At 46.9% G+C, this 72,089-nt stretch overlaps 1 protein-coding gene across 2 annotated transcripts; it reads right to left on the reverse strand.

Moving 5' to 3' along the window:
- Positions 1–16,497: 16,497 nt before the first annotated feature.
- Positions 16,498–55,469, reverse strand: LOC125994730 (protein crumbs homolog 1). Of its 2 annotated transcripts, XM_049764182.2 has the most exons (14): positions 55,243–55,469; positions 47,149–47,311; positions 40,821–41,516; positions 40,113–40,308; positions 38,433–38,572; positions 37,669–37,854; positions 37,486–37,599; positions 30,442–31,395; positions 29,659–30,200; positions 29,217–29,382; positions 26,150–27,011; positions 25,448–25,564; positions 24,828–24,954; positions 16,498–17,407 (listed from the first exon to the last, which is right to left on the reverse strand). In XM_049764182.2, the coding sequence occupies exons 2-14, from the start codon at positions 47,216–47,218 to the stop codon at positions 17,186–17,188; spliced, it is 4,392 nt and encodes a 1,463-aa protein (XP_049620139.1). In that variant the 5' UTR covers positions 47,219–47,311; positions 55,243–55,469; the 3' UTR covers positions 16,498–17,185. The 2 variants fall into 2 exon arrangements, with proteins under 2 accessions (XP_049620139.1, XP_068506295.1); XM_068650194.1 differs by lacking the exon at positions 55,243–55,469 and having other exon boundaries at positions 47,149–48,550.
- Positions 55,470–72,089: the final 16,620 nt, after the last annotated feature.

Raw genomic sequence — 72,089 nt, forward strand, 5'->3', positions numbered from 1 at the left:
TCGGCGCGGCGGAGTTTGAAAGCCTCTCGGAGCCCTCTTGGCGCGACGCAGCTCCCCCTCGGCGTAACGCAGCTGTTTCTCCGTGTGGTGCACTCTCGCCGCTGTGCCTTATCGGTGCAGCGCACCCTCGGCACCCTTGGCAAGTGCGTTATCTCTTGGCGCGTCGAGAGGGTGCCGCGCCGAGTGAGCGCTGCGCCGATAGGAGGTCTCGCAGAGGACGGGCGGCGCGCCATAGGCCGAGAGGGCACACGCGCTGCGAGCGGTTTGCCTGCTGCACCGACAGGCTGGGCTGAATGTGCGGTGCAACGAGAAAAAACAACTACGAAGTTACCCTACATGTTATAGAGCAATTTTGAAAAAAAAAAAAAAAAAAAAAAAAAACACTGTGGACGTCGGGCCGAGTGATTGCCGCGCTGCCCCGCGCCGTAATGCGCCGCGCCGAGAGGGCACCGCACCGCACCGCGGCAAAAAGCGCCCTAGCGGCAACTTCTTGGCACCCTACGTTCTTTCGTGGCAGCGAATTGTAGGCCTGCCATCGCAGAGCACGCAGTGAGCGCAGCGCGCACGTCTTGCGAGTGCACAACTCGGCGTGGCGCAGCGCGGCGGCCTCTCGGCGCAGCGCGCACGTCTTGCGATCGAAGGTCTCGGCTTGGCGCAGCGCGGCTGCTTCTCGGCGAGGCACGTATCGGTGCGGTGCAGCGTGGCGGTCTCTCGGCACGACACAGCGCACTCTCTGGCGACGCAGCGCTTTTTCGGAACGGAGCCTTCTCTGTACAGCGTGCACACCCTCTTGGCGCGGCACGCACGCCGCATCACGCCGCGCTGAGAAGGCACCGTGCCGATTGGTGCAAGCGCTGCGCCGAGATTGCCGGCCGACGATGTGGGCACCACGCCGAGAGGACGCCGCGCAGAGAGGGCACCGCGCCGAGAGGGTGTTGTGTGACGTGAAAAAATAACTCTGAAGTTGCCGTATATGTCATAGAGAAATAGGGGGAAAAAAAACCTGAGGACGCCGGGCCGATTGAGCGCCGCCCCGCGGCACAGCGCACGATAGGGCGCCGCGCCGAGAGAGCGCTGCGTCTCACCGAGACGTGCGCACCGCGCCGAGAGGCCGCCGCGCTGCGCCGCTCACATTTGCTGTTTTGATGCCTTTTCATATCTTATAGTTCCTTTGATATGCAGACAACATGGTTTTGACCGGGAAGATCAATAAGTCACTGAAGTGCGTAATATTGTTTTTCTTTAACTTGGCAATTATTTCTATAAAACATTTCCATTTTTTTTTCTCACCATGCCTCTATAACATATGGAACAACTTCGGCTCCGCACACTCAGCCCGCCCTCTCGGCGCAGCGCGCAAAGTGCCAGCAGTGAGTGAGCCCTCTCGGCGCAGCGCGGGCGCCCGCTCGGCGCGGCGCCCTCTCGGCACGGTGCGTGCGCCCTCTCACAGTGGAAAAGCTTTCATTGACGACAAACTGCTTATGCTTGTATTTGTGGTTGTTGCTGGCTGCTTACTTCCTAACTGGAAGGCTTGTTTGCTGGCCTAAATACTTGTTTTACTCCACTGCATAACTACACGGCATTGTACTGGAGCGCATATTTCGAATTAAACCAAGAAAATCTTCCCTGATGTCCAGCGTGCTTTCTGACAGAAGCCCTGTAGTGGGCAATCACCTTAAAGTCCATTATTAAAGGTCGCTATCCTCAACAAGTAGAAGGACAAAAAAGTGAGGAGAATAAAATAGAGGAATAATAAGAAGTGTAATAAAGTGAATGGTGTAAAGTCTACAACATTCACTTTATTATACACTGTAGACTAATGTAAGTGTGAGCCTTCGCCTTCACACTAATAAAGTGAATGAAACACGACGTTACACAGCGATGACAAAAAATACTTGATATTATATACATCAGCTTAACTACGAAAATTAGTTAATATAACCACGGTGTTTGAACACTTAAACAGCACAGTAACATGTTTTTTTCTTCAACTTGGCAATTATTTTTATAAATAATATTCTGTTTTTTTCACCTTTGCTCTATAAAATATAGGGCAACTACAGGTTGTTGTTGTTTTTCTCGAGAAGACACACCCTCGGGCCGCGCTCTCGGCGCAGCGCGCAAAGCGCGCGCAACGCGTGCGCCCTCTCGTCGCTCTCTCGGCGCAGAACTTGCGTGCATTTGACGCGGCGCCCTCTAAGCGCGGCGCGATGAGGCGCTCGCGCAGCGCCAAGAGGGCGTGCATGCTGCGCCGAGAGGGCGCCGAGCCGAGACAGCGCTTCGTTGCGCAGAAAGGCCACTGCGTCGCGCCGAGAGACTGCCGCGCTGAGCCGCACCGATAGGCTCGCCGAGACGTGCGCGCTACGCCGAAAACTTGCCGTGCTGTGCTGCGCCGAGACGAGCGCTAGCGAGACGTATGCGCTGTGCACCCAGAGGGCGGAAAGTGCCTCGAAGTTGCCGCGAGGGCGCGCTGCGCCGCGGTGTGGTGCCCTTTTGGCCCGACGCAGCGCAGCAACTTTTATCCTCGCGCCGAACCTTCGACCCACCCTCTCGGGGCAGCACGCAACTCACCCGCAGCGCGTGCGCCCTCTTGGCCTAGGGCGCGCGCCCTCTCGGCGCGGCGTCCTTTCGGCGCAGCGCTCAATCGGCGCGGCGCCCTCTCGACGTTCTCGCGCTCCGTGAAGGCGCACTGAGCCGCGGTGCGTTGCCATCTCGGCGCGGCGCCCTCCCGGTGCGGCGCGTCCTCGGCCCGGCGTTCTCAGTTTTTTTTTCAGCATTGCTCTATAACATATAGGGCAACTTCAAAGTTATTTTTTCTCGTCGCACAACAGGTTCGCCTCGCCCTGTCGGCGCAGCACGCAAATCGCGCACAGCGCGTTCGCCCTCTCGGACTGGAGCGCGCGTTCTCTCGGCGCAGAACCCTCTCGGCGCGGCACCCTCTCTGCGCGGCGTCCTCTCGTTGCGGTGCACACACCCTCGGCCGGCAATCTCGGCGCAGCGCTTGCGCCAATCGGCACAGCGCCTTCTCAGCGCGTGCGCCACGCCAAGAGGGCATGCAAGCTGTGCCGAGAAGGCTCCGCGCCGAGAGGCCGACGCGCTGCGCCGCGCCGAGTCGTGCGCTTGCATGACGTGCGTGCTGTTCTCGCTGCGCGCTCTGCAATGGCGGGCCTAGAGTTCGCTGCCAGGAGAGAGCGTCGGGTACTACGAATTTGCCGCTAGTGCGCTTTGCGCCGCAGTGCGGTGCCCTCTCGGCGCGGCGCATTGCGGTGCGGCGCAGCGCGCAGCTCACTCGGCCCGGCGTCAACATTTTTTTTTTTTTTTTTTCCACCATTGCTCAATAACATGTAGGGCGGCATGATCTCTTCACGGCGCGACCAGTGCGCGCGCCGCACTGAGAGGGCACGCGCGCTTGCTGAGAGAGCGTGTGCGCTGCGCCGAGAGGGCGCACGCGCAGCGCGCATCACACACTGCGCTAAGAGGGCGGGCCGAGGGTGCGCTGCACCGAGAAGGCACCGCGGCGATAGTGCACCACACACAGAGAAACAGCTGCGTTTCACCGAAGGAGAGCTGCGTCGCGCCAAGAGGACGCCGAGAGGCCTTCAAGCTTTGCCGCGCCGAGAGGGCGCTGCACCTGGCAGCGAGGGAGCCGCGCCTAAAGGTCGCACTGGGCTGTGAAGGCAGGCCTAGTATTCGCTGCGCCGAGAGGGCAGAGAGTGCTGCAAAGGCGCCGCGAGGGTGCACTTAGTCGCAGTGCATTGCCATTTCGGCGCGGCACAGCGCAGGCTCTTAAGGCCCGGTGTCCTTTCGGCGCGGTGTGGTGCCCTCTCGGTGCAGCACCCTCTCATCACAGCACGGGCGCCCTCTCAGCGCGGGTTTCTTTCTTCTCGACGCGCCTCTCCCTCGGCCCGCCCTCTCGGTGCAGCGCATAAAACGCACGCAACGCGTTCGCCCTCTCCCTATCGTTGCAAAGCCCAGCCGGTACATTGCACGCGCTCTATCGGCGTGTCACCCTGGCTCTGCTGCGTCCTCTCGGCGCGGGCCCACTCGGCGCAGCACCAAATCGGTGCGGCACAACGCAGCGGACACGGCGCGGCGCCGAGATTGCGTGCACGGTGCACCGAGAAGGCGCACCTTCTACGCACGCAACGGCGCTGCGCCAAGAGGGCGGGCTGAGGGTTCACCGCTCCGAGAGTGCGCTGCGGAAAGAGGGCGACGCGCTGAGAAAGCGCTTCTTCTTGCGAGAGTTCGCTGAGAGGGCGCCACGCCGGGCCGAAAGGGAGCCGCGCCGAGAGGGCGCCCGCTCTGCACAAGCTGCGCAGGTTGCGCTGTGATTGCGGGCCTATAGTCCACTGCGTCGCGCCAAGTGAACGCTGCGCTGCGCCGCGCCGATACTGCGCTCGATAAGACGTGCGAGCTGCGTCACGCTGAGAGGGCGCTGCGTCGTGCCGAGAGGCTGCCGCGCTGTGCTGAGCGGATATGTGCGCTCGCCGAGAGGCCGCCGCACTGCGCTGCTCCGAGACATCTGCTCGCTAGACGTGTGCGCTGGGTCGAGAGGCCGCCGGGCTGTGCAGAGACTTGCGTTCGCGACACTTGTGAGAGGATGGAGGGTGCCTCGAAGTAGCCGCGACGGCGCGCTGTGCCGCGGTACGGTGCCCTCTCTGCGCGGCGTCCTCTCGGCCCCACATCCTCTGCCGGCAATCTCCGCGCAGAGCTTGCGCTAATCCGCACGGCACTTTCTCAGCGCGGCACGATGCAGCGCGCACGCCGCACGAAGAGGGCGTGCACGCTGCGCCGAGAGGGCGAGGCACCGAGAGAGAGCTGCGTCGCGCAAAGAGGGTGTTGCGTTGCGCCGAGAAGCCACCGTGCTGCGCTGCGCCGATACGCGCGCTCGCCCAGAGACTGCCGCGCTGTGCTGCGATTAGACGTTCGCTCGCGAGAGAGGCCGCCGCGCTGCACTGAGCTGCGCTGCGCCGCGCTGAGACGTGCTCTCGAGAGACGTACGCTCGCTGTGCGGAGAGGCCGCCGGGCTGCGCCGCACAGAGACGTGCGCTCGCGAGACATTTGAGGGGGCGGACGGTACGTCGAAGTTGCCGCGAAGGTGCGCTGTGCCGCGGTGCGGTGCCCTCTTGGCACGGCACAGCGCGGCGCTCAATCGGCCCGGCGTCCTCAGTTTTTTTTTTTTTTTCCACCATTGCTCTATAACATGTAAGGCAGTTTCAGAGTTCTTTTTTTCTCGTTGCGCCGCACCTTCGGACCACCCAATCAGTGCAGCACGCAAATCGCACGCAGCGCGTGCAGCCTCTTGGCCTCTCTGCGCGGCGTCCTCTCGGCGCGGAGGGGCACGGTCTCTGCACCCCGCGCGACACAGTGCGCGCGCTGCACCGAGAGGGCACGCACGCTTGCCGAGAGAGCGTGCACGCTGCGCCGAGAGGGCTCAAGTGCTGCGCACACTTCACGCACTGCGAGGGTGCTTCGCACGGAAAAGACACCGTGGTGAGAGTGCGCCGCTAAGAGAAACCGCTGCGTTGCGCCGAGGAGGCGCTGCGTGGCGCCAAGAGGGTGCCGAGAGGCCTTCAAGCTGCTCCGCGCCGAGAGGGCGCTGCACCTGGTAGAGAGGGAGACGCGCCGAGAGGTCGCGCTTGGCTGTGTTGGCGGGCCAAGTGTTCGCTGCGCCGAGAGGGTGGAGGGTGCCTCAAAGGTGCCGCGAGGGCGCACTTAGTCTAAGTGCATTGCCATCTCGGCGCGGCGCTCTTTTGGCCCGGTGTCCTTTCGGCGTGGCGCGGTGCCTTGTCGGTGCAGCACCCTCTCGTTGCAGTGCAGGCGCCCTCTCAGCGCGTTTTTTTTTTTTTTTCTCGCGGCGCCGCACCCTCGGCCCGCCCTCTCCCCGCAGTGCATAAAGTTTGCCCACTGCCTACATCTTGACGCCCACTCGGCACGTTGCCTCTTGGCGCGGCGCCCTGGCTCTGCGGCGTCCTCTCGGCGCGGCACCCATTCGGCTCGGCACCCACTCGGCGCAGCACCAACTCGATGCGGCACAACGCAGCCCGCGCGCCGCGCAGAGAAGGCACCGCGCCGAGATTGCGTGCACGGTGCGCCGAGAGGGCGGGCCGATGGTGCACCGCACCGAGAGTGCGCTGCGGCAAGAGGGCGCCGCGCTGATAAATCGCTTCTTCGTGCCGAGAGGTTGCCGAGAGACTTTCGTGCCGAAAGGGTGCCGCGACGAGAGGGCGCGCGCGCTGCACACGCTGCGCTCGCTGCGCTGTGATGGCGGGCCTAGTCCACTGCCTCGCGCCGATAGGCCCCCGCGCTACGCCGACCGATACGTGCGAGCTGCGTCGAGAGGCCGCCGGGCTGCGCCGAGACATGCGCTCCAAAGACGTGCGCGCTGCGCCGAGAGGCCGCTGGGCTGCGCCGAGACGTGCACTCGATAGACGTGCGAGAGGGCAGAGGGTGCCTCGAAGTTGCCGCGAGGGCGTGCTGCGCCGCGGTGCGGTGCCCTCTCAGTGTGGCGCCGTGCCAATTGGCGCAAGCGCTGCGCCGAGATTGCCGGCCGACGATGTGGGCACCACGCCGAGAGGACGCCGCGCAGAGAGGGCGCCGCGCCGAGAGGGTGTTGTGTGACGTGAAAAAATAACTCTGAAGTTGCCGTATATGTTATAGAGAATTGGGGGGGGGGGGGGGGGGGGGGGTAACTGAGGACGCCGGGCCGATTGAGAGCCGCCCCGCGGCACAGCGCACCTTCCCAGCAACTTCGAGGCACCCTCCGCCCACTCGCACGTTTCTCGAGGGAACGTCTTGGCGCGGCGTAGCCGGGCGGCCTCTCGGCGAAGCGCGCACGTCTCGCGAGCGCACGTCTCGGTGCAGTGCAACGCAGCGGCCACTCGACGCAGCTCGCAGGTCTCGGCGAGCGCACGAATCGGCGTGGAGCAACGCAGCGGCCTCTTGGCGCGAGGCAGCATCATCTCTGCGCGCTGCAGCGCTCTCTCGGCGCGGTGCCCTCTCGGCTTAGCGTGCACGCCTTCTTGGCGCTGAGAGGGCGCCGTGCAAGCGCTGCGCCGAGAGGAACGGCCGAGGATTCGCGGCGCCGATAAGGCGCAACGCCGAGATGGTAACGCACTGCCGCTCAGTGAACCCTCGTGGCACCTTCGCAGCACGCTCCGCCAGCTCGGCGCAGCAAACACTAGGCCCGCCATCACAGCCCAGCGCGCCCTCTCGGAGCGGCTCCCTCTCCGCCCGGTGCAGCACCCTCTCGGCGCTGCGCAGCTTGAAGGCCTCTCGGCGCCCTCTTGGCGCGACGCAGCGCCCCCTCGTCCTGATGCAGCGGTTTCTCTGTGCGGTGCCCTCTCGCTGCGGTGCCTTTTCGGTGCGGCGCACCCTCGGCCCGCCATCTCGCAGCAGTGCGCAAAGCACACGCCCTCTTTGCGAGCGCGCTAGACCTCTCGGTGCGGCCATTAGGGCGCTGCGCCAAGAGGACGCTGCGCCGAAATGGTGCGCGCCCTAGGCCAAGGGGGCGCACGCGCTGCTTTATGTTATAGAGCACTGGTAAAAAAAAAAAAAGGAAAAAAAAAAAGGGGACGCCGGGCCGAGTGAAAGCCGCGCTGCACCCTGCTTCAACGGCAGAACGCGGATGAATTTAAAGACATCAAATGGGAATAATTCTTTATAAAAATTAAAATTGACTGACGCAAACGTGAGTTATTCTTGTTTTCATTGAAAACAACATAGTGCTGACGCCGTACGACGCCGTGCGGCATCGGTTTTTCGCTTTCCAAACAAGGCGTGCGCGCTCCTGCGGCAGGGGGAGAAAAATCTCACGGGGGAACAAAATCGAGCACACCTGTTGAGGATGCGCCGCGCCGAGAGGGCGCCGTGCCTGAGAGCGCTGCCTCGCGCCGAGAGGTCGCGCGCGTTTAGTGCGCTTTGCGCGCTGCGCCGAGGGCGGGCCGAGGGTGTCCCGCGTCGAGAAAAAAAACAAAAAATTAAATTGCCCAAAATATTATAGAGCAATGTTGAAAAAAAAAAAAAAAAAAACTGGACATTTTTTATAAAAATAAATGCCAAGTTGAAGAAATAAGCATGTTACTGTGCTTGTTAAGTGTTCAAACACAGTGGCTATATTAGTAACTAATTTCCGTAATTAAGCTGATGTGGATAATATCTCGTGTTTTTTTTCAGCTGTCTGTAACGTCGTGTTTCATTCACTTTATTAGTGTGAAGGCGAAGATTCAACCCATTCCAACTTTAAACTGTTAACCTTATGCTTACCATAGTCACACCCTTCAACCCCACTTCCACTATGCTTACCCAATTCACCCCTTCACCCCCAGAAGTGTCCCAGAATTAACAGGAAGCGCCCCAAAATGAACAGGAAGTGCCCCAATATGAACAGGAAGTGAACCAGAAGTGCCCCAATTTAAATAGGAACTGAACCGGAAGTGCCTCAAATCAAACTGGAAGTGACCTAAATCGAACCGGAAGTGCCCAAAATAAACTGGAAGTGATTTAAATAAAACTAGAAGTGCCCAAAATAAACCGGAAGTGACCTCACTAAAACGGAAGTGGCACCAAACAAACTGGAAGAGCCCCAAATAAACCGGAAGTAACTTTTACAATTTTTGTCCAATTCAACCCGTTTCAAATTTAGAATTCAAAAGTGATGGGGAAGGTGTTGTCCATGATAGATTTCAGCTTAATTAACGTCATCCGCTCATCCACAACCTCAATGGAGTCCAGGGGACAGCCCAGGACAGAGCTCGCTCTCCTGACCATCTTATTCAGTCTCCCCCTGTCCCGGTCCATACTGCCCCCACCCCAGCAGACCACAGCGTTGAGGATGGCTGAGGCCACCACAGAGTCATAGAAGGTCCTGAGGAGAGCCCTGCACACACCGAAGGACCTCAGTCTCCTCAGCAGGTGGAGGCGACTCTGGCCCTTTTTGTACAGGGCGTGAGTGTGATCAGTCCAGTCCAATTTGTTGTTAAGGCGAACACCCAGGATTTTGTAGTCCTCCACTACCTCAATGTCCGACCCCTGGATGTTCACCGGAGTGAAGTAGGGTGCTGTCCTCCTGAAGCTCACAATCATCTCCTCCATCTTGCTGGTGTTAAGCTGAAGCTGGTTGAGCTCGCACCAACGAAGCATGTTTTGTATACAAAATTTTAGTAATTTAAGAATTTGGGCTAGGAAGGAGGCAACCTGGACAATTTGCCACACCACCTGAACAGACCCCAGGAAGACAGAAAAGAAGCCAGTCGATGTCCAGGACTCAACGTTGTCAAAATGGGAGGGGGGCTAAAAATTCTCACGCGTTGACATTTTTTATGGAGGTCCTGTTACAATTTTTATCCACCCCTCCCCACCACCTGTCACTTTGCTTGGAGCAAAAGGAGCCTTCAGAACTGAAATTTCTTCTCAATCATTCATTCAAATAAATTCACTCAAATCATTCTCGTTATGAAAGATTTCATTACCAAATGTGTGTGGCTTTTTCTTAAATGAACACTTTTGACATTGCTATAGTGTCATTATCTAATTATAATGCACTGTCGTTTTAATGCAAATTAATAAATGCAACAATATTAAGTTGCTTTGAAAACACCTGAATAATAAAAATGGATGAGTGATGATCACAATTAAATATAAAGTCTCCTTTGTAATATATACTACGTGTAGCATGTAATGCTCCCCGAAAAGTGGAGCTCCTTTGCATCGTGGTTTATGCAAAGAGCTCACGTAATTATAGCGATACTTTTTGGTGAAGTGAATGAGTGTCCGTCTGTACGATTGGTCTTTGAACGCACCTCGCTTCAACCGCAGAACTTGAATTAACTTAAAGAAATAAAATGAAATAAATCCTCTCTAAAAATTAATATTGATTGACGCAAACGTGTGTCCTTTATGTTTATATTGAAAACAACATAGTGCTGACGCCGTACGGCATTGCTTTTTCGCTTTCCAAACAAAGCGTGCTCGCTCCCGCGTAAGGGGAAACAAATCTTCACGGGGGAACCAAATCGGACACAACACCTGTACAGTCGGAGGTGGTGTACACCAAAGAGTTGAAATCAGCCAATAAACAAAACCGAGTGTTTTCGAGGGCAGCAAATGTTGCAATCTCTTCAGGGTTCGTTTAATGTCGCTAATGCACTCACTCAAAACACTCGCCAGATGTTTTTGCCATCTGTTTCAAGGATATTTCCTGTCGCAAGGAAATTTTGAATTGGTTCAGAATTCCCTTGCTACAAGAAAAGTGCAAGCAAACATCTCGCAATCATTTGGCAAACAGTTGCAACCTTGAACAAACCCTAAAGAGGATGCAACATTCGCTAAAAACACACGCAATTGTTCACTGCTCAGTCAGATAAGGGCTTAAGAGAAGAAGATGCAGAAGGACGAGTAAGAGAATGACTGTGTTCGGTCTGACAGGAGCATTGTAGATCATGGATAGATTTACTAGAGACAGGAGTGGTCCAATTGCAAATAGAAATGGCTGTTCAGGTCACTATTTCTTTATTATACCTTTAACAATGTATTATGAACATACATTTCATCTTGTCCACAAATGGCAACAATTCCAAATATACATACATGATGTGGAACCATCCATTTTTGGGACTGACCATTTCTGGTGGACAGTAGCTTTCTGATATGTTAAGCTTGACACTTTTTTAAATTATAAATCTAAATGAAAGCATTAGTAGAAACATTGTGATTAGTTTTACAAATTTACGCATTACGTTAATATGATGTTGAATTTTGCAATTACCAATACAAATGGTACACCATAACAACTTAATACTTTGGAGTAGCACTTTTAATTTTGAACTGTAATATACATTATCCAACATTGAGAAGACAACTCCAGTGTGAAATCACTACCATATTGTACATAAATGACTTAATTACAGTTTCTCGTATTTTGTAGAACAGTGTTTGACTGTTTAATACCATAATACACTTAAAATTGCTGTGGAATGTATCAGATGTAATTTGTTGAGGCGAACAGAAATAAATACTACGCACAAAGAAAAAACGAAAAATTATCGGATCTTTGAAAACAAAAAGGCACAATTTGCATCTCATCATACACAAGACAGATCTATGCAGTCCGTTTTGGCATTTCACAAGGGCTCTAAGTAATCACAGTACCTTCATAGAGAGAAATTCATTTAGTCCATAGGCATAAGTACATAAGTTACTGTATGGTAGAAAAACCAGTACAATGGATGTCTGCATGCAGTGGAAAGGTTTTTAATTGCATTGAAAATTCTTTATTATTGTGGGATAAGCCCCTCCAGATGCAACATCTCGTTTGTGAGGTGCTAGATGAGGATGGCTAACAAGGAAAATATTCAAGACAAACATAATGAAAATGAAAAAAAGTTCTACGTAGTATTTCAATTCAAAAAATGAAATTGTACATCTTAAGGAACTTGTAGGAATTTACTCCCATAGCCTGTGCTTGTTTTATGAAAAGAATCCAGCATAGAAAAACACAAACGATACACACTTGGGGGGTTATAATGATTAAAAAGGACATTTTAATTGTGGCGTGTATGCATTCTGTGGAACTAAGGGGTCTAGTTTGGCCTCTGGTGGATTAATGAACTGCTTAATTTTATTGGTTACACTAATGTGTTCAATGAGCTCGATGTTTCATGAGGCCAAAAGACTAACAATCACACGATTTAATTCAATTTGTTTTTCTTATTTGAATTAACATATTTTTAGAAGAAAACAAAACAATATATAGTACATTTTGTCTCTGATTTTTTTCTGAAGTATTTGCCTTCGTATGGAATAAATAACTGACTCCAGAGCAGTATTCCCTCTAAACTGCGCACAAGAAACTCTATGCTGCACACAAAATAAAATTCTACATAAACTGATTGATTAATATCTAATGTTAGACGTAATCTAATCTAATTAAGTGGACGAATGATTTTTTTTCTGTGCCTTTTTGTAGTGTAAGTCAGTAATTGACAGGTGTCCTGCCAATGATATGATATGGTTCACTTACGCTACATATATGTAAGTTTAAGGTCAGTGTATGTTTGAGAATAATTGTCAATCTTTGCTCATGTTGTCCTGAAAGTTGTACAGAGGCCTGGATCTACTGGAGTCAAATTCCTTGTCTGTCATGCTCAAATTTGGCAATTAAAGATTGATTCTGATTCTGATTCTGACACAAATGTGTTCTGCCCATCCGTGCCACGCAGGCTAGCTAGCTAACGACGGTGCGGCGGAGTCAAACGATGCAAATGCTAAATTAGCTAATCATGGCGAAACGAATGAGCAGCGACACATCCACTCGCCAAGCCAAAATAAATAAGAGATGCGGCAGTTCTTTTAAGATTAGATGGCTGTCGGAGTGTGTGCAACTACAAGAGGAAACGGTGAAACTGGGTGAGATTTTCTCTTTTTCGAATAAGAAAGGTCTCCTCTCCAAAACATGCAGTGAAGCCAAAGTGGCGGGAGAGTTAGGGTTACGATTAATAGGTTAGGGGAAAATATGGAAGGAATAGAAATTGAACTGCCTCCGGCGTCACATTCAGGAGAAATGTTATTGCTGTTGAAATTGTACAAAGACTCAAGATGGGACAGGGGATCGGTACATTATTGCGCAAAAGATCGACAGAAAAGGAACGAGCTGTCACACAAAACAAAATCCGCACCCGAGCAAGTTAAAGTTCTCATAGACAATATTTCTTTCTTTCTTTCTTTCTTTCTTTCTTTCTTTCTTTCTTTCTTTCTTTCTTTCTTTCTTTCTTTCTTTCTTCATTTATTTAATCTGGTTTTGCACAAAGTGGTCCACAGTGTGCGCAGGGAGCTTGTGTGTTTGCACAGACACTTATGGGAATTTCGAGGGAACACTGCTCCAGAGTGATTTGCTACAATGTATAAATAAACCAGCAGAGGATTAACCTATGTTGAGCATGTCTGTAAGCCAAAATCTATCCTTCCAATTTTTAGACCTTCAGAAAACAGTCTCTGAAGAAAACACAATGTATTTTTCATTCTTTCTCAAAAATGAAAGTGTGGCAGTGAGATATGACTAAGTTAGAATTCTGTAATGTGTTTCAATCAAATACCATCTACTATGTACGTATACGTTACAAAAAAATCAGAAATGCTGAATATTACACACAACAGCAAAAAACACAAATCATTCACATCGTATGTACATACATTAATGGTGACCACATTCCTCTTGAGTCATCTTACAGCAGTTCTTTACACATCAGTATGTTAGGTCAGTGGGTGTATTCAAAACAGATGTTCACTAATTTCACAATTTCCAGTTTTAAGACACATTAGAAGATTAAAACCTGCTGAATGTGTTCTGAGGAATCATTTAGAGGTTTAAGTCAAGCATGAGTGAATTTTCAGACAATATGCAGTTCTCTATGTCATTCAGAGGTTAAGTTCCCACCAGGTTTTCTTTTGTTTGACAGTCGAAACATCCTTTCTCTTGTATGTGGCATATTTGAACATTAAAAAATGAGTAGCAGAAGAACCTGTAATCCGCATTCAACAAAATCAAATATGTGTTCACAGTGAGCATATTGCATAACAAATTAAGTGACATTGAAAGTTCCAAGTAAACAATAAACACTTCATCAAATTGGGCCTGCAGGATATAGTGTTGTGTTAGCAGTGGTGAATTTGCATGAAACAGGCATGTTTTGACTCAAACATCACATACCTGTTATCATGACACCTGTGAACTATTTTAAATTGTAAAAAGAAATGCATATCATGTCTTTTTATGTTGGTAAATGTGGCAATGTTGAGGTGGGCATGTACGTATATGACCAGCCACAACAGTATGACTACATGTAAATTAAATTCAAGAGCTGTGTTAAATATTCTGTTTTAACAAAGTTAATTATGCTCAGCTTTGATTAATTCATTTCAAAGTTTCTATTATAGTGGCCTGACTGTTTGATCCAGATCATATATTGAAATATTATAATTAAAACGGTCATGCTTGGTTGGCGCAGACAAATATCATTTGCCTTATGCAAAGTCTTCTCATATTCTCACATCATCATGTAAAAAGGGACCACCATGTTGGAACAATGAAATAAATTCCTTTTTCTGTGTGACAATCTCTAAACCAACTCATCATTAAATTTGATTTTGTTCATGCTACTCAGTGGTCATACAGATTTAAAAAAAAAAAATCACAAAGTGGACAAAGACAAACAAAAATCCAGTGTCACTAAATTCAGAGTTCAAATAATGGCCCTGTTCACACCTGGTATAATTGCGCATCCTGAGTCATCGGATCTCAATTGGAATATTCCAACTTGTCGTAAAACTAGTGATATTTGCTTCTTTTTTGGTCGCATACTTGGTAAATGCAGAAAAGTCAAAGGGCCCCTTTTTCCTAAACAGGAGCTAGTGCGCTTGCCACAAAAACTGTCACATCTTCACTTTCGTGCTAGGTGGGTCTAATTTACTGTGTTTCGGAATTTGACAGACCGGGTTTTGGCTTGCTGGATGCACGATCAGGGGTAGAAGGCGATCTCTGAGTGCCCACTCCACAACGACCAACTTTACATCCGTCCTTTTAAATGTACTCTGTGTGCGCTAATCCCCTGTATTTTCATGCAATTCATGCATTTTTATATAGAACATGTGCCTCTCTTTTTTTTTTTTTTTTATTAAATTTAAGGGAATGAAGGTTGTCAGTTCTACTGGATGGCAAATCAGCTACGTTCCCCCCACAATGGCGCAAACGCCCCCTTTGACCTGCACACGTCTAACAAAATATTAAACGAAAGAAACCTCTGCCCACGAGCACAGTTAGACTGCACTTTACACTACACTTATACTAAGCGAGGAAATAGGTCCCAGAAATCCCCCAAATGATCTGAAAATGCATTTCTCGGTGCATATTTACAGAGTAGTGTTTCTGTGCCTCAGAAGAAATAATGTGTAAATTCAGTGCTTACTAGAAAAAAGATCAAATAGGATCAAAATTCTGATATTATTAATTAAATCTATATTAAATTATACTAATCTAACATATATATATATATATATATATATATATATATATATATATATATACACACACACACACATATATATATACACACATATATATATATATATATATATATATATATATATAGGCGGCTTGGTGGCGCACTGGGTAGCACGTCCGCCTCACAGTTAGGAGGGTGCGGGTTCGATTCCACCTCCGGCCCTCCCTGTGCGGAGTTTGCATGTTCTCCCCGAGCCCGCGTGGGTTTTCTCCGGGCACTCCGGTTTCCTCCCACATCCCAAAAACATGCTTGGTAGGCCGATTGATCACTCCAAATTGTCCCTAGGTGTGAGTGCGAGTGCGAATGGTTGTTTGTCTCTGTGTGCCCTGCAATTGGCTGGCAACCGGTTCAGGGTGTCCCCCGCCTACTGCCCGATGACAGCTGGGATAGGCTCCAGCACGCCCGCGACCCCCGTGGGGACTAAGCGGTTCAGAAAATGGATGGATGGATATATATATATATATATATATATATATATATATATATATATATATATATATATATATATATATATATATTAATACCTGGTGGTTAATTCTATAATGCATTGGGATACGTACAAAAGCCATTATAGCAATTCATATAGAAATTAACACAGTGAAAGTCATTGATGCTTTTTTGTTCCAAGAGAGAGAATTTACATTAGAGTCGACCGGGCCAGATTTAATCATTTAAACTCTAGTGACAAAAAAACAGTCTACAAACTCAATTAAGATCTATAAGTTTGAAAGTCATAGCTTTCAGTTTACCACTAAACATGATCGACCATATTAACTGTAATGTATGTATTATACAGTATTAAAAACTATGTAAAACATAACATCAACTTTTCCTGATATTGTGTAATAAATAAGCAACAAGTAAAGATAGCTGTCTGACTGGTTAGGACACATGTTTTGAACCAGATTAAGGGAAACAAGGGATGTTAAAAAAAACAGATGAAAAAATACAGAATATTTGCAAGCAATTCATTCACTTTTGCTGACAGCAGGGCATTTTCTTTCTACCCGATGAAACCATGCATCATCCTTTTTTTGGTTGTTTTAACAGTGCACTCTCAGGCATACTGACTTTATCGTTAATACCACTACTGAATATCTCTTTATGTTTTTGCAATACACCAGAGGGGTCTGTGAGGTGAAGTACCACCTGGCAGTCATTTTGTATTTGCACATCAGCAAACAGCAAAATACATTATTTATGAGGTATATGAATTTGTGAAAGTGTTGGAACTTTCGCATGGCTTTACCAATATTATGAGTGCACTGTTTAAATACAAGAGTGTGATGGTTTTAATGTGTTTTTAGGATCATGTATGCACTTGTATCTGCCAAGTTGAAAGACCATGTGCCACTCACAGGATTTCTATGAAGCTGTTTATATCTGTACTATTATGCAAGAAGACTTCAAGACTTCCTTATGCAATGAGGCTTCAAGATGCTTCGTGAACCAGTTGTTGAGTTTATTAAACCTGGTAGACAGCACACTCTCTGTTCAACATAGGGCTGAAAGCACACAGACATGTCATTTATTAAACCTCCTTTAAATCACCAGTGGTATCTAGAGGAGTTAAAAATATAAATGGTTCATGAAGCAGATTGTAACCTTCACTTTCCCATCACTACAAGAGGTGTACGTATACACGTACCACCATTTGTCACCACCATTTGATCTGTCAGTTAAGATTGCCTGTACTATGAATGCCTATTTTTTTTATTATCAGTAACATTTTGAAAATAGGACTTCAATTGTGGCTGTATCATTATGGGAGATATTTTTTATAAAAAAATATCTAAATTGGAAAAAAAACTGTCTTTTCCGTTACTGGTGACATTATATGAAAATGACCCATGTAAAAAGTGGTTTCGTCGGCTGATGAATAAATGAAATGTGTTGAGTCCAAATCTTTCAAACACTGAGCTTGTCTTTTTACATTTTTTATCATGTCATCTCTTCTGATCAGATTTTACCATAGAGTTTCAACATCAGTAGTTTTTCCAAGTTGGAGCATCAGTCATTTAGTTCATTCAGACACTCACATTCTTTTTTTCTTTTTTTTTTGAGTGGATGGGTCACAACAGAGCCTTGGAATTCTCTCACACACATCCACTGATATGAGGCTGCAGGTCTCAGATTAGTCTCTCCTCAGGAGGCACTTTGAGGACGCTGCCCATCTCCAACCTGGCTCCAGCTACCTCCTGTGAGCTGGGGCTGTAGGTACCCTCTGACTGACGCTTCTTCCGGGCCGTCATGATGAGGAAAAAGATAACTACGATGGCTACTAATACACATAACGTGGTGATGGGGATAGTCACGACCAGCCAAGGGATCCGCTCCAATTGTGCCTTTTTCTGCAAGACAACATGAGGGCACCTATTTTTATACACTCCTTTCAAATTTAAGAAGACCATATATCAAGTTGTAACTACAAGTCAATCACATTTCCCGGATATCAACCTGTAAGTGCAGTGCTGTGATTTTGATTTTAATCCTCAATGGGATTAGTGATTCGGATTAAAATGATCTTTTTTGTTATTTGGAGAATTTCAGCTACGTAATAGACCTAGAGGAGGACTGCAAATTATTATTCATCAAGGCAATGTGCCATTTGAGCGGAGAGAATAATATCACTAAGTTTTGGTAGCAATTTTAAACCTCCATCCATCCATTTTTTTTCTCACTTATCCAAGGGTTGAGTGGCTGGGGCAGTAGCTACAGCAGGGAAGCGCAGACTAGCCCCTACCTAGCCACTCTGTCCGACTCTTCTGGGTAAATCCCAAAGTGTTCTCAGGCTAACTTGGAGACAGTCTCACCAGCATGGTTATCTCCAGTGCCTCCTCCCGGTTGGATGTGCCACGAACAACTCACTAAGGAAGCGTCAAAGACGCAACCTAACCAGATGCCCGAGCCACCTTATCTGACACCTCTTGAGGTGCATGAGTAGCGGTTTGACTCTCCCTCCTGGATGACCGACCTTCTCAACCTAACATCCTGCAAAGGAACCTCACTCGACTCTTTTCTGACTGAGGACCATGGTCAATGATTTAGAGGTGCTGATTTTCATTCCAGCTGCTGCAAAGTACTTCAGTGAGAGTTGAACCTTGCGGCTTGATGAAGCCAAAAGTACCATATTATCTGCAAAAACCAGAGATGCAATATTGAAACCACCAAAGCAACCTGCCTCAACCCCTTGGCTGAGTAACGAAACAATCAGCAACAAGACAATGTGACTGGGACACTTATCAAACCAACAAGGACTGAAAGAACGCAGCGAACTGAATACAAACAAACTGACAAGACAATGAGGAACACAGAGACAAGGGAAAATTAGCACAGGTGCACACAATAACGAAATCATAAACCAAATCAACGACAACCATAACAATTTCCACTGAACACAGCATTAGTGGGGCCGGCTCGGTGGAGCACTGGTTAGCACGTCCGCTTCACAGTTACAAGGGTGCCGGTTCGATTCCGACTCTCCCTGTGTGGAGTGCCGGTTCGATTCAACCTCCTGCTTTTCTTATTCTGATGAGGCTCTGGAAACATTCCGAGCAGACCCTCTCAGAATTTAATAGAACCGGGACGAACATTTCCAATTCTTGTGGTATCATTTGGATTTTAAACTGTAGGTGGTATATTTTTATGCTTAGTCCGTCGCACGGAAGACACTGCTGAACAGGAACGAAGACATACCAATAGTGTGCAGTGCAAAACAAACTCTTGCCACCTGAGCTGCGGCACAGGCGCCAGGCAGCTCCATTGTGCTTTGGTCCAAATAGACTTCTTGACTCTTCATGACAAGGTGACGCATCAAAAACTACATGGTGAATTGTCAGGCCGGGAACAAGGCGAAGGACTCGGATGCAGAGTCGTTTCTATCTTGGATTTATTCCAGCAAGCACACAGAGCGAAAGTACAAATCAAATCGCCTCTTGCGAGGGAAAACACGTGGCAAAAAGTACAAACAAAAGGTGTCGCACTGAGGCGAGTCAAAAGGCTAAAAGTACAAATCAAAACGCCTCTTACGAGGGAAAACGCGTAGCAAAAAGTACCAACTAAAGGAGTCGCACTGGGGCGAGACAAAAAGGCGATGGAGACCAAGGCACAAACAAAAGCGTCGCTCGGTGGCGAGACAAAAAGGAGGGTTCTTTCAGAGAGTTCAGGCATCAAGGGATCGCTGGTGGTCGGGACGAGGCAAGACACACTGGCACAAGACAATGGGAAGACACAGACTAAATACACACAAAAGGGCGGGGACACAGGTGATGACAATTAGTATCGATTACGCAGGTGCACACAATCGGGATCAGGGAAGACAAGACAACCAACACCGAGGAAGGAAACACAAACTGAACCGGAAGGAACGACAAAATAAAACCGGAAGTAAAATTACGACATCGACGAGACAGAAACCCGGAAAAATAAACGCGACCGCATGACAGAACCCCCCCCCCTAGGGCCGGATCCCAGACGGCCCAGGAGCCCCAGGGTGAGCCGCATAAAAGTCCTCAAAAAGTCCCGGGTCCAAAATATAACTAGGCGGCACCCATTGCCGCTCCTCCGGCCCATAACCCTCCCAGTCCACCAGGTACTGCCAGCCCCGGCCTCTTCTGCGCACATCCAATAGTTCTTTAACGGTGTAGGCCGTCCCACCTCCCACAGTCCGCGGAGGCGGAGGGGGCGCAGGATCTGGCACCAACGGACTGTCCACCACCGGCTTGACCTTCCCAACGTGAAAGGTGGGGTGGACTGCAAGGGACCTGGACAAGCGGAGACGCACCGCGGCCGGGTGCACGACCTTGGCGATGGGGAACGGACCCACGAAGCGAGGCGCCAGTTTCCTGGAGTCCCCCCGGTGGGGAAGATCCTTGGCGGATAGCCAGACCCGTTGACCTCTCTGGTACACGGGCGCCGGACGTCTCCTCCGGTCAGCCATCCGCTTGACCCGGTCCCCCTGTCGGACCAGCGTGGCCCGAGCCGCCGACCAGACGCGACGACAGCGGCGCACCAAGGCGTGGGCTGAAGACACCGTCACCTCCGGCTCACTGTCAGGGAAGACAGGGGGCTGGTAGCCATACACACACTTGAAGGGGGACATACCTGTAGCCGTGGTGGGCAGGGAGTTGTGGGCATACTCCACCCAGGAGAGGTTCTTGCTCCACGAGGAGGGGTTCTGGGAGACCAGGCAGCGGAGACTTGTCTCCAACTGCTGGTTAATACGTTCCGTCTGTCCGTTTGCCTCCGGGTGATAGCCTGACGTGAGACTCACGGTTGCCCCTATGAGCCTGCAAAACTCCCGCCAAAACCTGGATACGAATTGGGGCCCTCTATCGGAAACAATGTCTTTCGGGAACCCATGAACCCGGAATATGTGGTCCATCATCACGGTGGCCGTTCGTTTAGCGGACGGGAGCTTGGGCAAGGCGATAAAGTGAGCCATCTTTGAAAATCTATCCACCACTGTGAGTATGGTGGTTCGCCCATGCGAGGTCGGAAGCCCGGTGACGAAGTCCATGGATATCTCCGCCCATGGGCGCGAAGGAATGGGTAGGGGATGCAGCAACCCCATACGGGCGCCGTGGGAGTTCTTATTCCGGGCGCAGACGGGACAGGCTGCAACGTATTCATTGACGTCTGCCCTCATGGAGGGCCACCAGAATCGCTGCTGGATTACAAACAGCGTTTGGCGCATGCCCGGATGGCAGGAGAGTCTGGAGGTGTGAGCCCAATGGATGACTTGGGATCGTAATTGAGCAGGGACAAATAGTCGGTTCTCAGGGCAACCACTAGGGGGTGGCTTGTTACCATTGGCCCGCTGTACCCGGCCTTCGATAGGCCAGGTCACTGCTCTAACCAGGCAATGAGAAGGCAGGATGGTTTCGGGCTTCTTAATTTCTGGATCCGAGTTGAAAACACGGGAGAGGGCGTCAGGCTTGGTGTTCTTGGTTCCCGGTCTGTAGGACAGAGTGAAGTTAAAACGATTGAAAAAAAGTGACCAGCGGGCTTGGCGTGAATTCAGTCTCTTAGCTGACTTTATGTATTCTAAATTTTTATGGTCTGTCCAGACCAAAAAAGGCTGCTGTGCTCCCTCTAACCAATGTCTCCATTCTTCTAATGCCAGCTTGACTGCCAACAGTTCGCGATCCCCCACATCATAATTCTGTTCGGCGGGCGTCAGCCGTCGAGACAGGAACGCGCACGGATGGAGCTTGTTGTCGCTCTTGGCCCTCTGTGAAAGGATGGCACCTACTCCTTGATTGGAGGCGTCCACCTCCACCACAAACTGTCGCGACGGATCAGGAAGCGTGAGGATGGGAGCGGTGCTGAAACGGTTCTTTAGCTCCTGGAAGGCCGCCTCCGCCTCTGCTGACCAGCGGAAGGGGACTTTAGGAGACGTGAGCGCGTGCAAGGGAGCCGCTGTGGCACTGAAGCCCTTGATGAACCGCCGATAAAAATTGGCAAAGCCCAGGAATTGCTGCACCTTCCTGCGTGAGTCAGGGGTAGGCCATTCCGTTACCGCGCTTACTTTCGCCGGGTCCATCTCTACCTTGCCCGGGGCTACGATGAAGCCGAGAAAAGAAACGGTGCTCTTGTGGAATTCACTTTTCTCGGCCTTTACGTATAGTTGGTGTTCAAGGAGTCGTTGCAACACCGTCTCGACGTGAACCCTATGGGTCTTCAGATCTGGGGAATAAATCAAAATATCGTCCAAATATACGTACACAAACCGGTCCAAACAGTCTCTCAAAACATCGTTTATCATGGCCTGAAACACAGCGGGAGCATTGGTGAGGCCAAATGGCATGACGAGGTATTCAAAATGTCCTCGATGGGTGTTGAACCCTGTCTTCCATTCGTCCCCTTCCCGGATGCGCACCAGATGGTAGGCGTTGCGCAGATCTAACTTTGTGAACACCCGGGCTTGCTGTAATTGGTCGAACACGGTCGACATCAGTGGGAGCGGATACCGATTCTTGATGGTGATCTGATTGAGGGGACTATAATCAATGCAGGGACGTAGGGTGCCGTCCTTCTTGCCCACGAAAAAGAACCCCGCCCCCGCAGGCGACGACGATGGTCGAATCAGTCCTGCTTGCAGGGAGGAGTCTATATATTCATTCAAGGTTTGCTTCTCAGGTCCCGAAAGAGAATAAAGCCTCCCCTTGGGTATAGTTGAACCCGGCAGGAGGTCAATGGCGCAATCATACGGACGGTGGGGAGGCAGAGAGGTAGCCTTGGCCTTGCTGAATACCTCGGCCCATTGGTGGTAACACGCAGGGACCCCGGTTAGGTCTGGGGTTGGCGCGTCTGGAGCAGGAGGCACAGGGCGCGGGTTAGACTTGATACAGGAATCATGACAGTCGGACCCCCATCCCGTTATTTCCCCTGATCCCCAGTCTATAGCGGGGTTGTGGCGTTGAAGCCATGGATACCCGAGAATGAGAGGGTTCATTGGAGAGGTCACGACATGTAGCCGTATGTTCTCCTGGTGGGGACCAATTGACAGCGAGACTGGTTCTGTTATGTGAGTTATCTCAAAGAGTGCCTGTCCATTGAGTGCCTTGGCTTTCACGGGAGTGTTCAGTAGCTCAGTCTTTACCCCCCACCGGCGAGCAAATGCCCAGTCTATCAAGCTTTCGTCCGCTCCGGAGTCTATTAATACTTCGAGTTCTATTTCTCTTCCCAACTGTGTAATCCTGCCCTTGGGGAGCACTCGCCCCGGGGACAGAGCCGCAGAGAAGGCGCTTACCTTCAGGGTCCTCCTCACTGGACAGGAGAGAAGGAGGTGTCCGAGCTCGCCGCAGTAGTAGCATCTTCCCTCTCGGCGCCGCCGTAACTTCTCCTCCTCTGTTAACTTAGCTCTGCCCAACTGCATCGGTTCTGGCTCCTGGCGCTGCCGATCCCCGTACAGCCTGGAGTGGTGAACGTCAGGGCCGGCTACTGGGACGAAGGCGGGGGCGTTGCTGCGTCGGTGCTTCTTCCACTCTTGCAGCCGGTTGTCAGTGCGAATAGCCAGAACGATGAGGGCGTCGAGGTCGGTGGGAAGGTCTAAAGGGATTAGCTGATCCTGTATGGGTCCAGACAGGCCCCGGAGGAAGATGTCATATAGTGCCGCCGCGTTCCACCCGCTCACCGCGGCCAGCGTGCGGAACCGGATGGCGTAGTCTCCGACGGTGTCTTGTCCCTGGACTATCTGACAGAGTTGGCGAGCCTTGTCTCGGTCAGCGGAGATTGGATCGAACACCGTTCGCAGGGCCTGGATGAAAGCGGGGAGAGAGCGACAGGAGATGGAATCCCTGGCCCATTCCGCGGTGGCCCACGTGCGGGCCCTTCCCGTCAGGTAGGATACCATGTAGGCCACCTTGGAGCGCTCGGTGGGGAAATCTGCTGGGGAACTCTCAAAATGCATCTCGCATTCTGTAATAAAGGCCCGGCTAAGGCCGGGTTCTCCGGAGTAGCGCTCTGGAGGAGCCAGTCCGGCACTGCCAGTCATGGGAGCTATTGCAAGGGGAGTAACGGGGGAAGCGACGGGTGTACTGGAGGTCGCTGCTGGTCCCGCGTTTAAGAGCGAGAGCACTTCCTGCATTTGCTGACCCAGCTTTGCTACTTGGGTGGCGACCGCTCCTCTGAAATCTTCTTGATTCTTAGCGAGTCCTCGGATCTCTTCTCCCAAGTCGCCCACTTCCCTCTGGTGCTGGGCGAGCAGTGAGGCATGGGAGCGCACTGCGGCGCACAGGTGCTCCGACTCTGCCGAGTCCATGTCTGGCCAGTGTGTACTGTCAGGCCGGGAACAAGGCGAAGGACTCGGATGCAGAGTCGTTTCTATCTTGGATTTATTCCAGCAAGCACACAGAGCGAAAGTACAAATCAAATCGCCTCTTGCGAGGGAAAACACGTGGCAAAAAGTACAAACAAAAGGTGTCGCACTGAGGCGAGTCAAAAGGCTAAAAGTACAAATCAAAACGCCTCTTACGAGGGAAAACGCGTAGCAAAAAGTACCAACTAAAGGAGTCGCACTGGGGCGAGACAAAAAGGCGATGGAGACCAAGGCACAAACAAAAGCGTCGCTCGGTGGCGAGACAAAAAGGAGGGTTCTTTCAGAGAGTTCAGGCATCAAGGGATCGCTGGTGGTCGGGACGAGGCAAGACACACTGGCACAAGACAATGGGAAGACACAGACTAAATACACACAAAAGGGCGGGGACACAGGTGATGACAATTAGTATCGATTACGCAGGTGCACACAATCGGGATCAGGGAAGACAAGACAACCAACACCGAGGAAGGAAACACAAACTGAACCGGAAGGAACGACAAAATAAAACCGGAAGTAAAATTACGACATCGACGAGACAGAAACCCGGAAAAATAAACGCGACCGCATGACAGTGAATTATATGGTATTAATTTTTACCCAGGAGAATGATGTTATTCCCCAAATGCAAACATCATGTAATCTTAGTATCCATTCCCTACTGCAATTTCCCGATACACTCGTATGCAGGGCTCTGAATTTTTGTCCCGTTCCAAGACTTTCTAAATAATGTGCTTTTGGGGATAATGGGATTCCCAAATTCTGGACCCCAAACTCTGCTTAAAATTGAGGCTTAGCTGTGTGCGTGTATGTGTGTGTGTGTGCGTGTGTGTGTGTGTGTGTGTGCGCGTGCGCGTGCGCGTGCGTGCGTGTGTGCGTCTCAGGAAATAATCAATGAATTGTAATTGTAATGATAATTAATGAATTGATGTAAATATTTAATTATTACTTACGTTGCTTTCACACAGTGTGCCACTATAGCCTGGCACACAAACACACTGAAAGTGGTTGAGTCTGTCTAGACAGGTGGCACCATTAAGACAAGGACTGGACGTACATTCGTCTATTTCTGTCTCGCACCTGAAAGACATCAGCACAGCTTTAATACAACACAAAGTGACACACATCTTCACCAGCAGCTCTCACAAACACTCTCCTGACCTGACATGGTGAGAAGTCTAAGCCTCTCTAAACAGCATTTTTCGAGAGATTTAATCGTGCGAAGAAAAAAAATGCGGATTTTAACCTCATATGCATATGCAAACTCAAAAGAATGTGACTACACATTATATCCGTGCAACTCCACTGATTAAAGAAAATACACAATGTTGAGATAAATTATAAAAAAAATACTAATAATTATAAAGATATTATATCTATAGTATTTTTGCCTACCATCAGATTTCCACCACAATTTTTGTTTGTTTTTAAGATTAAATACCTTCTGGGAAGCATTACTATATAATATCCAGCTTAGCATGAATAGGAACTGTAATTGGATGAGTGACTTTCTACAAGAATACGAGTACAGATCAATAAAGCAAGTGTATGGTAGGGAATGTGAGATGCTCACCTGGCTCCAATGTACCCTGGCTTGCAGGTGCAGTTGCCACCAGTGTCCCCCCCTATGCAAACTCCTCCATTAAGGCACTCCGTTTTGGCGTCACATGCTGCTGGAGGAAATCGCCACCTTTTGGCCACAGAAAGAGAAGGTGGGGTGTTATAGTTTAATTCTTTGTATTTTTTTTCTAATGCAATTCACTGGGCATCAATTGTACGCATTTTGGATATCCGTATTGCGGGCCTGTCCTAATACCTCGGGATTGACTGTACAGTAAAAAAGTTGTTCAACTGGATTGGATGGATCATTCCACCGTCAGATCGGATCGGAGTTCAGTAATCTTTTCTTTTAACTTAGTGATCATGCATCTAAATCGAGTAAAGCCTGAGTAAAAAATACACGTCACAACTTCCAAAATAAAACTGTTTGGATTTTTGTGCCCAACAGTGTACCAGTGAAGGCAAAGGGGTATAAAGATATTAAGCTATAATGAAGAAAATCAAACTATTTCTAGCGTAGTGCTAACAAGTGAAGTAAGAGTATCGAATGACCAAGTATAAGGCAATAATGATCAAAATGAATACATGCCTAGTAATAAGTCAGTTATTACTGGAATAGCTACTTAAACAATAAAGATTATTTAAAAGTCTGTTATGCTATCAAAGTTTAACATGCTCTAAAACTATATATATAAGGCAAAGATGAGTGACTTACTGACAGCGTTTGCCCAAGTATTCAGGAGGGCATAAACAGGTATGAGTTACTGTTGTTTCCACACAAGTCCCCTCGTTCAAGCAGATAAACTCCAAACAGTTATCCACTTCTTCCTGACAGTTTCTTCCTATATATCCAGGCTCACAGTCACACTGGTAGTCTGCCAGAAGGTCTTTACATGTGCCATAGAAACAGGGCCCAGAAGAACACTCATTTATCTCGGCCTCACATAGTTCTCCCGACCACCCTGGGTTGCAGCTGCAGTTAAACTCATTAAAATGGTCCTTGCACACACCCTCATTGAAACAAGGCTGAGAGTCACAAACTGGGGCACCCTGGCATCCCAAGTTTGGCTCACGACCACTCAGTCTGGAGAAATGACTTGTCTGAGGGGCATCTGGCACGCTGAAAATTGGAAGGTAGACTCCACCGACTCGGACTTCCCCCAAACATCCAGAATATTTCTCTGCCAGCCAAATTTGGGTATCATTAAGGAAGTTGAGGATGCCGCCAACTCCAAGGCTACATCCCGCTGTCTGCCCATCTACAGTGAGACACCATCGGGAGACTGATTGTGCAGAGTCGATCATGGTCAAGCGGATGCGATGCCACGCTCCATCTGCAATGGTCCTGTCGCTGGTAAAAGCCAGCAGATCTCCACTTGTCCCAGTGTCCATTTTGACAAGAAGTGTGGAATTAAGAAGACCCAGACAAAATACCTCATCTCCGTTCTCTGCCCTCAACAAGATACCGTTGTCGTCGCGTGTTCTAAACTCCATCATGATGTTTGTTACTGGGCTCAACAGGGAGCTGTTGGCAAAATACTCAAGAGTATTGTCCTGGAAAGTGGCTTGAGTCAAACCTGTGGGAGGCAAAGATAATGAGGTTCACGTGCTGTGAAATGACAAAAACATTCACCATTTTTTACAGACTTCCTTCAGTTTGGCCTTTATGGCAGAGCCAGGGCTCCACAATAACATTTTTACTCGGAGCACCAACTTAAAATTTTTGGAGCGCTGGAAGGAAATTCAGGTGTGCACACAGTAAATTGACTCGCAAAGTAATTTTTTACAATTCGCCTCATTTTCACCCTGTTACTGCTAAATATTTGCAGGAATTACAATGTTTTTAGTTCACATTTTATTGTGTTTCAACACAACATAAACCCAAAATATAAATGAGTTATACATATTAATAATGAAAAAAGTCAAATTAATATTTGTACCGGCAGTGCAAGCATGATCCACATTCAAAGTGGGTGCTTGTAGGTATGGACAGGAATGTTTGTAGTTGAATAGAATTTACTTGCCCGACTCGGTTCCCACTCACACAGTGTTAAAGTGAGCATTAATGTTTGTCTATCGATGTGCATGCTCTTGACTGGCTGGTGACTAGTCCAGGAATTTTCCACTTTGGCACATGAGGTTTGTTGGGGAGAGAATAGTCTGATTAAGACTTTTTGGGTGGTGGCCCTGAAAGGGGCAGTACTAGCCCCTTACAGAAGAAAATATAACTTTAAATCTTGGTTAATATTTCATATTTAGTTCTCACAATTGCATTTATGGTTTTGATTTTTTTTAAACCTCACTGAAATGAAAGCATGTCATTATACACACATTATTAATATTACTACTTCCCAGAATAATGTCTGCACTGACATTTCAATGATGTACTTAATTTGTTTACTCAATGGCAGTGGTCTTCAAATGGTGCCGCTGCTCATGTGAAGATAGTTTGTTGTGCCGGCATAGAAACAGATTGAAAACAAATATCACTCACGATTAGCGTTGCTTCGACATGACCAGCCTAATGTTGGCAAAGGGGAGGACCGGCTGACATTGGTGACTGCAACCACCAATTTTTCAAGTATGAAGGGAACCACACAGCTAGTGCTCTAAAGTGTGTTGATGTTGGTGGAATCCTAAAACATCTACGATGAATAAGTCTTTAGTCTTTAGCACGCAGCGTTGTTGGGTTGTAATGTGGCGACGACGTTAGTGAATTTTTCATCCACTCGCACTGTCTCATTCTAGGGGCAGTCTGGAGCCCTGAGAGCTGTTTTCTACTGCATTTTTCCTTATTTTGGTGTCATTGACTAGTAATTATATTTCCTATTGAAAGCAATTACATTTAGACTCCTGACATTGTAGAATGTCTTTCACATAAAATGTTAAAGAAACTCAACTTCAATTTCTTTCCTGGATGTACCGTATTTTCCGGACTATAAGGCGCACCTAAAAACCTCAAATTTTCTCAAAAGCCAACAGTGCGCCTTATAGTCCGGTGCGCCTTATATATGGACCAAATGCGGCCCGCGTCTAAATTTAAACTGGCCCGAAGCATTGTGTCATAAAATCAATCATAAGTGGCCCGCTGAAGACTGTGAATCATGAATCAAAAAGACTATGGATCATTATTTTGTGATTATAAAGTAATTTGTTGCGTCTGAAGTTGAAATAAAAAAGATAAAATGGAGAATGATTTGATTTGGATTAAAAATCTGACAAGATGCAACCTGGCCTGTTTACTGCAGTCACAAAGACCAATAGCACCTTTCTTATTCATACAACAATAACAACAATAAAACAAACTTAATACATCTAATAAAAATTAATTCAACTTTCATAAAATTGATAATTTGTTATTATTTTAATCTTTAACTTTTCTGGTAGTCCAATTGACAACAGATTATCATTTGCAATATCAACCTATCTGCAAAGGATATAGTAAAGAATATAGTTACATATTTACAAATTCAGTCACAATGGTAATGGTTCGTGGAATGTCGGTGCGAATGGTCGGCCGCTATACAGGACTGTCTCAGAAAATTAATGCATTAATGGTGCACCTTATAGTCCAGTGTGCATTATATATGTACAAAGTTTTCAAATGGGCCATTTATTGAAGGTACGCCTTATAGTCCGGTGCGCCTTATAGTCTGGAAAATACGGTATATGGTCTCTGATTGGTTGGTTGTCCGAACCATTGAATGTTAAGTGACACTTTTTAAATGTTGTCCTCGGGTGACTTTAAGTATGAATGAAGCTAATGATTAAATACTACTCACATTCATAACCATCCCATAGGTCGACACACTGCCCTCCTTCAAAGCAAGGGTTCTCGACACACCACAAACGTCTCTCGCACAGTCGTCCAGAGAAGTTAATGGAACAGTCACATTTGAAATCATTCCAGGTAATCTGACACTTTCCATCATTGAGACAGGGCTCATTCTGTGTACAAACACAAAGAGAGGTGCGTGGATTAGATGCCGCTCACTTGCAAAATCTCTAACCCAAGATGACTGCAGAGGTTCAGAACAAGCTGCAGAGCAGATTAGGACGTAATAAACAGATCAAAGGGATTCACAACCAGATCAATGTCAGGTTGAGGCAGTACAGCACAGTTCAACTGTCAGAGTGCACGGAAACATTGCAACATGCTTGAAACTAAAAGCATCAGTAAAACTGTCGTAAAAGTGAGTTAATCTAATAATTTGTGCACAGTACCTTGCATGAATTGTCACTTTGACATCCTGGCAGAACATTCTTCTCTGCAGTGGCCTGATAACTCTCCACCTCTTCTTTATAATGCACAAAGGACAAGTGCTTGTTATCCAGTCGAATGTCTTGTAGACAGCCCTTAAATTTTCCACCCCAGGGATTCACATTTTCACCTACAGGGAGTCCTCCAACATACACAACATCCTCTGCCTCGATGCTCACATTCCCTATGGCGCGATGGTTCCCCGCTATGGGGAAGAACACGTGGCCATAGTTTACTTTTATCGTCACCAAATTATCTTTTCCATCTGTGACGAACTTGGCCTCCGACAAGAGTGTGGTGTAAGCGCTGTAGATGGCGACAGTAGCTTCCTTCAGGTAAAGCGTCAGGTAGGACCTTTCCCCTCGCCGAAATTGCAGAAGAAGGCCATTTTTTTTAAGAGAGCGCATTATAAAGGAGATGGTGAAATTTTCTCCATGGGTTTCTTTGATGTTGAAGGCTGCATAGCTTGTAGTGTTCTCATGACCAAAGGTCCAGGATGGGTACTCTACAAAGACAATGTTTAAAATTATTATACAGTAATGTACATGTACATGCAGTGTCTGAATGACTTTTAAATGGCTGCTGTATAGGACTAAAACTGTAGCTTGTCTGTTTTAGGAAGTAAACAGGAACTAACCTGCCTGAAGCTGCATTACCACAGCTATTGATAGTTACAGTGACAGCTACAGATAGTTTATCAGACATCTTAAAAGGCAGTATAAGACCACAGCTCTAAGAAATCTCACCTCTTTCGCATCTTTCGCCAAAGTATGGCCGGTGACACTGACATTTGGCCACAACCCACATGTCCACGCAAAACCCAGATTGTTTGCAAGGGTCGTCATGGCACACATCTTCTTTGACACATCCCAATTCCAAACCCATGTTATCCTCTCTCATGAGGTCCTGAGGCATCAGCAGTTTGTAGTCGACTTGAAGGTCTTCCATGCAGCCAATGAAATTCCTCCCACTTAACGTGAGTGTCAAATATTCCTTTGGTGCTCCTCCTACAAACAGCTGTTGAAAGGAATTTGACTGGAAGAAGATAAGATGGTTGTACACTAGATTTTTCACTTGACATCCTTCCTCGCAGCCAGGTCCCTCTACAAACATAATGAGTCTCTCATCCATCGTCACGGTGACTCTGTACCATTCTCCGTCATTGACTGGACCTGGATAAACAACCTGTAGCAATCTCCCAAATTTTAACCTGGCCTGAAGGGAACCCCGCACTAACTCCAGGGAGATGAAGTGTTCCAGGGTACCACGATGGTACAACAACATGTCCGGCAAAGTGCTCCTGAATCTTAATTGTACACTGAGTCCATAGTTGTAGTCATCAGTACCTTGCCTTCCTCTGTTTTTAGAAACAGGCAGCTGCATGTGGACGTAGCCCTCTGAGTTGAAGGAAAAGGTGGTAGAGGTGTTGCAGAGTTCTCCCGTCCAGCCTGGCCCACAGAGGCACGTGTAGCTATGATCTCCATACGCTGTCAGCAATGGCATGCAAATGCCATCATGCTGACAATCGTGCTGCCGACAACCAACCAGAACAACATCGCAGTTGCGCCCACCCAATGGCTCTCGGCCAGTTTCTGGTTCGGGACAGTGACATATATAAGAGTTGGCAGCATCTTCACATGTGGCACCATTCTGACAGGGATTGCTGTCACACTCGTCAATGTCCACGTCACAATGCACACCTGCATTGAAAGAACCAACATTTTAGTCATTAATATTCAAACAATATACTCACATCCATTCATAATGCTCACAGTTAATTTATTCATATAAACCCAAATCAAACATTGGCTGTGCTGGAAACTGGCTCAGCCTACTTCTTTATTTAGATGCAGAGACAAGCTTGCCTGTATGTTGCCTTCTAAGCAGATTTGATTGAGGCAATGTGTTATTTTGTTATTGGCAAATGAGGAAGCTGAGAAATTATAACTGGGTAAATTAAATTTACAATAATGAAAGGTCATTGACTTTACTGTCATACAATTATTGTAGTATGGGTTGGTTGCTTAATTTTTGAACATCACAGCTTGAGAAACCTGAGATAGAGCAAGAGAAAGGTTTTGACAAATTTGAAAACATTGGAAACCCAGTGAGCACTATTTGTAATACTGTATGACAAAGTTATGTCTTCTAATACAAACACGTCATTATCTAGCTCCAGTACATGAAGTAAAAGTGCTGTACCATGCTGTACCTGTCAGCCGCCATGGCCCACAGCAAAAACAGAGCAGCAGCAACAGTAACCTCCTTCCTCTCATGTTCCAATGAGTTTACAGCCAAGACACTCACACTCTTACACTGCAAGATGACACAAGTGGCACAACCACGTCCTTCGTGTCTTTTTACTCCATAAGATTAAAAAAAGCAAACATGTCTTTACTCTTCCACTATACTCCATGCAGGCAGACAGAAGTGATTACAAGGCAGCCCTGCCCACCTTTTCTTTTTTACCCCTCCTCCATCCCTCTGTCCCTCCCTCCCTCCCTCACACCCTGCGCTCCTGACCGTCTGCAGCCCATCCCGAGCTAAGTCATAAGCCGCCAGCTTCCAGCTGGCTCCTGTCAGTATTTGACAAGGGGAATGCATTCCTGATCCCAGCCCTGGCCAAGGGGTGCCGGGTAGTTGCAGGTGATCCTGAAAAAGACCAGTAGGGGGCACTACAGGCCTATGGCGATATGCAACAATGGCCATCTAGTTAAGCCAACAGAAATAAAAAATTAAAATAAATAAACAAAGTACACACACATACATAAACACACACACATTTATTCAGTTGTATTGAAATAGAGGTTAATATCGGTGCCCAATGTCGATCAGGATCGACAAAATAAAAAAAATGGTGATAGTAGATTGCATCCTGGTAAAATAACAATAATAATAATAATAATAATAATAATAATAATAATAATAATAATAATAATAATAATAATAATAATAATAATAATAACAATAATAATAATAATAATAATAATAATAATAATAAATAAATAAATAATACTTTGTATCCATGAAATTTGCCATAATTGAGTGACAATTAAGTTACATTATAGGCAAGCATTGCGGTACAGCGAGTGTATATGTAATGTTCACAACAGACACAAGTTAAACTCTTAAGGCAAGTATGCATCAATTTGTGCTGGGCCAAACACGCAACAGTTTGCTTCTTTGTCGATTTAAGTTCAAGTTTTGCAACTCAAGCCACATATTTGCGTGTTTCGTCAACCACGAAAGTTTCGTCACGACAGCCAGTTAGTGTCAAGAATTTACTGCATAGATATAATGCGTTCCAAACAACATAATTTGATACTGTGCAATACAGTATATTCATGTTGGTTGTACTGTGAGCCAAACTGGCATTAGCATTAGCCAAAGATAGTTTGACTTTGTTTCTTTCTGTAAGAGGAGATAGTATTCTGCAGAAAGTGCAAGGGCCTTAGAGACCCATATTTAAGGGAGGGAAAGAGGACTATGAGTAGTAAAGGCCGCTGAGGAGGTGGAATTACTCAAATACACCTGATTCAGGATATCGAGATATCAAGTTTCTACAGAGATTGTTGATGAGCTGAGTTAAATCAGGGGTGTTGCAGCAGGAAGACATTGAAAACAGGCAGGATATCGATCTCAAGGGGCCAGGATTCTCTACCCCAGGTTTAGACACAAACACCTACACGTAACACAAGATATTTGCTTTTTCTACCGCCACTACCTTGAAATGGCCAGTCCACTTTAACTCGCTACTTTGGCACAGACAGCTGCTTAGTGGTGCATGTTATAGTAGAAGCACAAGACGATACACAATTTAACATTAAAATACGGGGTAGCCGTGGCTCAGGAGGTAGAGCGGGTATTGCAGTAACCATAAACACCTGCTGTCCGACTCCTGCTCGAGCCGAATCATTTGTCATTGTGGCTACATATGGAGTTTACTGCTACCTGAATGTGCATAATTAATGTGTCCATTGTGGGCGCTTTAGTGTGTTAAAAGTACCATATTAATCAGATACATTATTGTTAAACAGCAGATTTAAACAGTAAACTGGTGTGCAGTGTACACATAATATAATTATCCTACTGTCATGTTTGTAAGCCAAAATACAGTAGTATGCTATTCTAATAATAATAAATGCGGTGAAAATCACCACAGCACCCACTGTTATTCTATGCAAATATATTGTAATTCAAAAGTCAGGCCGCAGTTGTAAATAAGAACGTGTTCTTAATTGTTTGCCTGGGTAAATAAAGGTTAAAAAAAAATACAGTCCTGTACTTTTAAAATAAAGTACAGTAGATGATGAGGGATCTGAGGCGGATCACCACCCTCGCAGACACTGCCATGACAATTGAGGGCACCTTCTCGCAGCTCTTCACTTTGAATATGGACATCTACTTTTTATTTTCCATTGCAGCCTGGTCATCCTGGAAGGAGGATTCTCCCATCTGAGATCTCTTCTCAAGGTTTTTTTTATTTTTCCCCAGTAGGGGTACTTTGAGTCTTTCCTTGCCCTCCCAGGAGTTAAGATCAGGGGATGTTGAGAATAATTGTCAATTTTGCACATGTGAAGCCCTTTGAGGCTTGTCTGTGATTAAGGGCTATATAAATAAACTTAACTTAAACTTGACTTGATTCATAACTAAAATTGAAAAAAACATTTTAGTTGATGAAATAAAATAAAGTGCAAAAATGTATTTTTAATTAAAAAACAAAACTAACTGAAACTACATTTTTCGTTTACAAAACTAACTAAAATTAAGTAGAATTGTAGTGAAAATGTCCTTTTTCTTCTTTGAGAATTGATTTAATACGTGAGCCTTTGGTATTACTGTGCAGCCACTAGTCAGAAAAAATGGTTGAACAGTTGCCCAAGTTGTAGTCCTCTTAATGTGCGTTGCACAGAAGCAACATCATCAAGCAGCCACCAGATGACATCGCTCTTAGGAGTGGTTTATGCTCGAATGGCTCCCCTGCTTTTGTTATTTAAGTCAGCCCGAAACACAACCCAAAGATAAAAAGTGGTTTAATTTTTTTGGTTCAGATGTGAACAAAACACATCACAGAGTATATAAAGAAAGTTGTGAACCATACACCTGGGTTTAATACTTCTCAACTGGAAGTCCACTTAAGAAGTTGGCAACTTGGCAAACAAGGTAGCCTATCTTTATTTGATTTATTCAATTGGGGCGCATGCATGCATGCATCTAACTTTGGATTTTTTATTTTTTTTATTATTTATAATGCATTGTGATTACTGTAATTCTGTTACTCTTGCAAGTCTGTCGACTGTGCCTTGTAATGCCAACATCTTCTAACGTAATGTTTTTGTTGAAATGTTACTACACACAACACAACAACCTACGGTAAACATTTTTTTGTAAAAATGAAAACTAATACTAAAACAAAGTAAAACTAAACTAAAACTGTTTTGGAAATAAGAAAACTAATAGAAATGAACAAAACCACCCTGAAAACTAATTAAAACCAACTAAATGTAAAAAACTAACTCGTAACAAAATAAAAACTAACTGTACTTAAGGTTTCCAGACTATAATAAGCTTGGTACGTGCCTCAACAGTCCTGAGCTTCGCCACACGTCACTAGGGATAATGAACCTTGCACTTTTTATAGCCTAAGTCAAGTAGGTGAGAGGATAGTTTGGGGATGGCTGTGCAAACAGGCAGGGGCAGACAATGTGGTGACTACTTCTTGCATTTGAGAAGTCAGTCTAGCACACACACTTATGAGATTTATTGGGATTATGTTCAGTTCCACATGGAGTGTTCCATTTTTTTATAGCAAATGCATTAATGATGCATTCATTGAAAATCATCATTTGAAAAATGTTATTGAAAAACAAATATAAATACAAGATTTGCACACACACATGTACTTGACATCGTCCTTGTTTTTCAGCAGATTTGAAACAGTCTCCTAAGAAGCTTTATCATAATCTCCTCTCCCCTCCAACAATTGCTTTGTGGTCCTTGTTTAATACCCAAGATGAACATATGGGACCATTTATTGGCTTTGTTGTTTTGCTGCTTGTCCTAATGTAAACCATATGCATCCCCTTCTGTTTGCTGTGGCCCCAGTGTCACACTTGTACAACTGTTTTGTTATACAGGACTGTCTCAGAAAATTAGAATACTATTGTGATAAAGTTTTTTTATTTTCTGTAATGCAATTAAAAAAAACAAAAATGTCATACATTCTGGATTTAATTACAAATCAAATGAAATATTGCAAGCCTTTTATTAATTTAATTTTAGTTTTTTAATTGCATTACAGAAAATAAAGAACTTTATCACAATATTCTAATTTTCTGACACAGTCCTGTATGTTGGTATATTGTGTCATATTTTGTTGGTGCTTGATTTTCTCTTTTTTTCCCCTTTCTTTGAGATGTGAGGTTTGTATGGAGGTTACATCATCAGAAAAAATCCATGATCAGAAAAAATAGCCTGTCCTGCTTGAATTAACAATAGAGAGAACGGCAGGGTACAACCATTGCAGATCATTAGTCAATCACTGTCTTGACACATGCTGGTAGACAACGCTACAAGAATTTAGAAAATCAGATCATATTGTGGAAAAAAAATAGCCTTATGTGTTGAAAAAAAAAATAGCTCATATAAAGGCTATACATCACATTTTAAATTCATTCATAAAGAAAATAACAAAGTTAAGTAATTCAAATTTGGACATATTTTTAAAAATTTTAAAAATATGGGAAATTAGAAAATATCTGCCCAGGAGCTTTGTAATAGAATATGCGGTTTCACTCATGACACCATACATTTGGCTGAAACTTGTTACGCATCCTCTCATTCTTATACAGATACGTATCATGTCCAAAAGTTTGGTATAGTATGGTTGATTTTAGTTGATGCTATATATATGATATAGTATTAGATGTAAGGAGAGGATCCAATCTACCCCCAGTGTGCTGCCCCTGCAATGACCACCTTTGCTCAAGGTAAATACAATGACAATCACGTGTCACAACAAAATGCTGAAGTGCATGACCATACTTGAGAGCAAAAGGGTCGATAGATGATATGATTTGAACACTTTGCACCATTACCATTGTTCATGTGGGAAGGGTACGACGAATACACTAACAAACTCATGTGCACTGAATGTTGGTGGCCACCGATACTGCATTTGAAAGTAAAAGGCTGTGGTTATGCCACCTAGCAAACTAAACAAGCAAACCACACTGGCTGGAATGTACCGGTACATCTAGTGGAAGTGGGCTGCAGAGGCTTTGAAGCCATTCCAAGGCCACGTAAGGAGGTGGGAATCAGAGGGCAGGCCCAAAGGAAGACCACTAAAAGCATGCCAGTGGTGCCAAATAAAGCAGTCAGTTGGCTAGGGCTGAAAAAGCAGGTGAAATTATGGGCTGCCAAATACACAAAAGGTCTGATCAGCCAGTGGTGAGCCAGCCTCTTGCCGTTTGAGAAAAGCCCAAAATCCTCAATCAAACCTGGCTGCAAAAGTGATGATGTCATCGAATAGGAGGTACCAGGTGGTACAGACACACGATAGGGTGGAAGGCAGGCCTGAAGTACCCTTAAACAGCGGTCAACTTTTAACCATTTTTCCCTTGGCATCCTTGAACACGCACCTCAGCAACGTGAAAGTAGTTCTACAATGCAAACACTAGCACAATTCTCCAATCTGAAAAACTAATGATTGATAAGGACTCTTGTTGGTCGAATGATTTCAATACATGTACTACTATAACAGCGAGAAAGGGATTTACAATAGGTCCTACCTGTAAAGCCATCAGAGCACAAACATTGATATGAGTTGACCAAATCCTGGCAGCTTCCTCCATGTTGACATGGAGCAGATACACACTCGTCCACATTCAGAGAACAATTTTCTCCTGTAACAGCAACAGATTTGTTCATCTCGCTTTGCTGTCAAAACAATGTTAAAGGAAGTGGGGGCTTACCTGTGAATCCGGGTTGACAGTGACAGATGAATCCAGCTGCTTCTTCAAAGGAAAAATTGGCTGCGCTGAGTTCAGGGAGTACCCCATAGTTTTCAATTTCTGAACGCTGGAAGCATTCACCGTCATTTTCACACGGGTACTGCTCACACTCATCTTCATCGACCTGGCAGTTCTCTCCCTCATAACCTAAAAACAGATGAATTAGTTTACAAAACCATGCCATACTGACTTCCTGTGTGGTAAGCATTATTTCTATGTACTCATCTGTAATATTGAAATTAATGTCCAAATAAGACTCGTAGATTGCAAGATGAATTAAGCAAAAGCAAAACCTTGGTTGAAAGTAAAACCTTGTTTATACATAGTTTGAAAGCCCAACAATGAGTAGGAAGCAACACTTACTACATTTGCATTCATTTCTAGGTGACTTACGTATGTTAATAATCTTGCATTGCCGTTTCCACATAATCACACAACCCTTCTCTTTTTTCCCATTCTGACCCCTAAGTATTTAATTCTATTGTTGAATTTGATGTATGCGTGAGAAACAGCCAATCTGTGGAGGTATTAAGCCACATTAACTAGAATCCTTTAATTCGCATGCCATATTGTGTTTTTGTGCCATAAAACTGTGGTGGAATTTCGAGTCACAACTTGATATAAGTTGAATCTAGTATCTATAATGGAAAATGTGGAGAAGAAAATGTTAGTATATTTGAGATTTTGCTTGATTAAAAAATCCAAGTTAATGGAAAGTTGTATACCTGGCCAACAGAGACATGTGTACTGGTTAGTCCCCTCCATGCAAGTGCCTCCATGCTGGCATGGATCAGAAGCGCATTCAGGAACATCCTCCTCACAGTTGTGACCTTCAAAGCCTGTGCCCTCACAGTCACAAATGTAACTAAGGAAGAACAAGACACGTGTGTAGAAATTGCTGGTGGCATCAACCTAACCTATGTATACATGTGATCTGTTGTGTCCAAATACTCAGGCCTACTCAGTTTTGCTCAGGTAGAGCAGATGACCATTAAATAAATTACGCAAAGTATTCAACAAATTTTTCAGATCAAATATATTGAGGAAAACACTTTACATGTTTTATTGTATTAAAGTAATGACTGTGCATATCATTTTTGACATTAAATAAAACTTATCAAAGTATACATTTATGGACCTTCTTTTATACACTAATCATATTTAATCAAATCATATTTAATCAAAATGTATCTGAAGAAATGTTCCCACAGACATGGAAGCACAGAATTGCACAAAATGGCTCAGTAAAACAGAGGAGCAAAGAAGGTGTCTCGCCCACCCCCTGATGTATTACAGTATTTAACTAATTGATTCACGTGTGTTCCCATGGGACACACTTTGTATGACACTTATCTTTCTCACTCACTCAGTCAATCTGTGTTAGGTATTCCCAGCACCTCTCGTCAATCTAGTCTAGATTCATTAAAATGACAGAGACAAATTAGGTTAATTCTTATCCCCGGTGAACTCTACAATGTGGCCTAGCAGTGTCGGGGCTGGCAAAAAAAATTGATTAGCATGACAAGGGGTGTATGTAAAACAAATATGACTGATCATCAAATTGTGTTGGTAAAATTAATATTACCATTTCAATGTTGTACAGTTATACAAACACTACATACGGTAAGTAGTTCCATCCATCCAACCATTTTCTGTACCGCTTTGTCCCCACGGGGGTCACAGGCATGCTGGAGCCTATCCCAGCGGTCATCGGGCAGTAGGCGGTGGACACCCTGAACCGGTTGCCAGCCAATCACAGGGCACACAGAGACGAACAACCATCTGCACTCGCACTCACACCTAAGGGCAATTTGGAGTGCTCAATCGGCCTACCAAGCATGTTTTTGCGATGTGGGAGGAAACCGGAGTGCCCGGAGAAAACCCACGCAGGAGAACTTGCAAACTCCACATAGGGAGGGTCGGAGGTGGAATCGAACCGACACCCTCCTGACTGTGAGGCGGATGTGCTAACCAGGCGGACATGCTAACCAGTGCACGACCGAGCCGCCCATAAGTAGCTCCATATATGAGAAATGCTTCGAATTATTCGATTAATCCAGTTTAGGACTAATTTTAGGTCAGTTTCGTGATCAATGTGAATATGGTGCTGAGTGGCCCTTGACCCCATATCAACTACAAAAATAAAAAAGTCAGTCATGTGAACCACTACAACACCAATAACACCAATCACTTGTAAGAACAGTATATGAACCCTTTTGAATTATCTGGATTTCGACATAATTTTAGTCATGAAATAACTATACATTGCATATCTATATTCCACACATTGCTGAGAAATAAAACAGACTCTATAGACCCCTGCAATTTCATTTGAATAAAGTAGAGCCAACATGTTTTTGTACTGAATGAAACTGTATATTTTTTTGTGTGTGTTTGAATCCTACCTGTTGACACCATCAATGCACCTGCCATCATTCAGACATGGCATGCTGACACATTCATCAATGTTGACCTCACAGTCTTGACCCTGGAAACCGTCCATACACTCACATGTGTACATGGCAATATAGTCGTGGCAGGTAGCGCCGTTCTGGCAGGGTTGTACTTCACACTCGTCGATATCTACTTCACAGTTAATTCCTAAAAAGATGGAAGTGGGCCAAGATATGAGATTGACAACATAATTCATATATTTTAATACACAGACATTCATAACCAACAAAGGAGTACATTAGATAGAGATCAGCAATACATAAAGATAGTCAGAGAGTGTGTGTGTGTGTGTGTGTGTGTGTGTGTGTGTGTGTGTGTGTGTGTGTGTGTGTGTGTGTGTGTGTATGTGTGTGTGCGTGCATGTGTGTGTGTGTGTGCGTGTGTGTGTGCGTGCGTGTGTGTGTGTGTGTGTGTGTGTGTGTGTGTGTGTGTGTGTGTGTGTGTGTGCATACGTGCGTGCGTGTGTGTGCATACGTGCGTGCGTGTGTGTGTGTGTGTGCATACGTGCGTACGTGTGTGTGTGTGTGTGCATACGTGCGTACGTGTGTGTGTGTGTGTGTGTGTGTGTGTGTGTGTGTGTGTGTGTGTGTGTGTGTGTGTGTGTGTGCATACGTGCGTGTGTGTGTGTGTGTGTGTGTCCTATTGTCTGATTGACCTACCTTTGAAGCCTTCAGTACAATCACAACTGTAATTGTCTACTTCATCCGAACATGTACCATTATTTTGACATGGCTGAGAGGCACACTCATTTATGTCCAAGTCGCAGTGGAAGCCCTGAAATCCAGGCACGCAGAAACACTGGTAGGCGTTGATGCCATCTTTACAGATGGCACCATTTTGACAGGGAGCAGATTCACATTCATTGATGTTTTCTTCGCAGTTGTCCCCTTGGTATCCAGCATCACACTGACAATGATGTCCAATGTCATGAATGTCTATACAGATTCCACTATTGTGGCAGGTTTCCTCTGAGCAAGTGGTGACATTAAACTCACAGTATTTTCCTCCAAATCCACGGGGACAGTGGCATGAATAGGCATCAATTCTGTTGACACAGTGTGACCTGACACCTTTGCAGGGGTTGCTTTCACACTCGTCTACATCCTCGGTGCAGTTGACGCCAGTGAAGCCATCAGGGCAGTGGCATGTGAAATTGCCAGTTCCCGGACTGCTGGTGCAGTTAGTGCAAGGTGCCAAGATACAAGCGTCATACAACTCATCGCAGTTTTTGCCCATGTACCACACTGGCTCTTTAGGACAAAGGCACACATAGTCACCCAGATGCTCAAGACACGTGGCGCCATTGTTACAAGGTGATGAGAGACACTTGTCTGCTGCCGCTGTACACAGAAGACCTGTGAATGAAATGACAAAATTACTGAAGATTTAACAACTCGACTTTGGATGCAATGCAACATGAAAGAGATTGATGCACTACGGAGAATAGGTTCTATGCAAAAGCAGAACTAAACACTTTTAGTTGGCATGGCAAATTCCATTCTTCTAAAAGAGAAATTTGATGACTTACTATATTAAATAAGCAAAAACAGACAGGAATAAGTGGTAGCATTTAATACTAGGGTGTGGATGAGAAGTTGTATTCGTGTAAGCTTGCTCATTAACAGTTTTACAAGCTACACTGTCCAATAAAACCATTGTGTGGAGTTTCTCCACTGCACACAAAGATGCACAAAACAGCCATTTTTGTACTGTCCACTACTTGAACGTTGACGCATGTCCGTCCCATTTCAGAACTTCAGTGTCTTTTGTCCACATAGCATCAACTTTGAAACATCCAACATTTATTCCACTTTACCCAAAGTGCTAATATCTCTAAAATCCATCCATCCATTTTCTATATTGCTTGTCCCCACGGGGTTGCGGGTGCGCTGGAGCCCATCCCAGCAGTCATCGGTCAGTAGGTGGGGGACACCCTGAACCAGTGGCCAGCCGATCACAGGACACACAGAGACGAACAACCATCCGCACACCCAGAGGCAATTTGGAGTGCTCAAATGGCCTACCAAGCAATTTTTGGGGGGGGGGGGTGGGAGGAAACCGGAGTGCCCGGAGATAACCCACGCGGGCACTGGGAGAACATACAAACTCCACACAGGGAGGGTCGGAGGTGAAATCGAACCGGTACTCTCCTTACTGTGAGGCGGACGTGCTAACCAGTCCCACCGAGCCGCCTATCCCTAAAATGACTGGTAATTTAATTTCAGGAGCACATTCCGATTTCAGCATGTTTAATCAGATAACTACAAGTCCACATTAACAGTTTTACAAACTAGTGACTAATGTCATAAATCTATCTGTTTGCAGGGTTGTTGAAAAACAAAAGTTGCCCATTAAAGCACAAAACAACAAGCCTTCCACGGTCGTACCATCGGAATGAAGAACCTAGTACATTCATTTCCACGACTCTCAATGAGCAGTTTGAGAGCTAGGGATTTTACTGTAAGTGAATGTCTTAACTTTCGGTCAACTTATAGACATCCTCCTCTCATAAGCTGCATTACCATGCGGCTTATATAGCGGGCTACCTGTACCTCTGACCTTTTGAGGTGCTTAGGAACCAATCTGGTAATGAAAGGAAAAAAGCCTATCTTTCGTCAGGATTTAAAGTCTAGGCAGATGGTGTCAAAAGTAAACATATTAGAAGCTTGGTTAAAGTTAGCAGCTGTCTGTGTTGTCTATGAAAGTTACACACATAGTATAACATTTTGTTTCCGACTGTTGGGGTGAGGACCTCACTGATCTCACTGTTGTGGGCATTGGTGACTTTAAACACTGATTAAAAAAACATCATGTCTACCTTTTTAGTGTTTGGTCCAAGAGAATAAATGCATGCTAATATTCTGCACCAACAGGTGCATGTTTCTGCAGGAACCTGTGCATATTTGATGGAAACACAGGCACTTTGCTGGACTGTTTTAAATTGTGAACACTGTTACTATTTTCTGATCGAAACTATGCCCATTTATGTCATGTACAGTTTCACAATTTCGCAAAACATCCTTTTAAATTAACACACTGGTAAAATCATTTTGGCACTTGTTGTGAGGAAATGTGTCAAAGTGGTGTAGTCTCGAGCCTATCTTTATCCTTTCATCCCTTCATCCGTTTTGTATACTGCTTGTCCTTACAGGGTCACAACTGAGCTGGGCTCTATCCCAGCTGACAAGGGGTGAAGGACTGGACTGCTAGTCAGTCAATTGTAGCAGGCACGTACTATACAGTATGAACAAAAGATAATTCAGTCACACCAATGGACAAGTTAGAGCCTTTGATTCAACTAATATGATTGTTTTTGGAATTTGGGAGGAAACCAGAGTATCTGGAGAAATCCTACGCCTGCACGTGGACACCCCATACACACCCCACACAAGAGGGCCTGAGCTGAGATTCCAACCTGCAAAGTTGTAATCATTTAAAAAAAACAGGCTTTGCAACTTGTGAAATAACAAATCACATAATCTCATTTTTCAGAAAAAAAGCAAATACAAATTTAAAATCGGATAAACGAATCAGCAACCTCTGCCAAGAACCATTTCACCCTTTCAAGAGCCTTTTCCAATTTGATTAGATTTTACATTTGATAGCAAAAACAACTACAAAAACTCACACAAACCTTTTTTCACCCTGAGATTGGATCAAAAATGCACAAATAATACTTTAAAATATTTTTAACACAGATTTGTACACTGGGGTTGTTACTTCAGTAAATAGGTTACTATGAATACGTGGTCATTGACATAACTACAAGCCTTTCATCAAAAGACAGGAAAAGATGAGTTCTTACTCTATCGACCGATAAAAACACACTTTGATGAGTTTCCAGTACATCGACTCAAAATCCCCTCTCTATTACTTTCTTTATCTGCCGCGCCACTTCCCATCAGATCCTCCTCCCCTGCACTTCTCATGCAGGATACACGACGAGACATAGGGCTACTAAAATTAAGTTTTAATTTGGGAGCTGTGAAGGAATGTGTGGGGCCGCGGTATTTCACAAGTGAACTGAATGCCACCTTGTGTGTTAATTATCTTTTGGTGAGGGTGTCGAATTGTTTATTTTTCTTCCCTCTTATCTCAGCTTGAAGCTTTAAAGTTGTCATTTCCTTCGCCTTGCATCATTTCTTCACATCCTCCTGATATTCCACTTTATGCCGGGAGATACTCATCTTTAAATGATGCTAAAGACCACCCTGTGCACCTGTACAAAGGCAATATGTCGTAGTAACATATACTTTATACTCCTCCACTTGTAATGTCATTGATCTCGAGATAGAGGCGAGCTGACAGTGGCTGCAAGGATCTCCTCACTCTACACCCTTCTATCCAGACCCCACTATCCCCTCACACATTCCAAGGAGATGATAACAGCACCCTCCTAAACATAGCCCAACCCCCTGAATCACAAAACACGCAGTAGATCATGGTTATAGTGAGACAAGCTTGATCCGTGGCACTGACTGGTACCACTATATCAGCACAGTGATAACACTCAGCAGAGCTGGTCCCTGCTAGCAGGTACAACTTGTTTGGCGACTGACACAGTCCAGACTACACTGTGTCCTTCCGAGAGATTTAAATTGATCGGGGATTACCTCGCACTGCTGTGCAGAACGGAACATGTTCTCCTATTTGGGTGTATGTTAAAAAATTGGGCAGCTGGCTTCTCCTTTGAAACTGAAATTTATCTTTCGATTAAATTTCTTTTAAGAATATTGGGTTTGTAGTATTATCCATTCATCCAGATGAATCCATCACTGCCACATACAGCACAACTACATCAGTGGTGGTGGTATAGCTGTGGCGTGTGCATCTATGGCTACCAATAAAGCTGGTTCCCATGTTTTTATTATGTGACCGCTAACAAAAAGATGATGGATGAATTATTTTATCTCTTATCTTTATGATTTGCTCATATTCAGCCAAATACTTTAGAACTCATTGGATGGCAATGTCCAGAAGCATACTGTGAAAACAACCAGTTTTTTAGGCGAAAATGCGGAATTTTATCCAATGGCCAAGTGAATCACCTGACTTAGACCAATAGAGCATGCATTTCACAATCTGTAGACAAAAGTGGAGGGAAAATACCCAAGAACAAGCAAAAACTGAAGCTAGTTGAAAAGTTGGACCTGAAGACAGTACAGGCAGGGATGAAAGGCTTCATCTGATGATGTCTATGAGTTCCATACTTCAGGTTATAATTGAATGTAAAAGATTTGGAACAAGTACTAACGAGTTTAATTTGTAAATTTGTCCCATTACTTTTGATTTCTTAAAAAGTGGGGAGCATATAATACAAACTATGTTCACTTGATTTGGATGCGAAGCTGTAAAGTTTAATGTTTGTAGTTGTAATGCACCGCTTGTCTATTTCATGTCAACTGCATTGTGGTGACGGGAATTGTGTTGATATCCCCATTTTACTGGGTTTGACTGTAGCGCTACACATCTATACGTATTCTCAGTTTTAACTAAGCACTTGTCAGACTAAAGATAGTGCATAGCAATTATACCTACATTGTAGGTATAATTGCAATACATTGTTAAATATATTTATATTGGTGAATCATAACAACCGAAGAATTCCTGGCAGGTACCCAGTCACAGCAATGGAATCAGAGCCATGATGCATAGACAGAGAAAGCAGTTGTGCAATGGGTCACAGAGAGGGGGAAGCCCCCCCAGCCAACAAGTTGAGCTCTGAGCCTTTTTATTTACCATCAGACACTGGCAGAACTTCTGGGTTTCCCCAGCAGGTGGCTGCTTTGCTTTATCCAAAAATTTGCAAATACTCTGTATCGGTCATGCTTGCATATTGAGTCAGACAGTGGCATGCATGCTTTTGTTCTTTGTGTAAATTGCACGGTCTATGTAATTCCATATCGATTCATACAACACACGTGGCAACGTGCAGTTAATTCACCTTCAACAATTTCAGATTCACATAACTTGGAAAAATATCAACAATTTTTTACATTAGCTGTTTCTGCTATATTTTTAGCATAGTATAGATGTTTATGGACATTCACCTTGGATCCACCAGTATGTCATTTATTTATCTTTTTTCTTCAGAACACATTCAACTTGGATTAGTCAGAATTTTATGCTGAAAGGATCTAATGCACCTGTGCTTGACTGAGTCATCTGCAGATGGTAGCCATAAGGAGGTTTGTGTTTAGCAGGCTCTTTCCTCAAGGCTTTTGTTCAATGTGATGCATGTTTTTCGTATGCGTATCCAGGCAAACCTTTTCTGCTGTTTTTTTTATGCAGTACTCTTGTGCACTTAAAATAATCAGACATTTCTAGGGTTTATTCATCCTTAATTCCTTCATAGCTGAAGGTGCCAGGTCATTAGCCATGCGACTTAATTCCCATCACCACCCCCATTTAACACTGAGACAAAAAGAAATGTGCAGCGGTACAGCCGGACGCTCGGCCCGTTACCATGGTGAGCTTTAACAATGCCACCCAGCTCCCTGCCTTCGGTTGGCCACCGTTTAAATGAGCTTCAGACACTGCACACAAATGAGGGTCATGGGGAAAATGGGTCAGCGTGGTATTCAAAAGGTGGAGGGGTCGCCCAGCAAAGTCCCACCGCCAACCCCCGCACACATGCACCATGGGACTAATTTAGGTGTTCCAGGGCAAAATTTTACTAATTAGAAGTCTTATTACTAAACTAGTTAAGCCTGCATGCAGACTTTATTTTGCCTTTTATAGTGCCAATAAAGGCCTAGAACTATTACAGTAATGTGATGCTGCAGTGTCTGGAGGTGGTGCATCAAAGACATCACTGATGCTTAAAGATATTGGGAGTTATGATTTTGAAACCAATTTTAGATGAAAAATCACTAAGAGACCTAAAATGACTTCAACTAAGGAGTTTTTCTTCATAATACAGCCTATGTCGTAGCATGAAAATGAGCAATTCTACTTTTGCTAAAGTACATAAATGTGCAGCCTTACCTAGTTTGAACATCATCATGGTGATCAGCAGCGTCCTCTGATGTCTGGACCAAACTTTTCCTAACTCCATGGCAAAGCAGGCTGCCCAAGTTTCCAGTCAGTGTCACACCACGCTGTCACTCCTCAGGTTCTCCATTCAGCACACTGCAGTGCTCCATCCATGCTGTTCAAAGTTAGCTGAGAATGAGGACCAGTTCTTCCATGTCTGAACACTTTAGACACTATTGTCTGTTGTATGTTGTATGTGTTTGAGCAAGTGGCATGTGTGCACGAGTAGTCTCTCTGGGGAGCAAACTGGGACAGAGTAAATCAGAATAATCACCCCAGCAGAGAGTGGCTGTGGGAAAACATGGAATGGGGCTCAGGACTGAACTCCATCCGCGCGCTCTGAGGAATCAATAAACACAACTCCCCCTCCACTCTTACTCTGACATGTCGTAGCCCGACATTTTCAGATTTCATTTAATTTTTTACTGCTTTGCAATGCAGAACAATAAATGTATGGAACAAATCAAATATACATGTTATACAAGAATATGTGTCTAAAAAGAGGTCTATTTTCTTGCAGATACAAATTATATATCAAGGTGTGCCAACCACAAACACTCACCAAATACAACCTAATAAAATGAGTAATTGTTGTAAATTGAGGCATGAGAATATAGTCATTGTTGGTGAATATAAAGGATGTATGAAATATTGTATTTCCAAAACCATCACTTTTCAGTTTGATACACACTTGTGAAATAAGGTGTTTTGCTCAAATTACCTATTAATATTATTCATAATTATTGATAGGCGATAGGTCACAAAGTCAATGCTTTTTCACAATAATTTGGAAACATTCCTTGAAAATCACAATGTCTCATCACTGTTAAGACATTTCTAGGACCGATCCTGGGGCTACTCATGCGGTCCTTGGGGGCTTCGGGCGCAAAGTTGCTGAGCCCTGGCATAGAGTAAAGGCAGTTTCAACGCTTTATATTGATCAGTAATTTGAAAAAACAACATACCCATGGCCAATAGTATTGATTTGAGCAACAACACACAATCAACCAGATTTTGACCCGTACACTATGCTACTTTAATACAAATTAAGCCTTTCTATACCTGCTTATTTTGTTCTGAATCGAAGGAATACTTTCAAAGAGTTCCAATATCCATTTAAATAATATATAATGTTTTCTCAGGATCAAGCTGTTTTCCTCACGGATGTCAGTATGCACTCCTGGCAGCTTTTGGAGGTGATGTGTGCTCACTAATGTCCACTGACATGTTTTTTCTGGTGCGGCAGCTCCCACAGGACCTGGGCCGAGAGCCCAGTTCAATATTATCACTGTTGGAGTGTGAATCTTGGATCAATGGATCGTTGCTCCATAGTCCACATCAACACCGCCCCCTCCTCGCTTTAGAAGAAGGTGGAGGGATTTATTTGGTGGAGCCGACTACAGCACCCACCTACTCCGACCCCCAACCCCAGATCTTAAGCCCAGCATTAGACTTAACTCCACCCTGCCGCGTTCACGACAACAAAAAAAGTTAATTAAACATTGAGAGAGCAGCAGGCGTTTGGGAGAGACAGACATCCCCACTTCAACGTCTTCAGCGTGACAGGTTAGATAGTGAGGTCACAGCAGTTCCACAGTCCTGAGAGAAAGGCTGTTGCACTTATGAAGCTAATACACAATAGAGAAATAGGCTGGCGGACATGTTGTCTCAGCCAGATTGGTTTTCCACACAGCAGGCCTGAGGAGCTTGATTGGGACAATGCAGACAGAAATGTGTTAAACCTGCACAATGTATTTAATTACATTTTAAATGTAAGCAATAGTGCCACGGGTTTTCAGAATGAGCAATTATGTTGCAATTGTTTTATTTCAAAGCTAAGAAAATACATGTCGGATGATTAAGATCAGCTGAGGTCAGAGTGTGTGCTATTATTATTTTATCTAATAATATAATAATATATATGATATAATAATATATAATTATAATTATAATTATAATTCCATCCATCCATCCATTTTCTGAACCACTTAGTCCCCACGGGGGTCGCGGGCGTGCTGGAGCCTATCCCAGCCGTCATCGGGCAGTAGGTGGGGGACACCCTGAACCGGTTGCCAGCCAATCGCAGGGCACACAGAGACAAACAACCATTCGCACTCGCACTCACACCTAGGGACAATTTTGAGTGATCAATCGGCCTACCAAGCATGTTTTTGGGATGTGGGAGGAAACCGGAGTGCCCGGAGAAAACCCACGCGGGCTCGGGGAGAACATGCAAACTCCGCACAGGGAGGGCCGGAGGTGGAATCGAACCCGCACCCTCCTAACTGTGAGGCGGACGTGCTACCCAGTGCGCCACCGAGCCGCCCGTTATATATTATAATTATAATTATTATTATTATTATTATTATTATTATTATTATTATTATTATTATTATTATTATTATTATGAAGCACTAAAGGGTTGCGGACAAATTTTTGACAACCCCCGGTCTAAAGTATTACCGTATTTGCCGGTGTACAGGTCGACTCGGTGTATAAGTTGACCCCCTAAAATTCGACGGAAATTTACGATTTTATGATATATCCTTTGTATAAGTCGAGCTCAATTGTTGCATTATATTAAACTTCAAAATTCAATATGCGAAATTTATTGACGAAATGTTTTCAAATTCCGGGAGGCCGTGCGCATGCGGCTGGTTATAAGCACCGCGGAGGAGATCGTGGCCGGCGAGCTCGCGCACGCCGCCCGGCACCAACGGGAGGCCGGAAATAGCTCCAAGCCGAGCGGATCGGCACTTTATAAGCACCGCGGAGCAGATCGCGGCGCCTCATTCGACTTCCAGCGGCCGGCGAGCTCGCGCACCCGCCCGGCACATCCGGGAGGCCGTGCGCACGTGCCAAGTGGCCGAAAATAGCCCCCGCCGAGCGGATCGGCTGTTTATAAGCACCGCGGAGGAGATCGCGATGCCTCATTCGACTTCCAGCGGCCGGCGAGCTCGCGCACCCGCCCGGCACATCCGGGAAGCCGTGCGCACGCGCCAAGTGGCCAAAAATAGCCCCCGCCGAGCGGATCGGCTGTTTATAAGCACCGCGGAGGAGATCGCGGCGCCTCATTCGACTTCCAGCGGCCGGCGAGCTCGCGCACCCGCCCGGCACATCCGGGAGGCCGTGCGCACGCGCCAAGTGGCCGAAAATAGCCCCCGCCGAGCGGATCGGCTGTTTATAAGCACCGCGGAGGAGATCGCTGAGCCTCATTCGACTTCCAGCGGCCGGCGAGCTCGCGCACCCGCCCGGCACATCCGGGAGGCCGTGCGCACGCGCCAAGTGGCCGAAAATAGCCCCCGCCGAGCGGATCGGCTGTTCATAAGCACCGCGGAGGAGATCGCGGTGCCTCATTCGACTTCCAGCAGCCGGCGAGCTCGCGCACCCGCCCGGCACATCCGGGAGGCCGTGCGCACGCGCCAAGTGGCCGAAAATAGCCCCCGCCGAGCGGATCGGCTGTTTATAAGCACCGCGGAGGAGATCGCTGAGCCCCATTCGACTTCCAGCGGGCCGCGCACTCGCGCACGCCGCCCGGTTCAAATTTTCTAAGTGCAACGCACAATGAGATGCATGAGAAACGGCCTCGGTTACCATCACATTTGAAGCGATGAATACGAAGTTACATTTTATGACTCGGTGTATAAGTCGAGGTCGATTTTTTTCGGTCGATTTTTGATCGAAAAAGGTCGACCAATACACCGGCAAATACGGTATATTCTTTTTATTTAGTAACTGTACGTAACATTGTTATGCTCACTATTTGAGTACTGGAAGCATTTTATACATTCCCAAATGCTTGATATTTTCTTGCTTATGTAGTTTTTATTCATTTCATTCATTAATAATACTACCAAATGAAGTGTCATGTCTGTCAAGGAATTAGTCTATATTCAATCTATCTACATAATACAATGTGTGAATTTTCATTTTCGTTTATTGCGTATTGTAATTTTTACCTTTGTGTGACTTTTGCCCCCCTGCATTCTTTGGTCGATAAATACAAAGTCCCCACCATCACATTTTCTTATACACTTTGTGGACAATTAACAGGCTTACTGTGAGTACAGCATGACAACGTTGTTCATGTGAATTGATGTCTTATTCTTCTAGGTGTACTTGTAGTCATTAATCGTGCATCACAAAAGGGTAAGTTTGTTTTGCTAAGAGAGCTGACGCAGTCCTAAACCATGACTCAAACTGACTGCCAACAGATGGCTGGTCCATTTTTTCTTGAGCTTGACAAAAAGTTGACTTCAGAGCAGATCTGTGATTTTGTGTACCTAGTAACTATAATGTTGCCAAAATAACGAAGCAAACTGGGTTATTTGTTGTGACTGAAGGGTGTTTGCCAATGTCTTTGGGAAGTCATTCAAAAGACTGTAGATTAACGGTTTATATGGGTGCAACCAATCAAACTCAAAATACTCCTGCTACTGGAGTATGGATGTTCTGCTCCAAAGGAAATGAAATATTTTCAATCCCTTTAGATCTGTATTGGTTACAATTTTCAATGAACCTTCAAACCTTGAGAGATAATACCGGCCAGTACAGTACAGTATGTCAGATTCGAACTTAAAATGAATTAACCTCTTAAATTCCATTTTGATTTATGTCAGAAACACACAACCATTGGGTTGTGCATGTCCTCGTCTATGTCAGTAATTACACTTTACCCGGGGCAGGGAAAATGTCTGCATCATAATTGTTTGGTAAGTAAATAACAATCCAATGGACAATGCAATTAAATTATCTAGAAATTCAGTCTTAACAATTTACATTTTTAGCATCTTCTTAGAGCTTTTAAAACGGGGCACAATTTTTCATCAATGCTAGCATGGGTCCACATACTGTAGGGCTGCTTTCTAACTATATGTAGAATAAAAATGCCATTTTACAATGGGACAAAATGCATGTCTGTTGAATATTGTGAAACACAATTCACCAAGTGTTGGATTGTTCACCACCCACAAATAAGGAAACTGGGATTAGACCGTCGTGATACAGGTTATTTTTACCCTACTCATAATGTGTCGCCGGAATTAGCTGTGATTAGCATCACATATTTATCGTATGGTATCAGAATAGCTTTGAATTATTTTTTTTTCAGTGTCCAGACATGTAGTGCACTTCGTTGGAGGTCTCTTACAAGTTGATGAAGCGTAGTAACTGGCTGCCAACGCTTTTCCATCTATTGAATGGTAATTGCGTTTTATGGCAGTCTGTTATTGCCCATTGAATTGTGTCTGTTCGCAACTGTTAGAGAAGTTTGATTATTGTGATCTATTTAAACTTTTACTTTTACACGTTTACACGTTTACATTAGCCTAATGGCTAATGTGTTTCATGTGTTTTTGAACAAATAACTACGATTTTAAGAATGGGATGACTATCAAATTCTGTCTAGTCTTTAGGAAACATCGTGGCCAGCATTCCCTACCTTGCACTTTAAATTTATGACTTTCCTTTTTTAAAGTTTTGGAAAGGAGAGTTGCTGTGGGTGCTCAATCCGAACAATTCCTTTCATTTACTAATCTCTCTCCCACTTTCACACAAACACATGCACACATTCTCCTCCCTCCCTTCCACATCTTCACATTCATTCCTGTCTGGCCCTTTAACAACAATGACTTTTCAAAAGAACTCCAAATGCCTTGTGACCCCTAAAGTTCTCCACGCCTCCTTTGTAAAAATAAACATATAAAATGCTTCCAGTACTCAGATAGTGAGCATAACAATGTTATGCACAGTTACTAAATAAAAGAATATAATACTTTAGACCAGGGATTGTCAAAAGTTTGTCCGTGCCCCTTTATTGGTTCACAACAATAATAATAATAATTATTATTATTATTATTATTATTAGTAGTAGTAGTAGTAATAGTAGTAGTAGTAGTAGTAGTAGTAGTATATACATACATATATTATATATTATATATTATTATATATGTAAATATATTATACATATATAATAATAATAATAATAATAATTATTATTATTATTATTATTATTATTATTATTATTATTATTATTATTATCCCTGCTTCAGACCACAGACAAATCATAAAACACTTGTGTGAGATGAAATTCCACTTGTTCGAATACTCATCACACGATTACCTTATTTTTCCAGACTATAAGTCGCTCTCGAGTACAAGTCGAACCAGCATAATAAGGAAGAAAAAAAATTATATAAGTTGCACCGGAGTACAAGTCGCATTTTTGGGAGAACTTTATTTGACAAAATCCAACACCAAGAACAGACATGAACAGGCAACAACAGGCTACATGATACAATATGCTAACGTTACATAAACACAAACAAGGAACTGAGAACGTGCCTGACGTAACCTATTAACAGTTATTCAAATAACTATAACATACATAAATAACACGTTTATCAAACCATCCGTGTCACTCCAAATCATTACCAAATCCATCGAAATCTTTGTTCTTTGTGTCACTTACAAACAACGCCGCTGCTGACTCCAGAAGTTGTTAGTTGCAGTTCCAGTTATTCCACAGGCCTATATAACTATATATAAACTAAATATCAAATAACTATAACCTAGATAACAATTTTATCGAACCATCCGTGTCACTCCAAATCATAAAATCCATCAAAATCTTCGTCCTCTGTGTCACTTAAAAAAGGGACCTTTTTAACTTCATCTTCACCCTCTTCATTTCCTCCCAATTCAGGCTTTCTTTTCTTTGCTTCACTTTTCTCCTCACCATCACCCGACCACCTTGTAGATTTTTCAAAGAAAGGTGTTTCATCTCTTCCAGGGTACTGCTGCAACATTTTGAGATGATGGTGATCCCCTTGGATGGCTTGACCTTTTTGAGGGCTTCCTTCTGCTTAATGATCGTCGAAATTGTTGACACGTTTTTACGGCCATATTGTTTTGCAAGATCCCTCGCACGCACTCCGCGCTCATGTTTTCTTATGATTTATTGTTTTAATTGCAAGGAAATCATCACTTTCTTGCTTTTTGTCACCACTACTACCATTTTACGCCTTCTTGGGTATGACACCATGATGCTGACGATATCCCAACGTGTCGCCATCTTGCGGGCAAACCATGATGACGTCGTATGTTGGAAATTACTTCGGATGTTGAGTGAAATATTTGATCAAATTTCTCATTGTATGTGGAAGAATTTGTATGTTTACGCAATCATATGGAGAGGTTTGACTGTATATGTTAAAAATACACAACACATTTGTCATCAATAGTGCAAGCCACTCCAGACGCTACAACAAGACACTCATTAAGTCATGGGGCAATGTGAGTATACCAGATTTGCAGCTATAGCAATACATCACAATTACCCTTACTCATTACAATAGTAAAAAGACATTTCGACTGTAAGATGAGAAAATAATTAATATTAGCTATCCCTGCATAGGATGCAACCTAACCTTTGGAGGTTATTAGTCATATACTTTACTGAACAGATTTATGCCTACCTCTTACACACAATTACATCCTGCTAGTTTGACTCGATTATATAAGCTTAAACCAGCATTAACTTTTCCAAAATGTTGTGTGGAACTGCTTGACATAAAAGGAAAATGATTTTGTTGTTTCTGATGATGCTATGACAATATTGGAACGCCACTGCAATATTTTACAAATAATTTTAATTTCACTCACCATTTTTTGTCATGGATGGTATGTGCGAGTCAAGTAGTTAAAAACAGAGGCAAGGGAGAGCTAGCCAGGCAGAAATACTCAACAACTAAATAAACTAAGTAAATTGTTAAGACCAAACTTGTCAGACAGACAAGAACTGAGGTAAGACAACACAGACGCATGTACACCATGATGGCTCAGACGGAAGAAAGACGGTCAGAAATTATCACAGGACTAGACTATCACTGAAATAATGTCAGACACCAAACTGTAAACTTAATCACATCATGACAAACGGAAGCTGAACATAAACAGCCCGAAACCGGATTGAGACATCCTGCGCAAATCTGTGTTAAAGCGCTCACTTGACAGCTGAAGCCATGACAAGAGAATGTGATGACTTACAGTACTGCAGTTCAACTTCCTCCATGGCTAAATTAGTGTGGATAGTAGGAGTCCCAGTAAGAGGATTCTGGCCCGTTCAAGCATCTTAAAGAGAAGCAACACAAGATCCCTGATCCCTGAGATTCTTCATTCAAAATGACGTTGCCTTGCTGTGGTTCTCCTGAACAAATCTCTTTTGTGACTTGACTAATTGCCCTGGCTGTCTCTAATACCTGATTAGCACAATAAAGTGATTTAGATGTCAACTGGGCCGTGTCACAATAGTTGTCTGTCTGTCTGTCTGTCTGTCTGTCTGTCTGTCTGTCTGTCTGTCTGTCTGCCTGCCTGCCTGCCTGCCTGCCTGCCTGCCTGCCTGCCTGCCTGCCTGTCTGTCTGTCTGTCTGTCTGTCTGTCTGTCTGTCTGTCTGTCTGCCTGCCTGCCTCTCTCTCTGTCTGTCTGTCTGTCTGTCTGTCTGTCTGTCTGTCTCTGCCTGTCTGTCCATTTCTCTCTCTGCCTGTCTGTCTGTCCCTCTCTCTGCCTGCCTGCCTGTCTACATGAGGGTCTTTGCTTTCTTCTGCCTCTGAATACGATGGTGAACTGACGTCAGACACAAAGTGAGCAACACACTTTTTCGTTCATGTTTACATCACGGGAAGGACATGTACAGCTCAAGATCATCCCGAGACCGTCTGTACTTGGGACAAGCAGCTGCCTTCTTATCCAGTCATAGTTTCTCTCTGTATGTGTAAAGAGATTGGCAGACCTCAATCTGTCGTCCTACGCCCTAGCCCCCTGTTCAATGTAATCTTGATGAAGGGTTAGTAAAACAGAGAGACAGAAAGTCCCAGCAGTGCCCCCAAGAGGACCCCCAAGACCTTCAAAAACATCCTCTGTTAACCCTTCATCGCCGCCATCAAAACACTTCAAATCTGGCCTGGAGGATGCCCACTCAAATGCTCAAGTAATGAAAGGGATTTGAACCGAGCTATAAGGGATCAAAGCGAACTTCCCCAAGTAATATTTAGAAAGTAGATCTCATAGTAAAACAATGCATTTCACTGAGCCTTTTAGATTGTGTCTGTCTGTCAGATTAACTCTGCCATTACTACAGAGAATTCACAGCAGGGGACAGAAGACAGACCAGACAGGGAAATATTTTGCTGTTCGGGTGGAGCAATCTGGACATATTATACACAGTTGCATGCCTTTTTATTTCTTACATATAAAGCACTATTGTATTTGGAAACTTGTGTGCGTTTGCAAAATAATGTGTGAACCAAAGAGTATTAGATAGATAGATAGATGGATGGATGGATGGATGGATGGATGGATGGATGGATGGATGGATGGATGGATGGATGGATGGATGGATGGATGGATGGATGGATGGATGGATGGATGGATGGATGGATGGATGGATGGATGGATGGATGGATGGATGGATGGATGGATGGATGGATGGATGGATGGATGGATGGATGGATGGATGGATGGATGGATGGATGGATGGATGGATGGATGGATGGATGGATGGATGGATGGATGGATGGATGGATGGATGGATGGATGGATGGATGGATGGATGGATGGATGGATGGATGGATGGATGGATGGATGGATGGATGGATGGATGGATGGATGGATGGATGGATAGATAGATAGATAGATAGATAGATAGATAGATAGATAGATAGATAGATAGATAGATAGATAGATAGATAGATAGATAGATAGATAGATAGATAGATAGATAGATAGATAGATAGATAGATAGATAGGGAGGGAGGGAGGGAGGGAGGGAGGGAGGGAGGGAGAGAGAGAGAGAGAGAGAGAGAGAGAGAGAGAGAGAGAGAGATGAGCAGTCCCACTAGTTTGATTAAACATTATTTCATTTTAATTGAGTTTGTCATACTTTAAATATTTTAAGCAGCAATTCAGGAGCCAGCAGTTAGATACAGAAAAAAATATTCAAAAAGTGCACGTTAACATTACCTGTAGCTGTCCTTACAACACATTAACTACAAACAGCAGTGACCTCACCGCATCAAACCATGTCCGTTTCATTTCATTTCATTACATTTTTGCCAGTTCAGCAGCTATGGCTATATCATGGCCAATACAGACAGAAAAAGACAACCAAACCATGTCAGCAACACAGGGGTTCTGTCACGTGCTGGTGCCACCTGCGATGGGACCACGCCCCCCCCGTCAGTGGAATCACCGTCACCTGCCACGGGTTCATGGACAGCGCTATATCAGCGCCGCAAGCGCAGAACCGAGTGCCAGTCTGTCCCTTGATGCTGCTTCGCTCATCAGTCCCGGAGAAACTTGACTCGCTTGACTATTCGAAACCCCCGCAGAACCGTTTGTCCTCTCCAGCCCGATCGCCGCTCCAGCGCCGGCTGTTCCCATCATCCCCTTCCAATAAAGTCCGTCGTCACACACTTGGCTGTACTGTCCGATCCTTAACAGTACAGACTGGCCAACGTTATGCAGTCAGCGAACGGCGAGACGGCATTGAGCCGACTGGAGCGAGCCGAGACCGCCATCAGCAGCCTGTCCGCCGACATCCGGAACCTGATCGAGGTTGGTCAGCAACAACAGCTGCAGCAGCAGGAGATGGCCCAAGCCCTCCAGAGACTGTCGGTGGCTGCGTCCCCGGCTGTCACGGCACCCCAGCACCGCCCGTCTGCCGAGGCCAGGAGGCTCGTGGACGTCCCGGAGCCCCGCCTCGGCAACATCGAAAAGTTCAACGGCGATCCCAAGCACGTGAGGGCGTTTGTGACCAACTGTCGCATAATGTTCAGCCTCCAGCCCGTCACGTTTGCGTCAGAATCAGCCAAGGTCGGGTTCGTTCTAACCCACCTCACGGGCGAGGCGCGGCTATGGGGTTTGGCAGAGTATGAAAGGATGGCCCCGGCATGCGATTCCTTCGACGCCTTCGCAGAGGAATTGCTCCGCCTGTTCGACCTGGGATCCGCCGCAGAGGACGCCGCCGAGGAACTGGCGACGCTGCGTCAAGGTAGCCGATCGGTCGCGGAGTACGCCCTTAAGTTCCAGACGTTGGCCGGCAGCAGCGGATGGAACGCGCCAGCGCTCGTTAGCACATTCCTAAACGGCCTCGCCGAGTATATGAAAGACGAATTGGTGTCTTACGATCGCCCGCGAACCCTGAAGGGTGCGATGGACTTGGCGGCCCGAGTAGACCGGCGGATCCGGACGCGGCGGCGTGATCGGGAGAGGAGGTCCCCGCGGAATCCGCGTGGCCACATTCCTCCGTCTGCTGGGGACCCGTCAACCACACCACCCGCCGAGCCCATGGATCTGGGAGGGGCTCGGGTTCCCTCGGAGGAGCACCGTCGACGCCTCTCGCTGGGCTTGTGTTTTTACTGTGGGGAGGGGGGCCATCGGGTGGCGGGGTGCCCGTTAAAAGGCCGGAGCTCACGCGGCGTCGGGGGATCCGCGTGAGCTCGACCAGCACCGGCTCTCCCAGTCCCAGCACGCTCACGCTACAGGCACGTGTCCAGCTTGCGGCGGGCGACCAGAACGTGGCGGCCTTGGTGGATTCCGGCGCGGAGGGGAACATCATGGACATTAGCCTGGCGCGTCAGTGGGGTGTCGGCTTCCTCCCGCTGAGCCCGTCCATTCCCGCGCGTGCCATTGATGGCCGTCTGATTGGCGAGGTGGCTTTCGTGACGGAACCGGTTAAGGTAATGCTCTCCGGCAATCACCACGAGACCATCCAGTTTTTTCTTCTTTCCCTCCCAGGACAGCAGCTCATCCTGGGGCACCCTTGGTTGCGGCAGCACAACCCGGTGCTGGACTGGGAGGTGGGGGTTGTACGGCAGTGGAGCGAACGCTGCCATCGAGTGTGCCTGAAGGCGGCCACCAGCCCACTCGGCAGAGCCCCGCCCAGGTACAGTCCCGACATCTCCAATGTCCCAGCAGTTTATCACGAACTCAAGGAGGTTTTTAGTAAAGCCAGGGCCGCTTCTCTTCCTCCACACCGGTCCTACGATTGCGCCATCGACCTGTTGCCCGGCACCTTCCCTCCCAAGGGACGCGTCTACTCCCTGTCCGCTCCTGAGCGCCGGGCTATGGAGGAATACATCCGGGAGTCCCTGGCAGCTGGTATCATACGGCCGTCCTCTTCACCTGCGGGAGCGGGGTTTTTCTTCGTGAAGAAGAAGGAGGGCACGCTCCGCCCGTGTATCGACTACCGGGGAATAAACGAGATCACCGTAAAGAACCGATACCCTCTGCCTCTTCTTTCTTCCGCCTTTGAGAGCCTTCAGGGTGCCACCATCTTCACAAAGCTGGATCTTCGCAACGCCTACCACCTGATCCGCATCCGGGAGGGAGACGAGTGGAAGACGGCTTTCAACACCCCGAGCGGACACTACGAGTACTTGGTGGTTCCGTTTGGGCTCACCAACACCCCAGCAGTTTTCCAGTCCCTGATAAACGACGTGTTACGAGACATGCTGGACAAATTTGTGTTCGTTTATTTGGACGACATCTTCATCTTCTCCCGCTCGCTTCCTGAGCACATCAAGCATGTTCGGGCGGTGCTGCGACGCCTCCTAGAGAATTCGCTCTACGTGAAGGCAGAGAAGTGCGAGTTCCACGCCTCCTCTGTCAAATTCCTCGGCTACGTGGTGCGTGAGGGATCCATCGAAATGGACCCTGGGAAGGTGGAGGCGGTCACGTCATGGCCTGTTCCCGAGACACGCAAGCGGCTGCAACAATTCTTAGGTTTCGCAAACTTTTATCGACGTTTTATCCGTGGATACAGCACGGTGGCCGCACCACTCACCGCCCTTACCAGCCCCGCCTCCCCATACAAATGGACAGAACGGGCGGAACAGGCATTTCAGGAGCTTAAGAGGAGGTTCACATCCGCTCCCATCCTCAGAGTTCCCGATCCCGACAGACAGTTCGTGGTCGAAGTGGACGCCTCGGACGTGGGTGTCGGGGCGGTGTTGTCTCAGCGTAGCCACCAAGACGATCGTCTCCACCCGTGCGCCTTCTTTTCTCGCCGTTTGTCAGCCTCAGAAAGGAACTATGACATCGGTAATCGGGAGCTCCTCGCCGTCAAGTTGGCTTTGGAGGAGTGGCGACATTGGCTGGAGGGCGCCACCACTCCGTTCATTGTCTGGACCGACCACCGCAACTTGGAGTATCTGAGATCGGCCAAGAGACTGAACGCGAGACAAGCACGGTGGGCTCTGTTCTTTGACCGGTTTGAGTTCTCTCTTTCCTACAGACCGGGTTCCCGTAACGCGAAGGCGGACGCCCTGTCGCGTTTGTTTCCTGGTGGGGAGGAGGGACAGGGTCCGCCTCCCACTATCCTCCCGAGCTCGGTTCGGGTGGCGGCTCTCACATGGGAGATCGAACGCCAAGTGGAAGCCGCATCACGCGATCAACCCGGCCCCAGCAACTGCCCGGAGGGTCGCCTGTTCGTCCCTGAAGGCCTGCAATCGGCCGTGCTGCAATGGGCGCACGACTCACGCCTGGCCTGTCATCCCGGCGCTGCACGCACGAGGTACGTGGTGGCACAGCGTTTCTGGTGGCCCACCTGGCAAGTGGACACCAGCGATTATGTCAGAGCCTGCTCAATCTGTAACCGCTACAAGACGTCTACTCGTCCTCCGGCCGGGCTGCTTCAACCCTTGCCGGTTCCCCAGCGTCCCTGGTCTCACCTGTCAATTGACTTTGTCACAGGCCTCCCCCCCCTCAGAGGGAAACACGGTGGTCCTCACGGTGGTAGACCGTTTTAGCAAGATGACGCATTTCATCCCTCTGCCTAAGCTCCCATCTGCGAAGCAGACGGCATCCATCATGGTGCGGGAGGTGTTTCGTCACCACGGTCTTCCACAAGACATCGTGTCAGACCGAGGACCTCAATTCGCTTCCACCTTCTGGATGGAGTTCTGCCGACTCCTCGGCGCCACGGCCAGCCTCTCCTCGGGGTTTCACCCTCAGTCCAACGGTCAAGCGGAGCGCCTGAACCAGGAACTGGGCAGGGCTCTCCGATGCATGGCCGCCGGGGACCAGCGCGGGTGGGTTCAACAGCTTCCCTGGGTAGAGTATGCTCACAATTCCCTTCCCAGCTCGGCCACGGGACTTTCGCCTTTCCACTGCGTCTTCGGGTACCAGCCACCCTTGTTCGCCCACCAGGAGCGTGGTGCGGCGTGCCCGTCGGCCCAGGCTTGTGTCCGCCGTTGTCATCGTGCCTGGGCGAGGGGCCGGGTCACTCTTCTCCGCTCTGTTTCAGGCTACGCCCGCCAGGCGAACAAGCACCGGACGCCGGCTCCGGAGTACAGAGTGGGGCAGCGTGTGTGGCTCTCGACGCGGGATTTGCCGCTGCGAGCGGGATCCCGTAAACTGGCGCCCCGCTTTGTTGGACCGTTCCCTATCCAGAAGGTGATTGGCCCGGCCGCAGTCCGTCTGCTCCTTCCAGACTCCATGAAGGTTCATCCCACGTTCCACGTGTCCCGTGTGCGGCCCATCCATGAGAGCGCGTTGGCGCCGGCGCCCGTTCCGCCGCCGCCGCCCCAGCTCGTCGATGGGGGCCCGGCTTACGCTGTCCGCTCCCTGCTCCGATTGCGGCGGCGTGGTCGGGGCCTACAATATCTCGTGGACTGGGAGGGTTATGACGACGCGCACCGCTCCTGGGTTCCGAGCCGCTGGATACTCGACCGTTCGCTCATCACGGAATTCCATCGCCGTCATCCGGACCAACCGGGTCCTCGGCGAGGGCGCCCGAGGAGGGACGAGGGGACCAGGGGTGAGGGTCCGGGGAGGTCTTGCCCACCGGTACCTGGGTCTTCTGCCCCCGCGCCCGTCGAGCCTGCGTCTGGCGAGGTGTCGGACGTTTCAGCGGTGTGCTGACCCCTCCACCTGGCCGCCCGGGGTATTGCCTTCCTTTTTTTTTTTGTTTTTTGTTTTTTGTTGTTGTTTTGTTGTTTTCGGTTCCTAGGGACGTCGGGAGCCGTCCCTTGTGGGGGGGGTTCTGTCACGTGCTGGTGCCACCTGCGACGGGACCACGCCCCCCCTGTCAGTGGAATCACCGTCACCTGCCACGGGTTCATGGACAGCGCTATATCAGCGCCGCAAGCGCAGAACCGAGTGCCAGTCTGTCCCTTGATGCTGCTTCGCTCATCAGTCCCGGAGAAACTTGACTCGCTTGACTATTCGAAACCCCCGCAGAACCGTTTGTCCTCTCCAGCCCGATCGCCGCTCCAGCGCCGGCTGTTCCCATCATCCCCTTCCAATAAAGTCCGTCGTCACGCACTTGGCTGTACTGTCCGATCCTTAACAGGTTCAAGAATTGAATTAGTGTCACAAGTATATTTCATATACCGTATTTGCCGGTGTATAAGTCGACTCGGTGTATAAGTCGACCCCCTAAAATTCGACAGAAATTTACGATTTTATGATATATCCTTTGTATAAGTCGAGCTCAATTGTTGCATTATATTAAACTTCAAAATTCAATCAGAAATATGGGAAATTTATTGACGAAATGTGTTCAAATTCCGGGAGGCCGGGCGCATGCGCAGTGGCCGGAAATAGCTCCAGCCGAGCCGATCGGCTGTTTATAAGCACCGCAGAGGAGATCGCGGAGCCTCATTCGACTTCCAGCGGCTGGCGAGCTCGCGCACGCCGCCCGGCACCACCGGGAGGCCGGAAATAGCTCCAAGCCGAGCGGATCGGCACTTTATAAGCACCGCGGAGGAGATCGCGGAGCTTCATTCGACTTCCAGCGGCCAGCGCACTCGCGCACGCCGCCCGGCACCACCTGGAGGCCGTGCACACGCGCCAAGTGGCCGGAAATAGCTCCCGCCGAGCGGATCGGCTCTTTATAAGCACCGCGGAGGAGATCGCAGAGCCTCATTCGACTTCCAGCAGCCGGCGAGCTCGCGCACGCCGCCCGGCACATCCGGGAGGCCGTGCGCACGCGCCAAGTGGCCGGGAATAGCTCCCGCACAGCGGATCGGCTGTTTATAAGCACCGCGGAGGAGATCGCAGAGCCTCATTCGACTTCCAGCAGCCGGCGAGCTCGCGCACGTCGCCAGGCACAGCCGGGAGGCCGTGCGCACGCGCCGGGTGGCCGAAAATAGCTCCGGCTGGCAGATCGGCACTTTATAAGCACCGCGGATGAAATCGCGGAGCCTCATTCGACTTCCAGCGGGCCGCGCACTCGCGCATGCCGCCCGGTTCAAATTTTTTAAGTGCCAACGGCTCTTGCGCCATAAAGAGTCCGCCTCGGCTGGTTCCCCATGTCGGCCAAAACAAGTGAAAATTCAGCCTCTTCCCCTGGAAGTCCGGCCAAGTTTGGCAAATATTTTCTAAGTGCCAACGACTCAACCGCCGTAAAGTGTCCGCCTCGGCTGGTTCCCCATGTCGGCCACCACAAGTGAAAATTCGGCCTCTTCCCCTGGAAGTCTGGCCAAGTTTGGCAAATATTTTCAAAGTGCGAACGACTCAACCGCCGTAAAGTGTCCGCCTCGGCTGGTTCCCCGTGTCGGCCACCACAAGTGAAAATTCGGCCTCTTCCCCTGGAAGTCCGGCCAAGTTTGGCGAATATTTTCTAAGTGCCAACGACTCAACCGCCGAAAGGTGTCCGCCTCGGCTGGTTCCTCCGCTCGGCCAGAACAAGTGAAAATTCGGCCTCTTCCCCTGGAAGTCTGGCCAAGTTTGGCGAATATTTTCTAAGTGCCAACGACATTCATTTAGACATGGCGATTGAATGTTTACGTACCGGTAGTTATTGTCGTTGCTTGACGCGCGATGACTCGCACATTCGCTCAATACCCAGTACTTCCCCCTAGCAGTCATCGTCGCTGCCTGGCTTTCGATGTCCGTTATTGAGGTGAGAATATTTGAAATTGTTGCTGAGGATGCGTGTTAATGCGACGAACGCTTTATAATCATTCAGTTTCTCGCTGTTTGATGAGCCTGACGGACGCACACCCACGCACAATGAGATGCATGAGAAACGGCCTTGGTTACCATCACATTTGAAGCGATGAATACGAAGTTAAATTTTATGACTCGGTGTATAAGTCGAGGTCGATTTTTTTCGGTCGATTTTAGATCGAAAAAGGTCGACCAATACACCGGCAAATACGGTAGGTACAGTAAATCTGTTGACTTTAATTCACTTATGATCCACACGCACATTTTACAAACAAACGTTCCAGATGACTGATCCTTTGAGGAAATAGGTTCATCTGTCCTCAGACCAAATGTCTCAAGAGTAGTTGGCTGGAGGCCTCTCTTGGCCCTGACTTAAATAATCCAATACTCGGGCACCGTGGATGAGACCTTTACTCTAATGCTGTAACTCACCTAAGTCACCAACAGGTGGCAACATTGCCTGAACAATATTTGTAAACTGTAATCTACATCTGTGATATTCCTAGACGCACACAAGCAGAATGGATTTCAAATAAGACGTGCCTTTTGTGACAGCAGTGATCTGGTCCAAAACCTCACAGCAAGGTTTAACTAAACTATAAGTAATTTGGGGTGATCATTATTATTTTTAGTAGTAGTAGTAGAAGTAATAGTAGTAGTAGTAGTAGTAGTAGTAGTAGTAGTAGTATTGTAAACCAGAGACTGCATTTCTGGCTATCATACACTAACTGGTCATTAAATCACATGAACAGTATTGGGTAATTTACTTTGGCCTTCTGAACTAAACTACATTTTGAATCCACTATAATGCTTTTATCTCCTTTTGATGGAGCACTTTAATCAATGATACGCTGATAGGACTTTTAAGGGCTTTTAGCTTGAGTGGTTGATCAAATTTGGCTGAAGCTCAAGGGAACAAAAGACAACCTACTAGTCTATTCGACTACATTCAAACCAAGTAGCAACTGAATGACAATTGCTGCAGACTGTGATTATTACTTCACATAATACAGTAGTAAAGCCTTCCTGTTTACTGGGGTTAGGGACCAATTAACTTTGACGGGAATGACAATACCCCTCCGCGAGTCGTCACCTTATCGTGGTGGAGGGGTTTGCGTGCCCCTATGATCCTAGGAGCCATGTTGTCGGGGGCTTCATGCCCCTGGTAGGGTCACCCATGGCAAACGGGTCCTAGGTGAGGGGTCAGACAAAGCACGGCTCACCCAAGCCCCTTATGATGAAAAACATAAATGGACTTTGTTTTCCCTCGCCCGGACGCGGGTCACCGGGGCCTCCCTCTGGAGCCAGGCCTGGAGGCGGGGCTCGAAGGCGAGCGTCTGGTGGCCGGGCCTTCGCCCATGGGGCCCGGCCGGGCATAGCCCGAAATGGAAACGTGGGTCCCCCTTCCCATGGGCTCACCACCTGTGGGAGGGGCCGAAGGGGTCGGGTGCAATGTGAGCTGGGCGGCAGCCAAAGGCAGGGACCTTGGCGGTCTGATCCCCGGCTGCAGAAGCTGGCTCTTGGGACATGGAATGTCACCTCTCTGGCTGGAAAGGAGCCCGAGCTGGTGTGCGAGGCAGAAAGATTCCGACTAGATATAGTCGGACTAGCCTCCACACACAGTTTGGGTTCCGGTACAAGCCCTCTCGAGAGGGGCTGGACTCTCTTCCACTCTGGAGTTGCCCACGGTGAGAGGCGTCGAGCAGGTGTGGGTATACTTATTGCCCCCCGGCTGGGCGCCTGCACATTGGGGTTCACCCCGGTGAACGAGAGGGTAGCCTCCCTCCGCCTTCGGGTGGGGGGACGGGTCCTGACTGTTGTTTGTGTCTATGCACCAAACAGCAGCTCAGAGTACCCACCCTTCTTGGGGTCCCTGGAGGAAGTGCTGGAGAGCGCTCCTTCTGGGGACTCTATCGTTCTACTGGGTGACTTCAATGCTCACGTGGGCAATGACAGTGAGACCTGGAAGGGCGTGATTGGGAGGAACGGCCCCCCTGATCTGAACCCGAGCGGTGTTCTATTGTTGGACTTCTGTGCTCGACACGGATTTTCAATAATGAACACCATGTTCAAACATAAGGGTGTCCATGTGTGCACTTGGCACCAGGACACCCTAGGCCGCAGTTCGATGATCGACTTTGTAGTCGTGTCATCGGATTTGCGGCCGCATGTTTTGGACACTCGGGTGAAGAGAGGGGCGGAGCTGTCAACTGATCACCACCTGGTGGTGGGTTGGCTCCGATGGTGGGGGAAGATGCCGGTCCGACCTGGCAGACCCAAACGCTCTGTGAGGGTCTGCTGGGAACGTCTGGCAGAATCTCCTGTCAGGAAGAGCTTCAACTCCCACCTCCGGCAGAGCTTTTCCCACGTCCCGGGGGAGGCGGGGGACATTGAGTCTGAGTGGACCATGTTCCGCGCCTCCATTGTTGAGGCGGCCGACCGGAGCTGTGGCCGTATGGTCGTTGGTGCCTGTCGTGGCGGCAATCCCCGAACCCGCTGGTGGACACCGGCGGTAAGGGATGCCGTCAAGCTGAAGAAGGAGTCCTATCGGGCCGTTTTGGCCTGCGGGACTCCGGAGGCAGCTGACAGGTACCGGATGGCCAAGCGGAACGCGGCTTCGGCGGTTGCTGAGGCAAAAACCCGGGCGTGGGAGGAGTTCGGTGAGGCCATGGAGAATGACTTTCGGACGGCTTCGAGGAAATTCTGGTCCACCATCCGGCGTCTCAGGAGGGGGAAGCAGTGCAACGTCAACACTGTTTACAGTGGGGATGGCGTGCTGCTGACCTCGACTCGGGACGTCGTGAGTCGGTGGGGAGAATACTTCGAAGACCTCCTCAATTCCACCTACACGCCTTCCATTGAGGAAGCAGGGCCTGGAGACTCTGAGGCGGATTCTCCAATCTCTGGGGTCGAAGTCACTGAGGTAGTTAAAAAACTCCTCGGTGGCAAGGCCCCGGGGCTGGATGAGATCCGCCCGGAGTTCTTAAAGGCTCTGGATGTTGTGGGGCTGTCATGGCTGACACGCCTCTACAACGTTGCGTGGACATCGGGGACAGTGCCTCTGGATTGGCAGACTGGGGTGGTGGTTCCCCTCTTTAAGAAGGGGGACCGGAGGGTGTGTTCCAATTACAGGGGAATCACACTCCTCAGCCTCCCTGGTAAGGTCTATTCAGGGGTGCTGGAGAGGGGGGTCCGTCGGGAGGTCGAACCACGGATTCAGGAGGAGCAGTGTGGCTCGTCCTGGCCGTGGAACAGTGGACCAGCTCTACACCCTCGGCAGGATCCTCGAGGGTGCATGGGAGTTCGCCCAACCAGTCCACATGTGTTTTGTGGACTTGGAGAAGGCGTTCGACCGTGTCCCTCGGGAGCTTCTGTGGAGGGTGCTTCGGGAGTACGGGGTGCCGAGCCAACTGATTAGGGCGGTTCGGTCCCTGTATCACCGATGCCAGAGTCTGGTCCGCATTTCCGGCAGTAAGTCGGATTCGTTCCCAGTGAGGGTTGGACTCCACCAAGGCTGCCCTTTGTCACCGATTCTGTTCATAATTTTTATGGACAGAATTTCTAGGCGCAGGCGAGGCGTTGAGGGGGTCCGGTTTGGGGACCTCAGCATCGCGTCTCTGCTTTTTGCAGATGACGTGGTGCTGTTGGCTTCTTCAGGCCGTGATCTCCAGCTCTCGCTGGAACGGTTCACAGCCGAGTGTGAAGCGGTCGGGATGAGGGTCAGCACCTCCAAATCCAAGTCCATGGTCCTCGATCGGAAAAGGGTGGAATGCCCTCTCCGGATCGGGGATAAGATCCTGCCCCAAGTGGAGGAGTTCAAGTATCTTGGAGTCTTGTTCACGAGTGAGGGGAGGATGGAGCGTGAGATCGACAGGCGGATCGGTGCAGTGTCGGCAGTAATGCGGACCCTGTACCGGTCCGTTGTGGTGAAGAGAGAGCTGAGCCAAAAGGCAAAGCTCTCAATTTACCGGTCGATTTACGCTCCTACCCTCACCTATGGTCACGAGCTATGGGTCGTGACCGAAAGAACGAGATCTCGGATACAAGCGGCCGAAATGAGTTTTCTCCGCAGGATGTCCGGGCTCTCCCTTAGAGATAGGGTGAGAAGCTCGGTCATCCGGGAGAGACTCGGAGTAGAGTCGCTACTCCTCCACGTTGAGAGGAGCCAGATGAGGTGGCTCGGGCATCTTATCAGGATGCCTCCTGGACGCCTCCCTGGGGAGGTGTTCCGGGCATGTCCCACCGGTAGGAGACCCCGGGGACGACCCAGGACGCGCTGGAGAGACTATGTCTCTCAGCTGGCCTGGGAACGCCTTGGGATCCCCCGGGATGAGCTGGATGAAGTGGCTGGGGAGAGGGAAGTCTGGGAGTCCCTCCTAAAGCTGCTGCCCCCGCGACCCGACCCCGGATAAGCGGAAGAAGATGGATGGATGGATGGATGGATGGATGGATGGATGGATGGATGGATGGATGGATGGGAATGACAATAATGAGTGAGTATTAGTCGTCAACCTGACAAATGTTTAAAACTGCCAACATTAAGCCTCAAACAATGAGCAAAGGGGATCTGGTATAATATGAGTTATAGAATGTCAACCATCCAGCAGTGAACTAAGAGTTGTAAAAAATATGTGTGACTCTACATTCATATTTGTAATACTATGTTCATGAAATTGTAGACAACATTAAGTTGTCATACACAAGTATGAGAAATTGTTTGGTTAGAGATTTTTTAGTGTGAGCATGAATCAAAATTGTTTTGCAAATCTAATAAATGGGAGTACAAGCAGCTCGGTGCGGCACTGGTTAGCACGTCCGCCTCACAGATTAGAGGGTGCGGGTTCAATTCCACCTCCGGCTCTCTCAGTGTGGAATTTGCATGTTCTCCCCGTAACTGCGTGGGTCTTCTACGGGTGCTCCGGTTTCCTCCCACATGAATTGCAGGCTGATTGAGCACTCGTAGGTGTGAGTGCGAGTGCGGATAATTATTTGTCTCTGTGTGCCCTGCAATTGGCTGGCAACAAGTTCAGGGTGTCCTCCGCGTACTTCCCGATGACAGCTGGGATAGGCTCCAGGACGCCCGCGACCCCCGTGGGAACAAGTGGTACAGAAAATGGATGGGATAGATAAATGTGAGTGCAAAGTCATGTGAAAACCTTTTAAGTTATAAAGCTGAAAGGGAGGGCATATGCAAGCCTGTGGGATGCCTTGCTGAACATAGTGTGTTACGTAGATTTTTTTAAAGCTCTAAAAGAAAACAAACAATAGCTAAATTACATGGTAGGCATATGGTGTAAATAGCAGGCCATTTTACTGCCTACCGTCAAAAGAATGCTTTTGAAAATGTTCTTTTCATTCTTTAGATGTTAATGTCGCACAATATTTTGAAGTCTGGAGACCTCTGCTTCATATGCACAGCAGGTAACATTCAACGAGTCAGACAGTGCCTTAAAGCCAATGAAATATTAATCTTATGAGAAGTATCATATTATTATCATTCAGAAAGGAAAGGTACGATTTCCAGAGATTTGAACACACATTTGCAGTAAAACATCCAGTCAAGCAAGAATATTTTTGCCTCAGGACAATAACAGAGCAAAGTAGTAGCATATCTAAGCTAGACTCTAGGCAAACTACGGCCCGCGGGCCACATCCGGCCCACTGGGCCGTTTAATCCAGCCCGCCAACTCTGAATAAATTGTATTATTAATTTTTTGGGGGGTCATTTTCCCTGCAATTACTATGTTTATCCAGTAGATGGGGAAGCGCCCGCCCGCGCATTTACTCCCGGAAGCCGTGTCAGAAAGCACGGTGCACACTCCGCGCTCTATTTCATCTATCAGTGCCGAATTTCGAGCGTAGGCTGTGACGTCAATATTCTCGTAATTCGCGCGCTGAGTTTTCAGATACAGTTTTACGCTAATGCCACCCACAAACCTTCCCCTGGAATCCTTCCATTAAAATGAGTGGCCCGAAGAAAAGAAAGGTGGACACTGAGTGCCGAATGTTAAAAAAGAGTGGACAATTTGGCTCGACCTACGTGTGTGAGAAGACGTTCAGCCACATGAACGTCAACAAAGCCCGTCACAGATGTAGGTTAACGGACCGACACCTCGGCTCTATCCTAAGAATTACCACAACAAATTTTACTCCAGACTATGATGCACTGGCAAAAAAGCGAAACCAACAATACTATTGATTTCTTTATTACTTTATTTGGCTGTATTTTTTCACTGATTCTTCAAGATGATGTATGTGGTCAGAATGTTTGCCGTTGGATGTCATTTCGCCTCATTAGATAAACATATTTCATAAATCTGACCTGCAGGCGCTGAAGTGATGGAAAATGTTATTCATCATAACAGTGTCGCATTTAATAAGAATCACTGATAGTGTTTTTTTGGTGAAATATTTTTTTGATACTGTTAATAAATGCATTTGTTTTCAAAAAAAAAAAAAATATCCATGCTTTAGTACAGGTATGGGCAAACTACGGCCCGCAGGCCACATCCGGCCCACGGGACCGTTTAATCCGGCCCGCCAACCCTAAATAAATTGTATTATTAAAGGTTTTTTTTTCGGTCATTTTGCCTGCAATGACTGCGTTTCCCCAGTAGATGGGGAACCACTCGCCTGCGCATTTACTACCAGAAGCCGTGTCAGAAAGCTCGGTGCACACTCACAAGTGCGTGTACGTACTCAGTAGTACGGAAATGGCGCACTCGCGCTCTATTTGTATCAGTGCCGAATTTAGAGCGTGGGCTGTGACGACAGCATTCTTGTAATTTGCGCGCTGAGTTTTCGGATACAGTTTTACGCTAAAGCCACCCACAAACCTTCCCCTGGAATCCTTCCATTAAAATTAGTCGCCCAAGGAAAAGCAAGGTGGACACTGAGTGCCGAGTGTTTAAAAAGAGTGGCCAATTTGGCTCGACGTACGCGACGTGACGTTCAGCCACATGAACATCAACATCAACCCATCACAGATCTAGGTAAACGGACCAACACCTCGGATCTCTCCTAAGAATTGCCACAACAAATTTTACTCCAGACGATGACACACTAGCAAAAAAAGGGAGACCAACAACACTGTTCCCACTGAAAATGAAGGGGAGGCTTTCAAGTTTGTTGTAAAAAAATGCATTTTGAATATGATCTGTACAAATAGCAGGGATTGAAACTAGCGACCATTCTCATTTTCAAACAATGCAGGATGCTCAAGGACATTGATGCACCACCTGTTTGTGACTAATCTTAACCTATAAAGTTCTTAAGGCTTACTTTAAGGAAGTGTTTCCCGTTTCCTCACCTCTGTTACCAGGTGTTTGTGAGTTAAAACTCTGCTCTGATTTTCAGATACCCCTCACCGTGTTGCCGCTTTGATTACTTTATTTGGATGTATGCTTTCACCGATTCTTCAAGATGATATATTTGGTCAGAATGTTTGCCGTTTGATGTGATCTCATAAGATAAACATACATATTTCATTAATCTGACCTGCAGGCACTGAAGTGATGGAGACTGTTATTCATAATAACAGTGTCGTATTTTATGAGAATCACTGATAGCAGTTTTTTAGGGATGTTTTTTTTTTTTTAATGCTGTTAATAAATGCATTTGTTTTCAAAAAACTTTTTGGGAATATCCATGCTTTACTACCTACTAAAGGCCAAAACCTTTTATGCAATGACCTTTACAGGTCGTTTATATTACTTCACACAAACACTACATCCATCTGCTCCTGGTTCGGCCCCCCAGTCAAAATTTAGAACCCAATTCGGCCCGCAAGTCAAAAGGTTTGCCCACCCCTGCTTTAGTATCTACTAAAAGTAAAAACCTTTTATGCAATGACCTTTACATGTCATTTATATTACTTCACACAAACACTACATCCATCTGCTCCTGGTTCGGCCCCCTGGTCAAAATTTAGAACCCAATTCAG

Source organism: Syngnathus scovelli, chromosome 3, assembly GCF_024217435.2.
Source record: "Syngnathus scovelli strain Florida chromosome 3, RoL_Ssco_1.2, whole genome shotgun sequence".
Taxonomy (NCBI): Eukaryota; Metazoa; Chordata; class Actinopteri; order Syngnathiformes; family Syngnathidae; genus Syngnathus; species Syngnathus scovelli.

What these genes read in the sequence shown, in the direction of transcription:
- LOC125994730 (XM_049764182.2), bottom strand. Translation starts at nt 47,218, where the DNA reads ATGGAGTTAGGAAAAGTTTGGTCCAGACATCAGAGGACGCTGCTGATC. An exon ending in TTGTACTGAAGGCTTCAAAG is followed by an intron (nt 40,309 to 40,820) that starts GTAGGTCAATCA and finishes CCATCTTTTTAG; the next exon opens with GAATTAACTGTGAAGTAGAT. An exon ending in AAAGTGACAATTCATGCAAG is followed by an intron (nt 29,383 to 29,658) that starts GTACTGTGCACA and finishes GTTTGTACACAG; the next exon opens with AATGAGCCCTGTCTCAATGA.